General features: G+C 45.5%; 4 protein-coding genes across 6 annotated transcripts in view; all 4 read right to left on the bottom strand.

The window, feature by feature from the left end:
* Positions 1 to 16932, bottom strand: part of clvs2 (clavesin 2) — an 18672-nt gene extending 1740 nt beyond the window's left edge. The window contains exons 1-4 of one of the 2 annotated variants that reach the window (XM_062551096.1): positions 15818 to 16932; positions 14429 to 14603; positions 3135 to 3245; positions 1884 to 2104 (exon numbers count right to left, since the gene is read on the bottom strand). In XM_062551096.1, coding sequence (XP_062407080.1) covers positions 1884 to 2104; positions 3135 to 3245; positions 14429 to 14603; positions 15818 to 16206 — 896 coding nt within the window. In that variant the 5' untranslated portion in view covers positions 16207 to 16932. Of the gene's footprint in view, positions 1 to 1838; positions 2105 to 3134; positions 3246 to 14428; positions 14604 to 15817 lie in introns of both variants that reach the window. The other variant, XM_062551097.1, reaches the window with a different exon arrangement.
* A 14807-nt stretch (positions 16933 to 31739) lies between these two features.
* On the bottom strand, positions 31740 to 38169 carry smpdl3a (sphingomyelin phosphodiesterase acid like 3A). Its single transcript, XM_062550975.1, has 8 exons — positions 37956 to 38169; positions 37489 to 37702; positions 36733 to 36877; positions 36114 to 36210; positions 34915 to 35078; positions 34238 to 34418; positions 33338 to 33462; positions 31740 to 32408 (listed from the first exon to the last, which is right to left on the bottom strand). Exons 1-8 carry the CDS (start codon positions 38065 to 38067, stop codon positions 32052 to 32054), a joined length of 1395 nt encoding a protein of 464 aa, XP_062406959.1. The 5' UTR covers positions 38068 to 38169; the 3' UTR covers positions 31740 to 32051.
* A 685-nt stretch (positions 38170 to 38854) lies between these two features.
* fabp7b (fatty acid binding protein 7, brain, b) lies at positions 38855 to 40154 on the bottom strand. The gene is made up of 4 exons (XM_062551048.1): positions 39992 to 40154; positions 39624 to 39796; positions 39314 to 39415; positions 38855 to 39128 (listed from the first exon to the last, which is right to left on the bottom strand). Exons 1-4 carry the CDS (start codon positions 40062 to 40064, stop codon positions 39078 to 39080), a joined length of 399 nt encoding a protein of 132 aa, XP_062407032.1. The 5' UTR covers positions 40065 to 40154; the 3' UTR covers positions 38855 to 39077.
* Positions 40155 to 41151: 997 nt separating this feature from the next.
* Positions 41152 to 67069, bottom strand: pkib (protein kinase (cAMP-dependent, catalytic) inhibitor beta). 2 transcript variants are annotated; one of them, XM_062550743.1, is made up of 3 exons: positions 66979 to 67069; positions 44420 to 44591; positions 41152 to 42399 (listed from the first exon to the last, which is right to left on the bottom strand). In XM_062550743.1, exons 2-3 carry the CDS (start codon positions 44562 to 44564, stop codon positions 42323 to 42325), a joined length of 222 nt encoding a protein of 73 aa, XP_062406727.1. In that variant the 5' UTR covers positions 44565 to 44591; positions 66979 to 67069; the 3' UTR covers positions 41152 to 42322. The 2 variants fall into 2 exon arrangements, with proteins under 2 accessions (XP_062406727.1, XP_062406726.1); XM_062550742.1 differs by lacking the exon at positions 66979 to 67069 and adding an exon at positions 66748 to 66925.
* Between the last annotated feature and the right edge of the window lie 5020 nt (positions 67070 to 72089).

Genomic DNA, 72089 nt, shown 5'->3' with positions numbered 1-72089 from the left:
TTATGAGTTCATTTGTTTGGGCTTACAGACAAAAGGCAATTCACTGTTGGCACATTTGTCATTTCCTACAAGATACTGAATCCATATAAGAGCCATTAGTACAACTGAGGAGGACAGTGTTTTTTCCATTGCACTTTATTTTCCATGCACTGGTTTGAGAGGCCAAAGACACAATGTGCTCACAAACACACAAAGCCAGGATTCTTAAAAGCACATGTTGAACACTGATGCACACTCAGAGAGAGTCCTTTGAACGTACATCAGTGATTCTGATGGGCTCTGTCGCCAAGGGCAACGCTGGCATTGTGACATCATGACATTGCGTTTGTGCGGAGGGCTTAGTCAGGGAGCACCGTTAACGTCAGGGGACAGAAGTGGGGATGAGCTCAGCGCCATCGGTAAAAACTCCCATCAGCCCATCTGTTCATGCTCCAGTAGGTGCAAGAGTGAGTGTGCGTGCGTGCGTGTGTGTGCGTGTGTGCGTGTGTGTGTGTGGGGGGCGGAAGGAGAGTTGGGCACTGAGGGATGCTCACGGTGCGCCTGTGGCGTCATGGCTTCCACCTAATGCTGATTTCACGACCCAATAAGTCGAGACACCTAGCCCCGAAGACAGCCGGGGCAGACAATGAACTCCCACATTCACTCCAGTTCATTACAAAGGGGCCTGCTCCATCTATCTAGCCATTTGCAAGGGAACGTGACCGAGCTGAGGTGAGGAAAGACGTTTGTCACTGACTAATCTCGCAGGGAGATCACCCTGCCTGCGGTAATCATTCTGCTCTGAGAGAGACACGGTGAAAACATAATGAATCTTAAGTATCAGTCCAAATGGAAAAGTCTAGAATAAACAAGTTTGTTAAAAATTAAAATGGCTAGCCCACTGCCAAATACCACAAGTGGCAATTTTTGAATGAGTCACTCGTAATTATTTGGAAGGGTATTAGAATATCTGAAAAATATTGCACTTGTTTGGTTTCCCCCCCACTACAGACCTCACATCAGTCATCTCATCCTTGAGCTGCTTCGCTCTGTCTCTCTCACAGGCAATCTTGCGGATGATTCAAATGAATGAGCTTTTGGGCCTCGGCCCACAGAGACAAACAAATAGCGCTCCTCGCTGGCTCGCCAACAAATTATGCCGTCTAATGAGAGCTATTTTTTATCATTAACTCATGCTGCCGTGATCAGTGCACATATCAGCCCCATCTCGACCCCGTCCGCTTTATGCTCATAAATCATTTCTATTCGAGACGGGCTTGGGATTGTAAAGGAACATCGCGCTGGATGAAAATACCTAACTGTTCATGCGCGAAACATGAACAAAACACGTGACGCAAAACAAAAATACCGACACAAACAAACATCGGGACGGACGTTAGAGTTCAGGGCGCATCATGCCATGGCACCAGCTCCATGGCTTCTGAATGACTCATTTGATACAGTCCTTACAATCGTGAGTCATGCTAAACAGACTGAACCTCACCAAGCCTGTGTGGTATCTCATCCATCTTCATCTCTCTCTCTCTCTCTCTCTCTCTCTCTCTCTCTCTCTCTCTCTCTCACTCTCTCTCTATTTAATTATCTATCTATCTATCGATCTACTGTATCTATCTATCTATCTATCTATCACCTCATCATTCTAACATTCTATCATTCTGTTTCCCTTCTTTCTGTCTTTTGTTCTGTTCCCTCTCTCTGATAAACAAACAAACATTCTCACGTGGTCCATTTGACATGCAGACACATACACACACGCACATACACACAAACATGCAAACACACACACACACACGCACATACACACAAACATGCAAACACACACACACGGAATACATCACCTCTCCGCCTAAACGTCACACACAACAGCGGCAGCAGTCACCGACCTCTTCATGGTTTTCGGAGACAGGTCTTTCTCCAGGTCCTTGACGGAGAGCGTGTACGACTCGGGGCAGTAGTCGGTCTCCTCGTCGTAAGCGTGATCGAGCAGGGTGCGCGCCCAGGTGCCCATGTCGTAGGGGGGCAGCATGCCCCCCAGCTCCGAGGGCAGTATCTCGGGCAGAATGAGCTGGTGCAGACTATTCAGGTTGTTTCCATGCATGAAGATCTGCAGAATGGGGGAAAACGTCTTACAGTTAAGATAAGGAGAAATAACAGGGCCAAACACGCATATAAACACACACACACATGGACGCACACACATACTGTGTACATGCATGTGCGTGTTACACATAAACACACACACACACACACACACATACATACAGACACATGTGCACACACACATACACACATATACAAAGAACTCCAGGCAATTCGATGTTTATTTATAGATTATAACAGTTGTCGACATAAACACACATACAAACACACGCAGGCACACACACAAATACAAACACACACACCGCACAGCCCAAAAGGTCTGCAGGCATAAAAATGTTTACTTAAGTGGAGTTGTAAAAACTCACAGGGTTGTACACAGGCGTGCTTAAAGGCAAGCAATTTAGCGTTTGTCTAGACAGATTAGCTTGATATTTGCCTCCATGGGCATGGAGGTGGACTGACTGCATGAACCGTAACTAACAGGCACACAAGCAACACATCAGCATCCACAGGCTCTCTCCGTATATGGCCATACCACATGTACGACGGCTCACATACCTTATTTCATACATCAAAACAACGCACCAGGGGAAGGATAACAACTAGTGTGTGGTGGGTGGAGGGTGGTGCGTCGCGTTGCGCAGTGTTTATGAAGCTGACACAAGGGCTTATCCAGGCCTACTCACAAATACATGTGAGTGCACAATGCTAGCAGTTTTATGTGGTGTGTAACTAACTAACCATTTTATTGCAGTATTACCTCTGTCAGTGCGGTTATGTTCTCGGTGATATGTTTTTGTCCTTTGTCTAAACAGGATTAAAAGACTTTCTGCCGGTTTTCTTGGTGGATCTTAGTGGGGAAGGCGTAGCATGGGCCAAATGATATATGAATATATGAATATGTTATCTGGCATGAGCAGAGATTGTAGTTTCATTTTAAATGAGCTGGTCAGAGTGACATAACGCTAACACGAGGTGAGTCACCGTGAGAGGAAAGTGTCGGCAGTAGCTGTGTATTTTTTTTTATCTCTTACCCTTTTCCGTGTTTTGTCCTTCAGGAAAGGACGTATGACGGTGTACAGTGCGTGAATGTACCACGGCTGGTTGACAAAGTGGATCCCTCCGAATCGGGCTGGGAAGCTATCCTGTCGGCAACGAAACACAGAAAAGAAAAAGGCATAAATAAGAGCGGCACACCTTCAGGTCAAGACAGGCATGGTGTAAAATAACATTCCTCCAGCTCATCTTAAAAGTGTCATTTTTCTCTGGTGACAGGGAGAGGGGCTGTTAATATAAGCCCTGCTCCACATTCACAGCTCATTAATAACAAAGAAAAACACTTTTATTGTTGTGCTCATTCCTCCCTGGTGGGCTCCTGTCACTGTTGGCGTTTCTTTGAGTGTTCCATACATATTTTACATTCACGACTCATCAAAAGACGTGTGTGTGCAGGAAACAGAAGACCACATGGTGGAGGATAGGGTGTGTGTGAGTGTGTGTGTGTGTGTGGGGGGGGGGGGGGGACGCGTCACCTCACCTGATGTGTGGTAGGAGGAGCACACAGCAGATGTCAGCAGTTTAGATTTATGAACGTGTTCATCTTCACACACACACACACACTCATATACACACACACACACACACACACATAAACACACACATACACACATGCCGTGTTGCGTTGTGCATTGCAAACATCAGCCCTGGCCTTGGGTAGGCAGCCACCACCCGCAGCAGCACCATGCTGCCACGACGGCCAACCTGACGGCGCGTCACGACCCCGTCTGATCTGATGCCGCCCGACAGGCCCGCGCCGGCCATCAAAGACGCTCCCGTCCTGGGAGCAAATCTCTCGCCCTGCGAGCCACATCAAACACGTGGGCCAAATGCCAAGCACAGGTCACACTCTCGCCGCCTCAATGCCACTCACTCACTCACTCACTCCCGGCAACCTAATACACCCCTTCTCCATGACAACCCACACAGTCTAACCTGATCATGCTCATCACAATTGCTCTTATGACGTTTTTATGCTATTAAGCAGAGTGTGATATATATTGCAAAAACACATTGATATTTTGTAGTTATGTACAGAATGATAATGCTTAGATTGGGACTATGCTTTGGCTTATGAACTTTAAGTAGAGAGTATCAAAGTGCAGTTGCACAGATGGATTGCGGACTTTAAGTGTATTTTCAGTGTAAAGTCAGCAATGAAAATGTTACCCGGTTATCTAGCTCTACCTAAATGGCTGATTTAAATACAAGACCTTTAAATCTACTACACTTAATCGATTTCTGTCTTCAACGAAAGCTACTACACAGTCAGGGCATGCATTAACTGAGAAACACTTTCGGGGGAATATCTTCCAGTGATGCGCTGTCAGCTGACCGGCTCTTTTTTGTCTCACCGCTGAGACGTGCACTTAGTGCTCAGGAAATAATGGCTACCTTTCATCTCGGAGTTGATTCCTAACAAGTCCGACAGGGACTTATCTTTCTCATCCAGTCCCTCGTAAACCCCTTGGAGGATGGTTCTCCATATTCATGGGGTCCGCACATGCAGGTGGAGTCGTAGCAGCAGCACACGCATACACGACAAGGATACCTGTAACTGCTCTGGTTCATTTATGGGGCTAAAGGAAACCTCCGGGAAGGCAACCTGTGATTTCTTCATTGGAGGCTGGAGGCTGGGTCTCCGTGGGGGGAACAGAACAGCTGCTGTGTATGCTGAATGTCAATAAGACCAAACACTACACAGAGCCAAGCAGGAAATGCTCTGCTCTAATACAATTACCTACGTGGCTCACACGGTTAAACGCCTTGTGCTCTGTGCAAACATGTAGCCATGTTTGGTTCCCATGCCATTTTCTATATATTTATACATTGATCTGTATATGTCTATTAGCTTGTAGTTCTTTCATACATATATCTGCAGTATATGCAAAGAATATCTAATAGCCAATCTATCTAAGCACATATTTATCAGGTAAACACAGGTTTCTACAAGAAGTGGATGATTTGGACAAATGTCAAATGTCCTTCAGTTGTGCTATGCAAGCTACTGGCAAGGGCTGCTGAGGCGAAGTGAACTGAACAAAGATGTTTTAAGTAAAATATTCATTCGGAGGGCTTCCAAAGTCCTGAGAGTGTAACTTGATCTTTCTTATTTCTTGTTACCATAACAGGCACTGGAAATGTTCACAGCGTTCACTCTGTCTAGACTGGAAATGATCCGTCTGTCTGTCTGTTTCTTTATCTATCTATCTCTCTATCTATCTCTCTATCTCTCTCTCTCTCTCTCTCTCTCTCTCTCTCTCTTTCTCTCTTGCTCAGTGTTCTTCTCGAGTCTCCTTCTCAGAATAACCCGAAAAACAAGAAACAGATGGAACCGCTTCCCTCCCTTGCTCGCTCGCTCGCTTGCCCGCTCGCCCGCCGCTCGGCAGAACCGAGTGCCCGGGCACGGTGACAGTGCCACGCTTGCAGGCAGCCGCCCCGCGACTGTACCCGTGCCTGGCATGGCCACCGCGCCGTGACGGCACACAGCTGCGGGTAGAGCGGGTAGAGCGGGCAGGCGGCCCCTGGCCCTCCTCTGCCGCCAGTGATTGTCCCCTCAGCAGCTGGCTCCGGGCGCGGGGTCCTTTCTCACACACACACACACACACACACACTACACACACTACACACACACACACACACACACACACACACACACACACACACACACACACACACACACACAGCCACAGCCGAGCTGGCACAACATCTGACACTGGAGGGCGAGAGTGTGTATGTGTGTGTCTGTGTGTGTGTGAGTGGAGGGGGGGAGAGGTGGCGGGTGATGGCACCACTGCTGATGCCATGCTAAAGAGGGCAGAGGGGCAGAGCAAGCGGGGACCACTGCCACCATCTGCCAGAGTGCTCTCGGAGAAATGGGCAGCGGTGTGTGTGATAGTGAGGCGTGTGCGATAGTGAGGTGTGGTGTGGTGTGGTGTGAGTGTGTGTGTGTGTGTGTGTGTGTGTGTGATAGTGGGGTGTGTGCGATAGTAAGGTGTGGTGTGTGTGTGTGTGTGTGTGTAATAGTGTGGTATGGTGTGATACGGTGTGCACACGTGAGCGTCCGCCTCCCCTATTGGTCTGTGTGCGTGTTTGTGCATGTTTGTGTGTCTGTGAACAGGAAAAGATTGTCCACTTCCAAAAATCTCAAAGCCAACAGATGGGTAGCAGCAGCGTGTGACGTCCTGTTGGGTGGTTCTGTCTCCGAGCTCCCGACCAGGGGAGCTCACTCATTAGTACCGCCTTTGATGCCTCTTGTCACAGCAGTTGTCTGATACCAGCAGGGGATGTATCTCCTCTTCTTTTCCCCATAAACTGAAGGTTACTGAGGGATGTTTACTGAAATTGACATTCCAGTCACTCGGAGGTAAACACAGGATTCAAAAACAAGAAAATGTTAAACGATTTTGTTTTGTTTTGCTTTCTTTTTCTTGCCCTGGGGTTCAGTGATGATGGCACAGGTCAATAGAACCTACATTCGTGTGGACTGCTATACTAACCACTCATCCTGACTGGGAGAAGGCCAAAAGTGGACAGACTAAAGGATTGCTCGCAAAGATATCCTCTTATGCATATAATCACTCAAATAAGCCTTACATTTAGTGGAGACATTTATCCAGATTACTGTGAATCAATTTCCTGTGCTAGTTTACTGATAGCAATATTTAAAGTGGATCTCTGTATGTCAAAATGTCGGTAGCAAGTGTCTAAAAAAAATGTTTCCACATTTTTGTCACTGAAATGAGAATGTGTGTGCTCTGCTCTCCGAGCTTCGTGAGGAAGCAAAAGGCCTCAGAAACATTTCCAATCAGCTGTACAGATGTAAATGAATCATCTTCTCTGGAGGAAAAAAGGGGCCTGGAACTTGCATTTCTTATTTGCATTTCTTGTTTACTGTAATACTTGTTTTGATCTGAGGCACCAGACAATGCTGTCAGATATAGGAGAGGGAAAAAAAGGAGGCTGTTTTGCTCAGTGCTTATTAGCAGCCATTGGGGGAGAAAAGGAGTTAAAAGAAGATGCAGATGATGAAACGTGGCTTTGATGGAGTCCTGTTTTTGAAACGATTCTCCATAGCCTGCCCTCACTCACTGGCTTCTCTGTGTGTGTGTGTGTGTGTGTGTGTGTGTGTGTGTGTGTGTGTGTGTGTGTGTGTGTGTGTGTGTGTTGTGTGTGTGTGTGTGTGTGTGTGTGTGTGTGTGAGAGTGTGTGTGTGTCACGTGTGTGTCACGTGTGTGTGTGTGTGTAGCTCCGTAACGGATTGATAGTTCGGGCCAACACCAGTCCAGTGCCAGTCCAGTTCTGGGCCTGACCAGTGGCTATCTGGCTCCCATAAGATCGGGAGAGCACACAAACGGCCACTTTCATCAAAACTGATTTCTTGTAGCAGAGCCCTATCAATGCAGCTCTGTAGCCTGAAGCCATTCCTGATACTTTCTCTCTCTCTCGCTCACTCTCTCTTTCTCTTTTTCTCTCGCTTTCTCTCCGCAATGTGGATAAACATTCACTTACCACACAGCGCGTCAAGGGCTCAGCCTCAGAATGTATCTGCAGCCCGGCTGAAAGCGATGGAAAAAACCCACTGCCTGCTCTCCAGCACTCTCCCACAGCGGGGGAAGGCCGTCGCTAGCAGCTAGCCATGCTAATGAGGGGAAACGCTGACTGGTGTGATAGGTCATGTCAATACGTCACGCCAGGCTCCACAGGAAACGGGTTATCTGCGCCAGCCAGATCCGCACCCACTGGGGGCGAAAAAAACACACACAAAAAGCGGGGACCAGGGATTGGTTGACGATGCTACACCATGCACCATTGGTGTCCAATCACAGAGTGGAGAGCACAAGAGGAGAATGAGAATCCAATGAAAATTCCGTTGGGTTTTTTAATCTTCTCCGCCCCCAGAACCAAGATTTGTTGGTTGCCACGTAGCATTTTGTTTGTTTCATCCAATCTCCCCCTTCTTCCAGCATACACCACACACACACACACACACACACACACACACACACACACACACACACACACACACACACACACACACACACACACACACACACACACACACAGATGGGAGCTGGAGGCCACTAGAGAGCCATGCAGGCTTGTTAGGCATCTGCATGCTGCACTGTTGATATGTACGCTGCATAATCCTTGACCTCTTCCTCTCGGCGTGCAGCCTTGATTCGTGGCCCTTTGCTTGTAGCCCTCTCTCTTCTGTTTACGTTGGACCACAAAACGTTGGCTCAGCAATGAATTTTGCATAGCCTGATGCCCTTTACACAAACCCGGTCAAGCAGCAAGGCACAAGGTTGACCCTCATCCAAGACCAGACGCAAGGACACAGTGACCTGGCAATGGCCCATGGTCATTTGAATGCGAAGATGCAGTGGACACGGAAACAAATCTATCGTGGAAAACTAAAATACAAACATTTTTGCAGTTCCTAGGGTTTTGGAAAAGACATTACTTCAGGACTTTAAGTGTGGGCCATTAACAGCTCTGGATTTCAATCCATTTATTGGGAAGTTGTCGACTCTGAGATTAGTGGGAAGTGAAGACTGAATTCGTTTTTTTTAAGGGAACACTGCTGAAGTGTGTCTGCATCTGCTCAGTATGTTTGGCTCTAAAAGGAGAAGGCCGGCACATTTTCACATACAGTAGATCTCCATTTCCTGAGGTCACTGAGTACTGTTGGTGCAAAACAAAATGAAGAAAGTCGGTTTTACCTAGCTTGAGTTGCTACAACCAGCAGCTAATGCAGCCAGGCACAATCTGTGCTACAGTGCTACAATCTGGGGGCATCTCCACAAAGGTAGAAACGTCCAGCGTCAGAAAGTAAAAGTCCTACCACATATCTGTGCCAACCATTCATTTAAACCAGCTGATTCTAATTAGCACAACTCTTCCAGCTAGGTAGAGCAGTTAATTAGTAAGATCATCTGTATCAAGTGTACATACACTGGTTGGATTTTTACTCACTGAAGCTGGACTTTTCCACCTCTGAATGTCTGTGAGCCACCAAATATAGTGAACAGGGCAAAACATTTAGCTAGCGTAATACCATCTAACAGCATCCTACACAGAGCTGTGCACAGATGGGGAGGTTCTCAGTCCATGAACTCATTTATAGTGACACCATCTCCATTCAACTTCTAAAAATCACAGATCACAGTCCTCCTCTCAACCTCCATTGTGTTCCTTATTTCTGCTGCACTGCGCTACGCAACATGTCGATAGAGCAAATATTGGGCTGCATTTGGATTTTCTGTTATATCTGTCCTATCTCCTTATTTTGTGTGTACTATTCATTTTACCTTGAGCTTGATGGAACATGAGGTCAACATAAGATATGTGGATGAATTTATAAGGACTTAGAAAACCTCTGGAAATCTGACTGTACTTTAGGCCTTGACTACACTATAGGCTAATGCATTATGGGAAGGCAGGTATCAGTGGAGAACTTTTACCTCAACTCAGGAAAAACAGGGGCAAAAAATGAGCATGTTGCATTTATATTTCAGGTTGTTAAGTATATACAATCACTGTATACATTCCATGAAGTAATTAAGGCGTCCTGGCAACTTATCCCAAACAGCCCAGCTCCAACTACTCAATGGACACAGGGACTTACTGCACATTCTCTTCAGAACACATTCTCCTCTCACGGCTGGGACTGAGGACAGGTATGTGGCTTAAAAGATTTCAGACAAGGACAGATGAGAGATAAGACGATCCAATCGATTCCTGACGCATCCAGGGGCACTCTAAGCCCACATGAAGCTCTGCTATTAGAGCAGCATAAATGAGATTTAAAAGAGATTGTTTTTTATGGCTTTGGTAAATAAAAAGTAATAATGTTGCTAGAAGTGAATCTCAACTTGTGAAGAGTGGTGAGGTGATGGGGGGACCTGGGTTGCTTTTTAATTAAATTCTGTTACAGCTGCCACATTGCAATTGTTGTATAACTATTATGGCAAAATGATGTGCTCCCCTGCAAGGATTCATCTGGTAGGAAAACTGTAATTCTTTTACTTCAAGCTCTCTCACTGTGTAGCGCTGATAGATAGACGAGGGTATAGATGAGGACCAAGAGGCCATTTTGGATTGATTTCACTCTCTTGGTCTCTCTTTCTTATTAATTGTGAGGAGAACTGGGCATTATTAAATCTCCCAGCACGGGAGCGGTTGAAGAATGTGCCACATTTCCTGCACTATTAATACTTCAGATGATGACTTCACTTAATGGGCCTCAGTCACAGACGGTGATGATGTGAGTAACCACAGTAGAAATGGTTAGTGCGAGACGTTACATAATTTAAAGGAGAAGATGGGCTAGCTTGAGTAATGTGCTTAAAATATGATTCTGGATGGAAGTCTTCCTGTACAGTACACACACACATACACTGATTCACACAACGTGGCCTTATTTCCGTCGGATAAAACCATAAATTATAGCGTACACACACACACACACACACACACACACACACACACACACACACACACACACACACACACACACACACACACACACACACACACACACACACACACACACACACACACACACACACACACACACACACACACACACACACACACACACCAAGACCGCATCCTTTCTGTTCATTATCCAGAGAAAAATATGTCTGAAAAAATATATAAATAAATATATATATATATACTTATTATATATATATATATATACAGTATACTTCATAGACATTGGTATGACATTGGTATAGACAGGAAGCCAAAACACAGAGACAGAGAGAGAGAGAGAGAGAGAGAGAGGGAGAGAGAGAGAGAGACAGAGAGAGAGAGAGAGAGAGAAGAAGAAGAAGAAGAGAGAGAGACAGTGAGAGAGGAAGGGAGAAAGAGAGTGACAAGAGTGTGTTTCTCTGTGCGAACGCAGCCCATCTGAAGGGCGCATAGCATGACGGTTGGACAGGTTGCCAAGGCAACTCAGTATGGGGTGGGATTGAAGGGATCGGCGCGCTGTGATTGGCCCACGCGCGCGGGCTCTTTCTCCCCACCAGGAGAGACAAAAGGCCTGTCCAAGACAGAGAGCAGGAGAAAGCCGCGCGCTGACATAACAAAGCCTGGCTTCAGGAGGACCAGCTCCACACCACGGCTCCCACCTCATTCACAGCAGCGCCTCTATGGGGACTTAGACAAGAGCCAGCGCTTTCTATATGCTCACGTCTATGCCTCCTCTGGAATGAGCTGTGTTGTTTACCAGTGTGTGTGTGTGTGTGTGTGTGTGTGTGTGTGTGTGTGTGTGTGTGTGCTGAAGGTGTGCTGTACGTGCACTCTCTGTGTGTGTGCATGTGTGTGTGTGGGTGAGTGTGTACTGAATGTGTGCTTGTGTGTGTGTGTGTGTGTGTGTGTGTGTGTGTGTGTGTGTGTGTGTGTGTGTGTGTGTGTGTGTGTGTGTGTGTGTGTGTGTGTGTGTGTGTGCACTGAATGTGTGCTATGCTGTGCGCGCTCTCTCTCTGTGTGTGTGTGTGTGTGTGTGTGTGTGTGTGTGTCAGAGCATTAATGAGGCAGTGGAGTGAAAGAGTGAGTGTGTGTGTGTGTGTGTGTTTGTTTGCTTGTGCGTGTGACTATGCTTCATTTCTCAACACATGGCATCCCATGTAGCCCAAACAGGCCCCGGCCTTGGAGTGAATAATAACCGCTGAGTGTCTCTTGACACAAACTAAAGCTGCACGTGTGCTGCTGAGCAATGGAGGCGACTTTTAACAGGAAATGATAGGCCCACTGAGAGGAGATCATATCATGGACATCTATGGTGCTCTCACTCCTAGTTTGGGTCTCACAGCGTGTTCACACACACACACACACACACACACACACACACACACACACATACACACACACTCACTCACTTTCTCTCTCTCTCTCTCTCTCTGTCTCTCTGTCTCTCTCTCTCACACACACACACACACACACACACACACACTGGAGATATACAGTATATTGAAGCAGGAGAGCTGAAATGCAGAGACAGCTCTGTGTGTCCTTCAGCTGAGTAACATGCAATGAACCATCGTATCACCTTGATACTTCAGTGTGCGCTTGATGAAGGAAGAGACCTACAGATTTATATGCTGTCGTTATGGCTGTACGCCGCCCCCTACTCCTATACATGCCTGCACACAACAGACACACTGGCGCACACACACACACACACACACACACACAGACACTTACACACACAGACACACACACACATTTACACACACACACACACACACACTTACATACGCACACACGCAGACCTGCACCCACCCACACACACACACGCATGCACGCATGTACACACACACACACACACAAAGTTATCTGAGGCCCTGCTACCCTTCATATGATTTCTCTCATAAACCAGAGTTGAAGTGACAAGTGTAATGAATCATGCGGCCGGGTGACACACAGATGCCCCCTTCCTGTCACCCCCCAAATCCACCAGGGGGTCCTTCACGTCAGATCTCCCAATTGCCCCGCACTGGCACCACCCTCCACTGACTGGACCCCCCCCCCCCCCCCCCCCAAACCCCTGGTTGAACCACGTCATGCTCCATGCAGCCAAAACACACACTCAACTTACATTACTATCAGCGTTCGCTTTTGAAGCGAAACAGCAAACCGGACGCCATATTTAACAATCTTAAACGTCGTGCTGCAACAGGTCACAGTCTGTGACTCGTGACTTTAGTTGATCTGCGCTTGATCTTCACCATTTCATTTCCGTTTGCTGACTGGATGGCAGTGACAGAAGTAGTCCAGAGCCTCTGATTGGCTTCATGCTTACATGTAGAAGAGTAGCTGCTAATGGCACTGATCAATTATTCAAAGTGCTCTGTCTGGGGGTGGGAGGCAGGACTGGGGACTGGGGAATGGTCTCATTATGACCGGCCTGTGTTATGCAGTCAAGAGGCTTTGTGGACAATAGCCTACGTGTTAGCCTATTCTTGAAAAGCGTTCATTTTCAATTCAACTGAGTCATGGAATAGTAAGCCACTGCTGGGGCCATTTGATAGTTTTGGGGATTATTGTAGCATGCATTGCATACACAGCGTAGTACTGAAGGATAGCTCTGCCATTTACCACATTGCATGATTCACTGTCTATACACATCGCTAGTTATGATGGTATTCCATTGTTTTAGATGGGGAAAATCACCTCTTTCCCCAAAGACTAAAATCCGGCATATTGTTTACAGAAACCGTTCTCTTCAGCCAGTCAGTACAAAGGCATTAAAAGTGTGAGCTCCGGATTTTGAAAGCTGCAACAGAAGCAAGTATAATAAACACATTAAATCCACTCTGGCTGAGATGAGAAATCTTCTATGCACTTGCTGTCCCACATAACTAGAGGCTGAGATCTCACACTCTCTCCTGCCCCTGTTTCCTGTTCATATTGTGTGTGTGTGGGTGTGTGTGAGGGGGGGGGGGCACTTCACCCCCACAGATACAAACGGAGAGGAGGTACCATTCATATGGAGTTGTAATGCGCAAAGGGAATAATTACCGGAGCAGGCTAACATCAACCACCTGCTCTAGGTCCACTCTACCCCTCCCTCCCTCCCTCCCTCCCCCACTCCATCCCCCACTCCATCCCCATGTGGGGAGCAGGAGGCCGCCTGGCCTGCTGGGTCTGCCTCTCACGCACTAATCCATCCCTGCAGCCAGGAGGCAGAACCAGAACACTCTGCTAGAACATGCTGTCTCGGACAGGTGCCATGGAGAACCAACCAGAACACTCTGCTAGAACATGTTGTCTCGGACAGGTGCCATGGAGAACCAACCAGAACACTCTGCTAGAACATGTTGTCTCGGACAGGTGCCACGGAGAACCAATCGCCAGGTTTAGCCGGGGTCCCAGGGAGCTGAGAGAAACTCAGTGACTATGTATCTGTGTGTGTGGGTGTGTGTGGGTGTGTGTGTGTGTGTGTGTGTGTGTGTGTATATGCATGTGTGTGTGTGTGTGTGTGTGTGTGCATGTGTGTGTGCATGCCAGGTTTAGCGGGGTCCCAGAAAGCTGAGAGAAATTCAGTGAATATGTATTAGTGTTGGGGGGGCAGGGAGATGCATATGTGTGTGTGTGTGTGTGTGTGTGTGTGTGTGTGTGTGTGTGTGTGTCTGTTAGTGGAAAAGGCATTTCTATTCAACCATAGGTAAGCTAAAGCCAGTGTTCAGCTGATGGGTGACTGCTGGATAAGGGTCAAGTCTGTTACACACAACAAGCAGTCCAGGTGCCCGTGACTCACCTGTAGTCCCTCTATGGCCAGTCGCAGCATGCTCGGTGTGAGTTTGGAGGCCTGTTTGAAGGTGAAGTTACTCCAGTCGATGATCAACACAAATCCGTTCACCTGTAGCTCCGGATCCTCAATCATGGCCTCCAGTGACAACAGAATTGCCCGCAAAATATCCACAAACGTGTACCTGTGGAGAAGCCACACAATTGTTACAGCGTGGAAAGAACAACATGTAATAGTGCTCTCCACATATATATGAAACACATGTAATAATGTTCTCCATATATAGCCTATATGGAAATATGAAATATGTGTAATAATGTTCTCCACATATACATGAAACATGTGTAATACTTTTCTCCAGATACAGTATATATATGAAATACATGTAATAGTGTTCTCCATACATGAAACACATGTAATAGTGTTCTCCATACATGAAACACATGTAATAATGTTCTCCATACATATACTGTATGATTTAAACATGTGTAATCGTGTTCTCCACATATATATGAAACATGTAATACTGTTCACCATACATACATGAAACACGTGTACAAATCTACACATGTTCCTCTGAGGCTCTCTGAGCCTGAGATCAAATGACTGAGATAAATAGACAAGCTGAGCGGCATATTGATGTAACTGATGCACGTGGAATCTACTTTTTTCTCACAAAACATCCCTTTTCCTCATGAATTTCCACCGATGACTGTGAAATGAAAATGAGAATGAAGGGAAATGAAAATATAGAAATTGTAGAAGCAAGAGATTTATTGTGTGATGAAGATGACCATAAAAAGGCCTTTATTTGGACAGAAGGTGCTATGGTGCTAAAATTGACTACCACACTACTGTCTTGACCTTTGCTAGTGGCTCATCTATGGTAAGAGGATAAGAGTCTAGTCCAAAAAGTCAAGAAAGACAGTGGTACACTTCAAAGTCATTTAACTGGTCAGTGCCACTGTGCGCACTCGTCCTGTCGACAGCAATTAGCTGCTCCAACAATTACATGAAAAATTGATCATTAGGCCTACGGGCCACGCTGCTTAAGATTGACGTTTGTGTCAAAAAAGTAGTCAAGTAAGTAGTATTTACTCTTCGTCATGCTAACAGGGTTATTTCTCGTGTTGATTAATTAGCTCAAGCAGTGGTTCTGACGTTCTAGCTATCTGGGATGGATGCATTTTGCTCATTGTCGGTCTGTAAATGACTCGTGTGGCTTCCCATCCTGACAAGACTGATAATGTCGTCATCTCAACTGACGTGGACAGAATTTCAGTATCTGAATGCATGGACACATTTCATGCAAACGAGCACAAGTGGAAATGAAGTAGCTTTGATGAATGATGACACTGAAGGAACAGCACGGTGTTGATGGAGGCAATCCAAGATTACCTGCTCTGATCCCAGTTGGCGGCGAACAAGACCAGAATTTTCCTGCCATACCGGTCCAAGTTGGAGAGCACCCCTGGAAATCCATCTTTAAGAGCTTGCTTGATCCCCGGATCGGTTGCTTTCAAGTTTTTGAACATATCCAGGTTCTGCTGGCGATACTCGAAATACTGGGCCAAGAGGCGGAATGCCTCGAAATGGTTAAATTTCCGCGCTCGGAGGAACCGTAGGATGAAAGCGTCGTCTGTCCTGAGAAAGCCAATGTCTGGTCGAGTGATGATCATGTCCCTCACCTCCTGTATGTCCTGATGTAAAGTGTCAGGGTTCTCTTTTAACTCCACCTTGGCTTTCTCCAGCGTCTCCGGAGAAAGGCCTGCTTGTAAATGAGTCATTGTCCTTGTTCGAACGCGTAGAACGAAACAGTAAGAAAGTGGCACAGCAGATTTGGGGAAATTGCCAAAAAAAGAAGACAACAATATTAAATGCGTCACGTATTGACAAGCCTATCTGTGGTGCTTCCAGATTAAAACCTGACTTTAGAGATCGTCCTGAGCATGATCAACGATAGCAATCTACTTCCCAGTCAGCACAGTTGTGAGTTTACCTGTATACAAGTTCTGGTTATCTATTTTCACTACAATGTGTTCGCGTAGGCTACATTCAAACTGTCGTATTGAGCAATTCAAATGCATATGGCTTCAGCCGATAGAATTACTGTATCGAGTGAAGATTTATACATTTAACCTGGCGACGTCGGTAACACAAATGCTCAAGCCGTTCATTCAACCATCCCCACCCAAAAAGACCTAAACATCACCATCACCATTAAAGCATTATACTATCCTACCATCAAGCGGCCAGGCAATGCGGCACCCTGCAGCAACTCTTGTCACAACTCTCCATTCTGAATGCATTTTAAACCTTTGAACAGCAGCCATGGATTGCTAGAAATTACAGCAAAAGCATCGCGGTGATGTTGCTCGTCGATAGACTCGGGGTTTCCCGACGGCCGATTCCCATCCTGTGTATTTGTTTTCGAAGATTCCCTTTATTGTTCCGGTCCAAGTGCCCCTGATCCCGGCGCCGTATTGCCTCGGTGCTGTGGTGGCTGGTTTACGTCAGTACTGCTGTTGCCGCTTTGTTGCTGGTGAAAGTGACTTAAAACCATCGCTCCGGTGATACAGTCAGCCCGCCCGTCATCACATGGCGGCAGGAGGAGGAGGAGGGGAGAGACGTCCTTTTCCTCTCGCTATTCACATCCGAACACCTGCTCCGTGCCTGCAAAACAGCTAGTATCTCTCAACCATTTTAAACTTAAATTGCGGTTTATATTTTGCGTTCTAGACACCACTGATTTATTTACATTCGCAATAGAATGCGTTTATCAGTGAAAAGTGGCCATAACCCAACGAAGATATTTGATAATGATTTGTTTCAAATAGCCTCAAATGGCGGTCTTTGGTATGTTTGAGGTGGGCAGCTTTGTTGCTCAGCATATTGGACAAAAATTCTGGACACTTCTATATCCTTAGCAGAGTCTTAGGGGTCAACATATACGGTATGCTATTGCTGCAATGAGTGGATCACTGTTAGAACAGCCTACTCCTTTCCAGCATTACGTCAACACTGTGATGGGAACGTACCATTGTTCAGATATAACTCTGAACCTTGCCTTTCAGGGGAGCGTGTTTCATCTTGATATGATGATTATCTTGTATTGTCTAACGTTTGCTCTCTATAGGTACAGTTTATCATATGAATATTATAACATAATCTGACGACAGACTGCATCCTAACGGTAGCAAAAAAATGCAGGTGTTTCTGATTCTTACTTAGTCTTTAAGTAAGTTATATTATTTATTGTGTGTGTGTGCTCTGGTACCAGTAAAAAAAAAAAAGAACCACTGCATCCTGGTGAGCTCCGTGATATCAAGGTAGCACGCCAGGTCCTCCTACGCAAGGCGGGGCTTCCGTGGCTGCCCGCTCGGTACGTGAGCATCAACCTGGGTCAGCATTTGTTGCGTTTGTTGTATTCTTCCCTCAGGAAAAACAAATGTGATCACATGTTGTGCTAAACAGGTTGCCAAGAAGACTCTAAAAAGGCTTCATCAATGTTGTCCAACACACACACACACACACACACACACACACACACAAACACACACACACACACACACACACACACACACACACACACACACAGGTTCACTCACTCTTTTTCAAGCACCATCTGTGAGAGTATTCAACCTGAGAATGTTCAGATATAGCCTATTCTTCCTACAATTCTATCTTTACAATCAACTTTCCGTGGGAAATTCAAAGGTAATACTCTTATCATCCGCACGGAATGCGATTGTATTGTGTTAGCAATCACAGTTTGTGGGTTGGTGTGAAGGGGGGCATTGAGGAATCATTTCCCTCAGGTTACCTCAAGATATTTCTCTAAGGGGGACCTGTTCTCTGGCCGTACTAGCAGTCTACAAGGTTGGGTCTCATTCTCTCTCTCTCTCTCTCTCTCTCTGTGTGTGTGTGTTTGTGTGTGTGTGTGTGTGTGTGTGTGTGTGTGTGTGTGTGTGTGTGTGTGTGTGTGTGTGTGTGTGTGTGTGTGTGTGTGTGTGACTGACTGACTGAGTGTGTGAGGCCACAGGGCACGAGGACGTACAGCTGAAGAGGGAGAGAACCGAAAGGAGTCCCGGGGGAGGCGGAGATGGAGGCTCGATAATTGCATTCTGTGTCGGGGGATGTATGCAGGGAATCAGATGAGTGGACGGGCCCACAGCACAAATGACGTGCTGTTGTCGAGGAACAGAGCTCCTCTGGCCTGGCTCCTGCGATGACGCCAAACCTTCCGGTGACCCCTGCCATCACAAATCCATATGAGTTAAAAGATGAATGTATGACGGGAAAAAAGAAGACAACAGAAATGAGGAATATATAGCCGAGTGAAATGAAAAAAGGTAGTGGGTTTTCAGACTGATCAATCACTTTGATGGGGCTGAAAAACTAGCCTATACGTTTCTCAACATTTAGTGAAATGATATAAATAAAGCAACACGATTCCACTTAGGTTGTAGAAAGCAGCTGACAGATAGATTTAAAGAATAAATAAAAAGCATAAAACCTTACTGTTTAGCCTAACTATTGTAATGTTCATCTTCGCTTTGGACAAAAACGTCAGCTAAATAGCTACCATAACCATATGCTGACATAAAAAGGGCCGAATAAAGGAGAGGTATGGTTTGAGTCACTGTCGCTGCCACCAAAATTCACATCGATCTCAGAGCTGCATGTTCGGTCTTGCCAATACCAATTTCAGCACCCGTGGTCCTGGACAGCGCCCGGTGGATACAGTATGGCAGGTCGTATCTCAGTTAGTTACGGCGCCGAGAAAGATCAACACGCACGCGCGCACACACACACACACACACACACACACACACACACACACACATATGCACACTTTTGCAGTAGCCTCACAATTTCCTAATAATGTAAATGTCTTCATCAGTTCTTGTCCCAAATCATCAGGCATATTTGATGTGATTGAAAATACACGAATGCTGGAACGCCTATTTTGAAATGTACTCTGCTCCACGGAAAGGAATCCGTTGGGGGAGCACAGCCTGTGAACTCTACTAGTCCCAAGAGGGCATGTGTGAAAACCAGTGGCCCGACTGACAGGGTAATGTTAGTCAGGGAGCCCCATCGATGCAGTGCCCTAGAGCTTATCTCGCCCGCCAGATGGTGAGAGTATACTATCTTTTAGCCAGCAGTGGACCAAACCGAGCACATATATGGCTGGGAATTTGCTAATGATGCCTTAGGAATATGTTTTTCCTGTTTAGGCTACCAGTCCTAATTAAGGGCACAAGCCATAGAGAAGATCAGAGAGAGAGGCAGAAGCAACCCAGATTACTTTCTCTGACAGCCAGTTCCCTTCAGTGGGCGGTGGTACAGCATGTTCACGGCACGCTGGCCTCAGCGCCATTCGCGCTTGTTCATCCAGACAGTGATTCAGATGGCTCTTAATGGACTAAGCGGCGCGGCGAAGACTCGCCCACGGGCGTCACTAATATAGTCGCCCTGTCCGCTCTTACGTACGGGTGGAGCAATATGCCGCAGCCGAGTCATAACTCATGATAAATTACACGCCATATGGCTATCCGGTCCGTGGCAATGGCGTGACCCACCCCTCCTCTTTCTTGTCCCTCCCTCCCCTCTCTTTCGACATCTGGTTGGACGTGTCTGCAGTATATGTGAAGACAACAGTAGGCTATATATTTATGAGGCTGCGATGCAGAAGGTTGTTGTTTTTGGCCGAGGTCCAAATATATTAATAATGTTTTGACAAATCACATCATGTCTGATGATAATTCATTAGCGGGCGATGTTAGCGAGGCTTCATTTGGGTCTGTTCTGATAACATGCTCTGGTGTAGTCATTGTGGTGTTGACTGCCATCAGCTGTATCTGACTCTGCGTTAATTATAGCCATTTACTGAAACATGTCCACCATGGAGAAGATCTGCTTCCTGCATCAAAGAGACCCCAATACATATCCCAATACAAGGTGATTATGTAAAGCTCATTGAATGACCTCTTTGTATGAAATGTGCTATATAAATAGACTTGATTTGACTTGTTTCTGACTAATGACACTGTCCAAAACAGAACATTATATGAAGGCAAACAGTGCAGGCAAAGCCTTGAGGACAACACAACTTTGTCTTAGCGGTCAATATGGACCCGCCACTATGTTTAACAGCTATGTGAAACTGGTGACTTTTCATAGTCAGTCCTTAAAAAAGGGTTCTTAGGGAGCTATAGGCGTGCATGCAGGCGTGAAAGAACCCTTAGGGCTTCCTTTGATAACCCTTCAAAATGGTTTAAAGAACTATTTAGGGGTGCCATATATGCGGCATGCAATAGAACCATTTTTGGTTTTATATAGCACCTTTTTGTCAAAGAGTGTAACATAAGAAAAAGTTGGATCGCTTTTGTGTATGCTTCGATAAAAGCTGGACAACACCCAGGTACAGCGTTGCAGTTCAGAAATACTCAGGTGACACTGTATTGAGGCGTGTGCACAAGATGGACATGACACTGCCATAACTATGACATGACACCTACCAAGAACATTGAGGAGCCTTAATGAATGATTATGGCTTGTCATTAAGCATCATTTGGCTTTTAAATGCAATTTTTAATGTCAAATTGACATTGTTTTGGATGTCTTTGATATGTCAACTTGACATTAAGCAGGATGACAACTCCTGCTGATGGCTTTGTCAGAACAATTTGACATTAATGAAGACAATATAAACATACTGCCAGAAGAATACCATGGCTTGCCTAATGTTTAGTCATTTAAATGAAAATGATTATCCTTATGGACTGGTTGGATTTTTGGGGCTTTTTTGCCTGTATTTTGATAGGACAGTGCAAGATTGACAGGAAGCGAGTGGCAGAGAGAGATGGGAATGGATCAATGGATCCCTGTTGGCACCTGCACCCGAGCATGGCATGACCGTGGGCACCCAGACTGGCAGATGGCTTGGCTGTGGGCACCCAGACCTGAGCATGGTATGGCCCTGGGCACCCGGACCCACAGCCAGTAGCAACACAGTGCCCCCGGTTGCATTTTCAGTCATAAATGTTGTGCTTCCCTACCCTCTCTAGTCCCGGACCAACCACATGGCCTAATATGAACGTTTAGACACACAAAGCCTAATAGTGTCATTATACACCATAATTAGGCAAGCCGTGGCATGGCATTGTGTGGCATTGTAGATTATGTTGTCTGGGTTATTGCAACACTAAGGAAGACCTAATTTATATGCTATACAACATGTCCTACTTTATCAATGTCATATGCTTTGGACAAAAGCATCAGCTAAATAAATACATAACAGACATCGTCAGTTTGTACTGTCTTGGTTAATGTCAAGTTTGTCATGCCAAAGCAGTTGGCAAGTTATGATATTGGTGAAGACATTCAGAACCATGTCAATTTGAAATTAAAAATGATTTCTAAAAATCTGAATGGCAACAGTCATGAACATTCTTAACATCAGCGCTCCTTAAGTTCATGACTGGGGTCTTGACTTATGCACACTCTAATAACGCACTAATAAAGGGCTACCAATAGTTTACTTGCCACAAAAACAGACAGCACACAAACATCCATTGTCCACTGATTAAATGTAGTATTTTTTGGATAGAACTTGAGAATGATAAGAAACACAGACTGATGTTAAGTTTATGACGGGTGAGAGAATGTTGCTTCATGCAAAATAGATATGGAGTTAAAAGTAAATGAAGTAGACTAGAGCTTTCTAGAGTTTAGTGAAAGGTCATTTGTGACCTAAGGACCAGGGGTGGACACAGAACATGAAGACCACACACACAAGGGACAGAACACTTCCATTTAGGCCCACAGGATTCGTACAAGTAAAATATGATCATTCTGTTTCAAATCAGTTATTAACTTTAATGTCAAAACTTTAAATATGTTATGTATTTATGTGGGAGATATGCTTTGTTATGTGTTGTATGTTCATAGGCTATGTGCTGCCAATGCCCTGTAAGCTGAATCAATACAGCTGTATCTGTACAGCAGTATCTGTTGATGGCGGATCAATATACTGTAGGTGTATCTGTATCTGTATCACTATATATCACAATATCCATATTTTGAACTGGAGATTTTGAGATGGCCTATAAGTGCTTGTTTGTAAAGGAGTGTACTGAAAAGATGGCCATTATTAATCTGGGTTGTTGGCATGTTTCTGTGTAAATGTTAAAATATTTGCAATATTGTAAACTATTTATAAAACAGAGGCTAATATAGCCGATATTATGACATCAAATTCAAATGTATAGTGTATTTCAGACAGATATATCATGCCGAGTTTAATCTGTGACCACGTACAAGGGCAAATGTCGTGTTTGTTGGACACCAAAGTAACACGCTAATACTGGTGCAAAGGTCTAGTAAATATGTGTTTTTTTAGGTTAAGTTGATACAACTAATATATCTGCATATATTTTTAAAAGCTTTCATCAGCATAGAAGACTACTAGTGATGCATGCCAATGAGGCATCGCTTTGCTATTTCACTTATGGTCATAATAATCTCTAGCCACAAGAGGGAACTGTTGCTTTATAAGAAAATGTGTTTTCCTCGGTGGGACTATTGATAGCATAAAATAAAACAATTATTCTATAAATTATTTCACAAATTGATATATTAATTACAAAATGTACAACAACAGAATGCACAAAGTAAAAAGTGAAATGTGGAATACATGTTTTATTGTTGCCAGAGCCCTGACAGTAAAAAGTAAAATTTTCAGTCTTCAGAAAAAAAAAAATACAACAGGTTTGTCCAATTCAGTAACGTTTAGTTCATTTAGGGACACAACTTTTACAACAATGTACAACTACTTGTATATTTGATTAAACCAGAGGATGGAGTGGGCTATCCTCTTTAGACCAACAAAGAAACTTGTCTTTGTCTTTGAACCTCAAAATATCGAACACCTGCTTTTGCAGAAAAAGGCCATCCACACAAAAGGCAAACTGTAAATAAACATAAACAAACACAAACACAGAGTTGTGTGCATTATCTTGTATTTACATTGTGTTACTTATAGTGGGCTTCTCTGTGCGGTTTCCTCCCATTCTGGGGCCTGCTGTGAGATAACCAGTGGACAGATACAGGCAGAGGTCACTGTAGTTTCATGTCATGTGGAAGGATGGGGTACCCAGGCTCCCCGGCTATTCGTCCCCTCCGCCACGCCATCAAAGCGCTGTTTGGAGGGTCACCGCAAACCCACTGACCCCCCAGCCTCTTCTGCTGACTGAGTGGGGGGTTGGGGGGGGGGATTGGACACAATCAGATTAAGGTTGTCTCTCCTGGACGCTCGTACGATACATCCTTGCCATTAAATCCCCTCTGGAGAAAATGGTCGTGGATGGTTGATGCTAATTACTGCTAATGCCTTTGTTTGGGTTCAAGTGCAGTACATGCTATACAGCTACAGCTTATACTATAGTATGTACTATTTGAAAGTTGGACATAATAAACATGTTAATTTCTATGAATAATCTTAAGAAATTATTTACAGTAGGCCTAGTACAACCAGAATTTCCAGTGTATCATTTGCTGATGAGCATATTAATGGTAAAAGAAAGAGATAGATAGTTATTCTTTTCCCACAGGCTCTAACTTGGTCTGTATTGTATGGCTACTGGAGAAAGTTGTGCCAACATTTGCTGGCTCACCAGTCTATTGCACGCACATATAGAATCTGCACTTCCACAATTAAAGCTTTGTGTGGACAGACAATGGCCAGAATCTCCACTACATGGGAAACTGCTTTACAGTTCCCAAGCACAGCGGGCCCAATTTTAATTGGCAATGATCACCACTGCTGTTGTCATCATCCCCCACCACCCCACTCGCACACACACACACACACACACACACACACACACACACACACACACACACACACACACACACACACACACACACACACACACACAAACACACACACACACACACACACACACACACACACACACACACACACACATACACTCACACTCACACGTACTCTCTGCTGTTCTGAATGTTCCTTGTTCGCACATTCTTATCACATGCAATAAGCTACTATCTGAAATATTTCCTCTCAGCAGTAATTTGCCTTTTGTTTGTCCCACGCTCTTGTGGAACACCCTCAAGTTTGAAGGACGCTTCTGGTTCCCATGGACGCATTCGAGGACTTTCATTCCTTTCCCAGCATGCTTTTCTTCCTTTCAAAAGCCCCCACCCTTAGGGTCCTACCCCCCTCCCCTCCACTCCACTCCACCCTCCCCCTCCCATCCCCTCCACCCGACCCCTCCCCAAAAAGTGGGCAGACTCTTTTGGCCGCTTGGCTTGGACATCATCTGACAATGATGTAATTGCAAAGGCGGAAGCCGATTGGCTGCGAGGGGAACGGGCTATGCTTGGCCCACAATAGGGAAGGGGACACGGTTAGCTTGAGTCTCGTTCGGGTCCGAACTCCAACTGCTACATATGGGCTCATGAAGGCCACCATTCACGCTGGCTGACAAATTACCAGTCAACCATGAGGCAAAAAGGAACCATAGCCCACTGACCACCCCACCCCACCCCATTCCATACCCCCTGTCCTGCTGCTCATTTCACCCCTCCCCTCCCCACATACACACTCACCCTCATTACACATGCACTTTACCATCCCCCAAAGCATAGCACAGAAGGCTCCTTAACCACACACACACACACACACACACACACACTAACCACTTGAGTACCTCAGTGCCAGGCTTGGCTTGGAGAATCTGTGCCAATCATCCAACTCTGTTCCTGCCTCCCCACCTCACCCCAGCCCACCCCCCTGCCACACCCAACCCCTGCATACACATCACGGTTGAGTGAGTCGGTGAAGGACAGCACATAAGGCCATCGGAGACGCGTGTCCTCTGAAAATGGGACAGTGTGGCTCTCGAGGTCGTCACGTTTCCGTGTCTCCCAAGTGGGCAAAACCTTGACATCATCAGGTCATACGGTGTAGCGTTCTGTGTTGTAAAATGTTATGTAACATAGAGCGAGGTGCTCTCTTACGCACATCACAGTAGTTACATCCTTGAGAATGTAACTTCCCAATCACAGTTCACATAGCACAAATACCTTGGTGAAGTAATTCATCACTGTTTACACATTGCCCCCAGTTCTATACTACACACCAAACCCCCACACCAGCCCCTGGGATATCAGATTGCTGCAATGTCTGGCAAAAGCAAGTGCACATGGTAGTCTAGACTCTGCCAGGGTTTCTAGGAAACCCAGAGAGTTTTATGTGTGTGTGTGTGTGTGTGTGTGTGTGTGTGTGTGTGTGTGTGTGTGTGTGTGTGTGTGTGTGTGTGTGTGTCTCCAGAGTGAGCCTGGCTGCTCAGTAGTGTACTAAAGGGGAAGCTTAAAACAGAGGGGGTTCCTACTCTAAGAAGGATTAGAGGAGTAACTCCAGGTCAACTGCACCGCTGACATGAATTCATAGGGCCACAAGATCAAAGGCCACCACACACACACACACACACACACACACACCCAAACACACACACACACACACACACACACACACACACACACGCACACACACGCACACACGCACACACACGCACACACACACAAACAGAGCTGCAGACACTGGACAGACACAAAATAAATGCAGGAGTGAATTTTTATTATGTTTTTTTGAGAACTCTTGAAACAGGAAGTTTATATACTGTCTCACTTCCTGTTGTGGTGAGATCATGCCCTATCACATGTTGTGGGGTTGCTAAGGTCAGCATTATATTTGTGCCCTCATGTGTCACATATCTGAGTGAGGAGGCCAACTCCAAGCACCTTACAATCTGGAAAAGACAGCACACACTCGAGACACTTTTGTCACTGGATGAAGAGGGGAGAAAATTCCTATTTACACGGCAAACAAAAAAAGTTGGAAACCTTTGTATGTCTGGCGGCATGCAGCAAGAGTTAAACCTCCACCTTTCATATTGAAATTTCTCAGTGGCTCCTTTTACACCGCCTGCTTAGTATTCCCCATCCGAGTTCCCTATTTTCAGAGTTTGTGGTTGTTTTCTTTTGCACCCACAATTAGATTAGCAGTGAAAGAAACAGCAAGGGTTTTGCCAAGTAACGTCCGGGGTCCTTTGAGGCAATGGATGAGAGAACGAGCAGTTTCACAATTGCGGCATCTGCACACTGAAAAAGGCTCGGCGGCAAACTGTTTGTCCATGTCTATCCTTCCTGCTCAATTCCACAAAAGTAAGACAAGTTGTGACTCTGTGCAATTTTGTTTTCCGCCTAAAGAGCAAAATGTTCTTTCACAAAGATGAATCTTCAGTCTGCGTTTCTAAATGTGCTGCTGTGTTGGACATAATGGCACTCAATGCGGGAGGGTTTAACAACAAAACATGAAAACCTGTTGCCCTGCCTCTTGCGATCAGTGATGATTCACATAACTATTACTGTAACAATGCTCAGAAATGTTTCTCTGCCAGTCCCAGTCATTTGAATGTAAGTGCAGTGGGGATGAAGCATGGCACAGCTGGCTGACTGCCCGTTCGTTAGACTGGGGGTGTGAAATGTTGCCCAGGGATACGAGTCCCATTTCACACTAGTGTTCCACTCTCAGTCTGTTGTGCATTGGAATGACCCACTATACTGTAGACTGTAGTCTGTAGTCTGTGGGGGTATTGATCGCTCTGGGAACGGGCTAATGGCTTCCACTGTAGTTAACCTGATGCAATGGTTGCGATGGTGCAATGGTTGCGGCTTGTCTAGACTTAAGATTATTTTTTGCTAGTTTTAAAAGAATGTTTATGGACGTTTCTTTCCAACTGTCTTATAAAGGCACACAACTTGACCTGTGTGAACATGGATGATACTGTGTTATAAATGAAAACAATAGCAATATGAGAGATTAAAGCAGACACAAGTTGGATCTATAGAGGTTGATACAGCCATGTCTGTCTCGGTCATGTCTAGCACCAAGCTGGTATATTAATGTGAATATGTAATAATGTGGGACCTCACAACTCAGTACACTTTCCCTGTCCTTGCTCTATTTGACAGCTAAAATATACACCTATATATCCACACATATCCAATTCGCAGTAGTTATTGACTAACTTAACAAGTAGTAAAAATGTGTGTATTTTTGTGTATAAATACAGTAAATCGGTTTGTTTCTATGTAGCATGAATTTAAACATGCAAGTCACACAGTCACTCTATTATCAACCAAGAAAAATGGCAATGGGCTTATGTTTGTCCTCAAGTTCAAGTTCAAGACCATAACTTTACAGAGGACTGATTGTCTGGACTTCCACGGAGACACAATTAGTATGTGAGTGTGGTCACTTGCTCTCTCTCTCTCCCCTGCTCTCACCCACTCTCTCTCTCTCTCTCTCTCTCCCCTGCTCTCTCCCACACACACACACACTCTCTCTCTCTCTCTCTCTCTCTCTCTCTCTCTCTCTCTCTCTCTCTCTCTCTCTCTCTCTCTCTCTCTCTCTCCTTCTCCCTCCCTGAAGGCTCAGTCTATTCCCTCCAGCATGCCTCGGGGGAACAAGCCCATATAGTAAGTTTGCTTGACTACGGTAGTTAGGGATGCTGTATAGGTAGTTGGTGGACAGGGATGTCACTAGTTACGCATGTGTCATGTTTGATCCCCTTGTTGGGATACTATGAGAAAGGTACTCTTAAGGAACCGTATGTAGGATTTTGACCAAAACTGGTACTGCAATCACTTTCAAAACACTGTAGAGTGGTGTATCCACTACCCCTCCCCGTGAGTCAAAGTTGGCAACCCAGATATCGAAATACTACTGACTTTGTGATTAGTAGATACGTGGAGGGTGGCGCATCAAGCCAAAACACACAATATGTAAACATCAACATCAGTTGAGGGCTGCAACTTCACGTTTTTAAATGACAATATCCTGGCCGGACTACTGTTGTCAGTGATATAAGTATTTGAAATTAGCGTGATTTCTCAATGTCTAGTGACATATCAGGGCCATTTTATGATTAATTGAAATACAATTTTTACATACGGTTCCTATAGGAGGAGTAGTAGAAAAGGTGAAATAATTGAAGCTATGTATAAACAATTTAAAACACTCAACGGATTGCCTTGACTGTAGGTCTCCCGGACTGGGGTCATCCCTATGTTCCCCGGGTCCTATGTTACCGAGTTTTCCCCAAAAGGGTCCTATATGTTCCCCAGTCGCAATACATACCGGGGAACATAGGACCCTATTTGGGAAAAGCGGGGAACATAGGACCCTTTTTAAAATGTAAGGAAAAAAAGGGTCCTATGTTCCCCGGTCCCATAAAAAGTGGGGAACAAAGGACTGGGAACATAGGTATGCTCCCTCTCGGACCAGCTAGGCCAATATGGATCATGGTAAACTGCTATTCTGCTGGACTGCTGTGGAGTGGATTTAAGTAGTTGTTAAGTGGCTTTGTGAGAGGCACTACTTCACTGAGTGGCATTATTTCACCAAATCAACACTTGAAATGGCAGAGACATGCGGAAAAGCTTTGTTTCATATCCGCTCCTTCACACGTTAATCCCCCTCTGCCTCACGTCTCTAATATGGCCGGGCATGCTTGGATTGCACTCGTGTTTTTGTTCTGTACCCCAAATAAAATGAACAGGCGGATTCCTCCACCGAGAAGGATGTGGGGTCCTCAGGAGGGGGGGAGGGAGGTGTGTGTGTGTGTGTGTGGGGGGGGGGGGGGGGGGGGGGTTGAAGGAAAAGCATTAGCGGCTTCATGGTCTTGACAGTAATCCACAGATTAAATCCTCCGGGCTAAGCCTAGCCGTCAGAAACACATGCGGTCAGGCCCGTCGGAGAGCGGCGGTCTCGAGCGTCCAGCCGGACGCTAATGAACCTCGCTAATGAGCGCAGCCTTGACCCCTGCGCCGGGGTCTTTCCCCGTGACCTCCGTGCTCCAGGGCCCCCTCTGATTTGTCGGTCGGGCGGGCGGGCGGGCAGACATCCCCCTGGAGGAGCCACTGCTGTCTGAGCACATGTGACAGACAGCGCTAACGGGACCTGACACACGGGGCAGCGAGTGACGAGTCATTTGTACAGTGACCACACAGGGACGCTCGTCAGGGCGGACAGGCCAGATCTGGAGATGGTCACCGCGGATGAAGACGCATGAATGGGCCTATGAATGAGCGACTGCATCTCTGTGCATCTTTCTAGAAGTGGACAGTTACGCTGTAAGCTTCTGCGGAATGCATGAAGCTCTGTATGTCTGTGTGTCTGTGTGAGTGTGTGTGTGTGAGAAAGAGTGTGTGTGTGTGTGTGTGTGTGTGAGTGTATGTGTGAGTGAGTGTGTGTGTGTGTGTGTGTGTGTGTTTATGTGTGTGTAGTGTGTGGTGTCTGTGTGTGTGTGTGTGGTGTCTCTGTGTGTGTGTGTGTGTGTGTGTGTGTGTGTGTGTGTGTGCATGTAAAATGGTTGCGTTGAACTGCTTATGGAGTGTGCTTGTTATTATCATCTCATCGTCTTTGTTATTCATGGTCTGTCTGCATGCATCACGTCTGCCCTTTGGCTGCCATGTAGAGGAGCATTAGGAGCGCAGACGTTACACATCTCCAGGCTACAGGCGCTCACAAGCACTTCCTTCCTGTCACAGCAAACTGCATGAGCAGGACAGGAGCACTGGGTCCATCTAATGAGGGAGTATCAGGAAGACACACTAACCTCTCTCTCACACGGACCCCGTCTAAGTCCCGGCTAACCTGGGGTTAAATAGCTGTTCGGGTATGCACACTCATTGGCCAGTAAGGATAACGTAATGGGAGTAATTCTCCTCCTTTAGAGGTCCTTAGACCGGTTGGACCAGGGGGTCAGGATTTGACTGATTAGCTTCGCCGATTGGCTAAGTAAAACAGCACCGGAAACAAGCCCCTTGAAACGCCATGTTGAAGCCTGAAAAAATCGTTCAATTTTGGCAATTTTCACTAGCCTAGCATTCCCATTGAAATGAATGGGGGCGGGAATTGTTCACTTTCTCCAGTTCTTATAATACCTCCATGGGTTGGACAGTGGGACGTTAGCTCCATTTCAACCTGGCACATTGGTGCCCGAAGACGACTGCAGAGGGTTAACTTCTATATCGCTCTGTTTTTCTCCCTGTTCCTCTCTCTCTCTCTCTCTCTCTCTGTCCTTTTCTCTCAGAGTCGCTCTCACTCACAGGCACAAGCACACCACTGCTTTACTCTAGTGGGAAAACATCGCTGGGTCCGGGGCCTCACACAGCCATCTGTGTGGTCATCCAGAGAGTTGAGAAGGGCTCATCCAGCGCCAACATGGCGTGACAAATATTGACCCATTTTTGGGGGAATATGTTGCACAAAGTGGGTGTGGGGGGGTGTGTGTGGGTGTTGATGGGGTGGCCGCTCCAATACTTTCTCGGGGGGTATTGGTGTTGGGTGGGGGTGGGGGGCGCAGCAGCTTCCAGATTAACGTTTATTAAAGGACCCCGGTCAGACAAGGCAGCGGCACTGCCAGAGACCTGCTGCTATTGCCATGGCATCGGCCCGTTTCATCGCCATGTCAACCTTTCTTCGCTTTGTGCTGCTGGTCCCTTTTGTGCGCTTCCCCCAAAGCTACCGCATCGGCCCCTGAATGCCAATGATGGCCGGACTGTAGATGGGTGGGGTGTGTGTGTGTGTGTGTGGGGGGGGGGGGGGGGGGGGGGGTAGACGAATGAGCTCCTTCCCTCTACTCATCAAAGAATGTGGCTACTCTGTGGGGACAGAGGCAAAAGGGGAGGGGGGGGACTTGGCTTGGTGGTGGTTGTGGAGTGGGGTTGTGAGCTAAAGGTGGGGAGAACTGGGGCCTCTAGGTGGGGTAAAGGGTGGAGGTCGTCTCTCTCTCTCTCTCTCTCCCTCCCTCCCTCTCTCTCTCTCCTTCCCCTCTAATGTCACATGGCCGGTGTCCTGTGGAGTGGTGTCCCGGCTGGGAGATGTTTTCACTGCCTTCTCCCCCCCCTCTGCAGAGGTCAGGCGCTAACCTTTCTCACACTCGACTCCACTACGGGCCACGGGAGAAGAAGGAAACAACTGTTGCAGCACAAAAAAACACCAAGGTTGGACGAGAGACAGTATGGGAGAGAAAGAGAGAGGGAGACCAGAGAAAAGAGAGAGAGGGAGAGAGAGAGAAAGATTGACAGTATGGAAGAGAGAGAGAGAGAGGGGGAGAGAGAGGGAGAGAGAGAGAAGGCACTCTAGTGAAGAATAAGGGGGGGGGGGAAATCACTAGATGAAAAGGAACGCCTCGTAAGTTGAATGAGCTCACCACCAGGCTTTACAAAAGAGTCTTTATTCATGAAGTCTCACTTTACAAAAAAAGTCATTCTTCATTTAGCAGTTGTCATTATGGAAATCAGCTGAACCCTGATTAGTCCTGAATCAATCAGCCATCCTCCCAGGCACTGTATCTGATCTAAAATCAACTTACGAGTCAGTGCAATAGGCTTTTCTCAATATCCCTTTTTAATCAAAACCCTACATCCATCTGTGTCAGAGACCCGTAACAGAAAATGGTGAACTTTCCCTTTAAAAGAACAACACAACCAACCGCCATTGTGTTCACCGTTTGTCAGTCTGTTTCTTTGTTTATAAAATGGCAGCACTGTGAAATAGCCTGCTGCTCAATCTGCTGTCCCCGTCTCCTCTCTGGTGTTTCATACACGCCGAGTAAGAGTCGCGGTCAACGAACAGGAGGGAGCAGACCTGGATGGCCTTGCAGAAGCCCTCGCACGTGATGGTGTCGTCGAAGCTGACCATGAAGTAGTTGAAGTACTTGCGGAAGGCCTTGCTCCGGGGCTGGGCGAGGGCGAGGCCGAGCTTGTGCAGGCTCGGGGGCCGGGCGTCCGGCAGCTCGAAGGCCTGGGTCAGCGAGTACTCCATCGTCCAAGCCGGGCTGCCCGCGCGGTTGGCCTCGGTCAGGTTGAGGTAGTACTGCCAGACATCCTTTAGGGTGAGGAAGGGAGAGAGAATGGACGCGTGTGCGCGCACACACACACACAGAGGTGGAGAGGAGTGGGAGGGAGATCAACAAAAGGAGAGAGAGAGAGAGAGAGAGAGAGAGAGAGAGGTGGGATATGGGTGAGAAGAAAACAACAAAGTGAGAGAATGTGTAAAAAAGTTAAAAGCGGCTGAAAGAACGTTTTTTTCCCTTCTCCCCTCTCCAGCCCTCTCTCTCTCTCTCTCTCTCTAACACCATACAGGCAGTGCCACATAAGGCCCTTGATTAAATCGCACCATGAAATGAAGACTGACAAAGCCATTAATCACTGACAAACAAGTGGCCTCTGAGCGGGTATGTGGTTAACGTGGCATGGCTACGCTAATAAAGGGATAGCAACCAGTAACCGCACAAGCCCCTGGCATCTCTTCACCTCCCGGTTGCACTTGAATCACCTAGAGTCAGGCTCTCACAGCTGCTGCCTCCTTGGAAATAAATATTATAAAATCATCACCCTCGTACGTCACTGTGGTGAAATCTGTCAAGCTGCACTAAATGAAGACATTAAGACGCACCAGTCTGAATGTAGGCTATTAAGCCACGTGAAATAACTCCTAATTGTTCTGTGTATAAACCTTTGACGCACATTAACTCGTACACATGTCTGTAAAACCCATCCCATACAAAATATTTCTCGTAAATTGCATGCCTTCCACGAACAATTAGCGAAACATCCCTATTGCTATTAAGTGTGATTAAAATGTCTTGCACGGTTTATACTGTATGTCTGATAAGCACATAAATCATGTCGCATATGGAATGTGCTGGTGACCGCACATGTGTAAACAGCACCTGATTCGACCGATCTGATTGATGTCTGAAAATCGTTTGTGTGTGTGTGTGTGTGTGTGTGTGTGTGTGTGTGCGTGCTTACCTGCACGCCGTAGTCCGCCGGGTCGTACAGGTACATTCGCACGGCAGGGTTGTTGGAGTACGCATCCCGGCCGCCTCTCCAGGGCGTGATGGATGGCGTGACAAACACCGAGCCCAGCGGTTCACCTGCCGGGCGCACGAGAAAAACGGAGCTGTGACGGTCTCGCTCGAGTCCAACGTGGGGATTTTATGGTTATGGTTATGCTATTTGGCACACGCCTTTGTCCAAAGCGACATACACATAAAAACAATACAATAATTCATGTAACCGTGAACAATATCAAAAAGTTGGTCAGACTACAGCAGGGTTAATAGTAATATAAACAATAAATGAGAGAGAGATGTAGAGGAGAGAAGAGAGGACTGGAAAAGGAAGATACTGAGGGTTTTTTTTGTTGCAGATATTCGCATGTATCCACAAAAGGTTGACTGTTAAGTGGGGGAGCCTGAGGCTGTGTTGAGAGATAGAACGTCTCAGCGACTGCGTGCCAAATCAGAGAAGTGCTGGATATAGCACAGCCGTGACAGCTAAAGGGGCGCCACTTGATGAATTGTTAAAATTACAGATTGATCCAAGATTGAGCATACTGTAGCTGGGAAATGGTGACGCTGGGCTTAAATGATCACATTCCACACACAGCGTCTACCAACCAGAGAGTTTTTGAAAAGAGCGTTCCTGTCAAATGAAAGGAGTTTCGTGCTACCTAATTTTACTGAAGACATCATTGATTACGGTATAATTTTTGTAACCGCACTATACCAAACTCATGCATAACTCTCCTCGCCCAGAGGAGTCTTGACCTCAGGTCAGTTGAGGACAGTCCTTGAATAGGGGAATCCAGGCCGAGAGGACAGAAAGAGAAAGAGAGAGTCTGCCAATCCACAGGCGGCGCCACGTTACCTTGGCGACCCAGCATGACCATTATGCTGTCCCTGTGCGTGTGCCCATAGAACTGTCCGGAAATGAGGTCACTGTAGTCGCGGAACATCTCCACGAGGCGTTCGTTGTACACCTCCCGCATGGCTGTGGTGTCCATGGCGTACGGCAAGTAACCGATGGGAACGTGTGCAATGATATAGACCTACGGGACAAAGGGTACACCAAAAATACAGAGGCAAATTATATTGGTGGGTCAGCCAAGTGCTACGAGGTTATGCTGATACTGTGATGAACTCACTCTGGTATGAGCGCGTCACTGGGATCCACAGAATAAGCATTCATTTCGAACATTCCCAGTAATTTAACAGAAAAGCAACCTATCTGTCTCTGTCCAGTAAATGTAGCTCGTTCTGAATGAATTATGTAGCTATGCTGCGACTAAAAGATAACTCAGTCAGTAGTCAGCAGCTTCACGGCAGGGCTACATTCTACGTTTGCAAGAATCTGGCATTGAAAGTCAACACAGTGTTCTTTTCTGTCGAGCGAAGTATCAAGTAGCTCAACGTAAAGGATCAACTGAAGGTCAACTGCTGGTCATTCAGTTTTGCACATACAACACTCATGAGACGATGATTGTATTGTATTGTATTGTATATTGTATTGATATTTCTTCCCCTTGACCGGTAGGGCCGTCTCACCTTCTCCATGTTTTGCCTTGAGGCTTCTAGAGTGTTCTGCAGCCACTTGAGCTGCCCGGCAGGGTCAGTCATGTTTTCGGTCACGTTGTTGGGGCCATAGTAGAGAATGGTGTTGAGGCTCACCAGCCGCAGCTGGGGCCGGATCAGTTGAGAATAGAAGCCACCTTTAAAAAAAAAAAAAAAAAAGAAGCAACAACATACACACATGCCGGTCATGTTTGTTTTTTTTGTGTGGGACCAGTCACTTGAAAAGTAGAGGCCAACGTGGTGTTGTTTTAACACACAACACTAAAAGCTTACAAAACAATGCGGACACACATTTAGACCATAGGACAGCCCCTGCATCACACTCGGCAGTGAATTTACAGGTCACGGGGGGTGTTCTAGAAGTTTTGAAGTAGCAGGTCTATGTTATGATGCAAACACCTAAATCTACAGTCTTGTTCCATATCTTGATAATGAAAATATGAATAAATATGATAAATATGATAAAAAGGGCCAATCGAAACAAATATGAGTGTACAGCCTTGGCCAGAAACCAGCAAGATTATTTTCAGGCACTGTAACTAAAAATAACCTTACCATAAATATGCTTTTTAACAGTAAGCCTATGTGCTATTGTAGGCCTGCAGTTTTTTATACTTGTTAATACTGAGTGACAGCCACTTATTAAATCTGCTCAAACATATTTCAGCATATTTCGCAGATCAGGCAGTTGCATTAAATTAAGGATTTGAACACCTGGAGGGCTAGGCATGTCATGGAAATATACACAGACACACAGACACAGACACACAGACACACACACACACCTTCAAATCCAATATCACTGACAGAGCATCTGAGGACAAGATCTGAGGTGCATTCAAATTCGCAAACATAGGCAAACTTTTGCAAACGTTGGCAAACAGTTTTCCTTTTCCCTTGAGTTCTTCTCTGTGAACATTTTTGAACAATTGAAAAGTCTGCGGAAGTAGTTCTCTGCGAACACACAGTGGAACTGGAAATGAGCTTGATAAAGGTAGCAAACTAGCAATGTAACTACTGCTACAACAGGAACGTAAACACCAAATCATTCCAATTTAAATGTTCAAAGAAAACGTTGTTCACCACAAACATTCTCCACTGTTTGCCAAATTTGAACGCACCTCAGCCTTTCCTTCTCAAGCATCTCTGTGCTTGCACTGCCGGGGATTTACCTTCACGCAGGGTAGCAAGCGCCTCCGGCTCCAGCCAACCTGCCCAGAGTTTGGCAACCGCCTGGTAAATCTCATTTGTTGTCGTGGGTAACTGGTCCTGGAATCAAGCGCTAAGAGTTAGAAGTCAGTGCTCCAGGTCACTGACCTGAAATCTACTCCGGGCCAGCAATTTCTGGTAATTAAGACCAGCGTCTGATTCATTCCACCGCAAGCCTTGCTCTCTGACTAAGACTTCTGTTTGGAGTGATTAGCTAAAATAACAGCTATTTTGAGAGCAATTACCTCAACACAAGATCTCTTCATCACAGATAAGCACAGAAATTGATATCAAGCCACTGCCAGCCAAGGAGTAATTAAATGTTATATTGTACTGGCTTATCCCATCCATTCTATTTGCATGTAGTTGTGTCACCGTGGTGTAAATATGAATGTTGCACACAAATATACCATTACGTAGCATGTATATATAGATTCTTCATACTTCATTTGTATGTGATTCATATTAAGTTGTCAAGTGTTTTGGATAATCATTTGTAATAGGCAAATCCGTATAAAAGTCCCTCAAGGATATTTTCCAGGCACGCGGTGGTGGAAAGGGCAACGAGTGCAGGTGAGATACCTGGGGCCAATAGTCATGGTTTCCTACAGCAGGGTAGACAGGCAGAGAGGGGAAGAGCTCTCGGATGGTGTGGGTGGTGTTGGCAAGGATGTCGATCACCTGCTGGGTAGAGAGCTCCTCTGCTTGAACGTGAGGGGGGCTGTCCCTGAGGGTCAGACAGTGGGTTGAAGTGGGTCGCTTACATGCATGTGTGTCCACACTACAAAATGCTCACAAAATTACACGCACGCACGCACGCACGCACACATGCATGGACATTTACAAAGAAAGGTTTAAGGTAGTCCATATGTAATATAAATAGTCCCTCATCCTTGTACACTGAGATCTAATGAATCTAATCTAATCTATACCAGGTATCCAATGCCAACAACTAGGTTATGGAGAAGTATTTTGTTAAGTTGTTGTAACATTTAACTAATAAGAGCATGACATAACAATCCAGTTGTGGAACAGGCCTATGGGGCAGGAAATTACAACATTTTCGAAACTGTCAGAGGCTAAGCTAATATTAAATTGCTGTCTTTGACTAGTTACTCTGAAAAGAAAAAACAAGTCCCCCTCCTGAAGGTAACTGACTTGTCTTATGAGGTTGAATACAGAGATAGAGGAAGTCAATATCTCCAACACAGATCACAAGACTAACCGCCTAATGTTTCTATTATGATGTTGAATGAGGAACTGCAGAACAGTATTAGCAGCGTGTGTTGGTTTTACCAATTTCCAACATGAATTCAGGACATAGTTCATGATCCATACCCTGTCCATATCATGAAGTCTGGCTGGGGTGATTGGTGTTTCATGAACTGGAATGCGGACGAGATGAGCTGATATGGCGAGTCACACATGTAGTCGCCAAATGCCCCGGGGTCAAACGCAGGGCGTTCCGAAGAGGAGAGGCACACTTTTGTGGGGTCCTTGGTCACATGGTAAGAGGGATCGAGGTGCAAGTCTGATATGTGCCAAAATTTGCCTGGAATTGAAACAGCCCCATTGAGTACGGCCTACTGAATGCAAATTACAACCTACCTAAATGTGAACAATGATTCAAATTAGATCATGGAAGAGGGCTAGTTTTATAGCCGACATGCCGTGTGTCAATGTATTCACGCTTAACTAGAAACTATGACTAGGCACTGCTACACCAACGTTGCCTATGCCAAAACAATTTAATATACATTCGGCGGACACGTAGAGAAATTCCAAAACACTGAGCACTCACTCACCGACGTTGTCGTTACCATAATGGACGTTATAGAGTTTGTTAGAAGTCGGCGCTGCCACAACCAGCAGGTGAACGGGCAGGCACGCAAGACAGAACAGGACACTCCGATGCATCACGAGAGACTAGCAAATTGCGCGCACAACTGTTCTTTAAAATAGTCCCATGGTCGTGCAGCACAGCGCCAACACACCAAGCAATATAGCCTAATCCTACAAAACAGGAAGTGAAAATGCGTCACGTGATCGCATTGTTGCCTGCCGGACAGTATTCGCTCACGGGACAGAAGAAAATGAAACTCATATTAGCCTACTGTTGTTATTATTGTATTACTAATGCTATTATAATGCTACTGATACTGACAATAGAACTCCCAATAATCTACTTCGTAAGAATGTATTTATAGTATTTAGCGTAGGCTACATGTAGCCTAATGTAAAGAAGCTAGATAGAAAGTCGAACCATGAGAGTCTACTCGTAAAGAAAAGCCTATAGGGCAGACAGTAATTTGTTATAGCAACCAGGTTTGACATTTGGATTATATTTAGTGCTAGGCCTAATTCTATAGGCTAAAATAATGATAGTTATTAATTATATATATATATATATATATATATATATATATATATATATATATACTGTATATATATATATATATATATATATATATATATATAGGGTTGCTGTTTGAAATGTTTCAAAAAGCATAGCAAAACGTTTCCCTCATGACTGATAATATTACTTAAGCATGTCTGTTTACTATCATGGACAGCCTTTAGCTAAAGGTATTGTAAACCTTGCTGTCTTTGTTTCTCTGATTATGAGGATTATGAGCACGTTCATTGGGCACCTGTAATGCACAATTCCAGTTATATTGACATACATATTCCACAAAGTCATTCATTCTTTTAAAAGTGTTTATTCAGTCACGTTTGCTCATGATTTATTAATATGAAAGACATATAAAATTCTTACAAAACGTTTTTTTTTTCAGTCCATGTTTTAAACATCTCGAGGAGTGAAGTGCAAAGTTCTGCTTACAATAAAATCACTTCTTGTTTGTAGTCCGATGAAAAAAAAAATCAAGAAAGACAAAGATTGAGATGGGCTCGGTCACAGCCATGGATTATGCCTTCTCATAGGTACGCACTGCCGTCACATCCTCAAAGGTTAAAGTCTGAAAAGAGATTTAAAAAATAGATATTAAAAATCAGCACTCCATCTGACCTCAAAGTGTATATTCTTCAACACTGTACTAAGGATATGCAGCGCACGGTGTTGGTCACCAGCAGACTGAGTTTATCATTAGGCCTATACATAATAGCTTTGCACGAGTAAAAAATCCAATTATTAGTGACTTACCATGACCATTTTCCCGTCCTTGAGCTCCCGGACGAATTTAGTCTCCTTGTCGTCCCACTTCTGGACGTGAACGAACTTGTCCCCATCCATGGTTAAAACGGACTGTGGGTGAAATAACGGATAGCTTTAGGCTATATATTCTTACTGTTATATTCTTACTTTTTCAGGAATTCATCTCTATAGAAAATTGAACTTCTAACAATTAAGCAACTGCAACAAAGCCATAAAGAATGAATTGATGTAAAGCCCGACGAAAGTCGCGTATGCGGTATAGACACAGGCAAATTGGCTCAATTGTAGTTGCACCTACTTTGCAATGCCTGTCGTCGGCGGTAGTCTCTTCGAACTCCTCGCCCAGTTTGAATGAGATCTCGGTGTTCTTGAAGGTACTCTGCGTCTTCACTACCACTTTGTCCCCCTCTTTGCAGATCACAACTGTGGGTTTCGTCACATTCCCGACCTGTCTGGTGGCAAAGCCCACACCTGTGAGAGTATAAAAGTAAGAGTAAAAAAATTACTGATGCGAGTTATAGATGGGGTTCTTTTCAGCACCCCTTGAGGTGTAAAAAATATCTACAGATCCCGTTTCTCCATTGTGTCCAAGAAAAGAGTACAGCTGCAAAGCGTCGACGACGCATGGAGTCGCCAAAAAGTTGCAGGTGCGTCAAGGAAACTCACCGAGAGATTTCATGTAGTCGTCGAAATTCTCGCTGTCGACCAGCTTCCAAGTGGCACAGAATGCATCAACCATGGTGAAACTGGATCGTGTGGACAGAGATAGGAGAATGGAGAATGGGAGTCCGGAGGATGCTCTTAACCCGTTTAGAAGCCTCGTAAATTGGGGGTAACTGTCTGGGCATTATTAATACATAAGTTTGGGGGTGGGGACTAAGCTGTCGTTGGCTGACAGAAGACAGTGGGTAGTTGTGATTGGTCTGAATAAGTAACTGTAAGGATGAATGGGTCAGATTTAGGGGGCGTATCTTCGTATACGCTACATACACGTTTTGCGCATTTTCGTGCGTAAAAGATACAACCTTGCGCGCTGTTCCAAACGTTTCTACTGACTAACTTTTACAAACGACTCTCATTAAAGCATGAACTGCGATGGTACGCCACCTTACTCGAAACTGTGTAGTGTTGTAGACTTTCATGTGTAATTTAATGTGCCCCCCAAGGACTTGGACTGAGAACAAGTCCAATTAAATAGACCATTGAGCACAGCTTTTTAAAGACTCATTCTGTCCACAAACAGGATGATTCGTCTTAATTTGATACCTCGGGTGGGTAGGCATAACACAGAGCAGCAGCATTTTCTTAACACGGGCCAATTGCCAACTGTAAATCAGCGCATTTTATCTGTGGATGTTAATACATGAACAGTTCCCCTTTATTTTTTTCGGCGAGACCGTTCATTGCAGTAGTCAATTCTGAAGCGGGACATAAAATGAGGGTGCGTATTTGGATGCCGGATGAGATTGGCTACTCTATGAACATCTCTTCTTTTAACATACACTTACAAACACAATTGATACAGCAGTGGAAAGAGCAAATGCATTGTTATATCCATATTTGTTTGTTCGCAATAATGAAAAACAGACCCTAGTTTGGCCTGATCATCGTCGTTTGTTATTTTCTTGTTCTACAGTATATTTGCTCTCTTGATCAAGGCAAATACCTGTATCTATAGCGAGTGCATTTAACTCTTTGTTGCCACTGGAGAATAATAAGTGCCATCTGCTGGCCATACATGGCACTACAACAGACAAAATGTCCTTGAAAACAGAACCCAAAAAGGCAGAGAAGAATCAACACTAAATCCTACAAAAAAACTAGGTATAGGGTTTATTTTTTCATGACATACAGCATACAGTAAACAGGATGACTCAAAATGTGCAAGTGGGAATTGGCCTTTAAGGCGGGGAAAGCTGAATTTGGAAATTAACAGAATTTTGTTTGCTTGAAATATTATGATGTTAACAGGGTCTTACACTGATGACCACGTCACTGAGGAAAAGAAGAAAAATTGACAAAGACAACCAGTTTCACACTAACCAGTCCATTGAGCAAAACTGAGGTTTACGATAGTACGTTGGACAGCCGTCAATCATAGTAACACAGAGTATAACACTTCAGCATAAATGGACAAGGAAATGTATTCCTTTCAAGGCTGGCAACCAAGAATGCACAATTCTCTATTTACAGACCAAAAAAAGACCACATTTTCAAATAATTTCCTGTTCCATCTCTCACTCAGTGGTTATAATGCATATTTTACAGTATAAAACAACACACAAGATAATGTGGTGCACTGATCAACCACAGATTGAAGATTTAAAAACTGTTTTACATCACCAAAATGGAATGTTTATTCTTCTGTTGTGCAAAAAAGAGACATTCCTGCAACTAAGTCAACATTCTATGAAGGAAAATGTTGTCATGGCAACTCTTGAAAAAGAAAGGATATAAGAAGGAGGAGGTGCCTTTCATTTCCCCACACCCAATCACGCTCAAGGAAAAAAAAAACAGGAAAGAAAAAAGTAAAACAAACAAAAGTTACATTGGTTTCTCGAATGCATTTAATAGCCCACTATTTCTGTGTAAGCGTCTTTTTTCTTACTGCTTGTTAATGCGTACACTGACCAAGTGAATGAGGGATATATCATCCACCAATGAGAGACTGGCAGAGGAGAGATCATCTCCGCTTTAGGACAGTCCGAAGAACGACACGCTCCGCCCACTGTCCGAAAGACTCCGAAAGACCGCGTGATCGCTTCGCTTCGCCTCGTCGCTCGTCATCCCGCCGTGTCGGCGTACGTCCGAGGTGTCCTGGTGTTGCATAGCCCGGTTCCCATGGTTACAGTTGTCTGGTCTGCGTGGTGGAGTGTGGGGCAGTGGAGGGGACCGGTGGAGGGCCGGGCGAGGCCCCACCTCGTCTCCCGGCCATGGCGGTGGTGGTGGTGGCAGAGGAGGAGGAGGTCCAGGTGGAGGCGGAGGGGGGCCGGCTGCTTAGGAGCCCTCCTCCTTCTTCTCCTCCTTGGGGGGGTTGCAGGAGGATGAGCCCTCGCCTCCTTCATTTCCGTCATCTGGGGAGTGGAAACACACACACACACACACACACACACACACACACACACACACACACACACACACACACACACACACACACACACACACACACACACACACAAGACAGTCTCAGTAGTGCAAGTGGGAAATCTTGTCACCAACAACACAACATTGAATTATTAAAAGGAAGCATGAGAGGCCAAAGAATCCTTTAATAATTGAACAACAGCAAATCACATGCTCATCTGTCAGTGGCGTAAAACAAAATGAAAATAGCTGAATGATGAATTACATGATCGTCAAAGACCCAATCTACTGTAACCGAAGGACGATAACAACCAAACACAATCTACAACATCTCGTATGGCAGTAACATTTCTTTTACCAACCTATTCAAATTCATATAGCGTTTTGCATAATCCAGAAAAAGCAGGCTATTGCATAACAGCCTGGGAGAATGCCAGTGTGTGCAGAGAAGCCCCTTTACAGTACACGGCTCCCAAAACGCCGCCACACAGGCTGTCAGGAACTCGGCACTTTGTTCCTCTCCAGCCTCTCCTCCTTCCCGCCTTTTCAGATGGAGTCAGAGTGCATTACCATTCACCAGACAGCCTTCTCCGCACCGCTTTTGATGCAAACCTTTGGGGAGCATCAGTTGCCAAGACACACCTTTTCTCTCTCTCTCTCTCTCTCTCTTTTTTCCGCCCTCTTGCGGAGCACCGCTTATTTGGAGCTGGCGATCAAATGCTTGGCTGCTTTGATCATTGCAAGGTCTAACGGGGCCTAGACGATCAAGGCTTTGGCGATGCGTGGAGCTATTTCACTATGCAGATGCCACTGCGCAAGGATTCCCACCGTTTGGCTCGAAGGTTATTCTGTTAGCTCTGTGTGTGTGTGTGTGTGTGTGTGTGTGTGTGTGTGTGTGTGTGTGTGTGTGTGTGTGTGTGTGTGTGTGTGTGTGTGTGTGTGTGTGTGTGTGTGTGTGTGTGTGTGTGTGTGTGTGAAGAGCACAAGAGAAAACCAGAGTGCCTACAAGTGTAATGAGGTGTATGGGGCTGTAGGCTTAACTGGTATTTGAGGCAGAACACAGACTAGAGTGCAATTCCAAGCCAACCGTCTGGAATCTACAATTAAGAGTTATTTAAAGCTATTAATTTGTGTTGTCAGTCTGTATTGCTACACGGCTACAAAGAATATGTTTCAGTTAAATTCAGGGGTTTGCTATTTCTGTTAGGATGCGCCATTCATTTTGTAGAGAGAAAGGTAGGGACTGTAGCTACTGTTACTAGGCCTCACTGGATTTTGGAGTTTTTCATGTAGCACCTCTACCAATCAACCAACAGCACTGTCAGAGAATATTTCAATTCCAATGTCAATTTAATTTCACTTATAGAGCGGAAAAACAGACATGTCATGTCTCATGGCACAGAGTATTAAACATTCAGAGAGTCCATGAGTAACAGGGGCGAAATGAAAAACTCCCTAGAATTGGGGATACATATAGGAAGAAACCTCGGACAGATCCACAACACAAGGGCCCAACCCATCTTCCTAGAGTCGGTAACAGTACAGTAAGGACCTCACTGTACTGTAACTGACCCTAGGCAGATGGGTTGGGCCCTTGAGTCGTGGATCTGTCTGAGGTTTCTTCCTATACTGTATGTATCCTGTAATGGTCGCCTGGCTCAAGGCCACCAAAACATAAAAGAGGGGAAGACCACACCGAAATATCCACAATCCCCAATTGTGTAATGTCATTTAGTGCCTGAAAGTTTAAATAGTCCAAATAGTCCAGTGTAGGGAATAGATTGTCCATAGGGATTAGGAATTGTCATATGTGGTGCATCATTACTGACAGTGAGACATTATACTGTAGTTTTGTAATCCATAATGTATACAGTAACTACATGTACATACACCAAAATAATCTATCATTTTGTGTTTGTATGTGTGCGTGTATCCGTGTGTGTGTGTGTATGTGTGTGTGAGCGCTGATTTGGTATCACTGTTTGGCCGTGTATGAGGTGCGAATCGTACCGGAGACAGACAGCTCGGCTAGTTTCTCCTGAAGGTCCGTGGCTCCGTCCCCGGTGTTGGCCCCTAGAATGTCGGGCATGGCATTGCGCCGGCCCGTGCGTCCTGTCGCTGCAAAGTCTGTGACAACGGGTTCCACATCAGTCATCGCTGTGTCCTGTCCTCATAGCATAGTCTACAACACGGGACACACAAAGAGATACAGAGAGAGTCATTAGTATCAACGATGGATGTTGACATTGAAGACCTTTAGCCTTTAACCTGTAAAATCCTCTAATTTCCACCAAATATACCAGTGTGGGCTACCCTCATACTCATACATACATACTGTACATACATACAGTACATACATAATTCTGCACTGAGCAAACATTGCACTGCTGAGATGTTATGAACCCCTGTTCTTCTTTAAAGTTAACACCACAACGCTCACCCGAACCACAGAGGTGATTTCCATGGCAATACAATTTTTACGGAGGCCTCTGGTTGCCAAGCTCTGGCAGTTATTGATTTTTGACGAGCGTAATGAGCACTTTTCCCTCCTCAGTTTACGATCGATAAGTTACTCCGCGCACACAAAACGCATTTTCTGCCCATTCAATTTAAACAAATGCCTTGTCAATTCTCCTTAGCCGTGTTTAACTGTAATCAAATCAGAAAACACTGCAGCATTAATTGATAACAGTGGGAGCGTGCACTGTGTACAACTCGCCAGTAGATGGCTCTGTTTCTGTTCTTCATTACACAGGTCTCTAAGCCATTCTTTCTCAATGTATCCATCATCTCTCTCTCTCTCTCTCTCTCTCTTGCTCTTCCTCCCTGGTGTCCCTCTCTCTCTCTTTCTCTCACTCTCTCTCTCTCTCCTCCCATCTCCCGTTCCCTCTGCTGAATTGGTGCAATAAAACACTCGGCTTATATAATTGCTGTGGGTAAACACAGACCGTCTGTCATGTACTGCTGACTCGACCTGCAGACCAGCAACACGCTCCGATCAATATGGCAAACTATAAACCTCCGCAGTTACATGATTTCTACTGGGACAAAACCTATAGCTATAAGACATCAACTAGGATATCTTAAGGGACAATGAACAGTTTTTTGTTGTCAACAACGAAATCTTTAAAAAACAGACATGACATATAGTTCCCTAGCATACCATTAAGCCCAGTACATCACATGTTTTGGAATTTCTATACAGTTATTATAGGGGGTGGCGTGGGGTGTGTGTGTGTGTGTGTGTGTGTGTGTGTCTGTATGGTAATGCTTTTGGGTTTCCCTGCATGGCGACGGTGGACACGTTAGTGAGCCAGCTAATCGATTCGCGGTCATGCTCAGACCATATGTCCCTAATCTGTGGACTGCGAGTCGTGATGGTCCAAGCTGTGTTGGTGTGGCCATCATGCCAACAGCAGACAGGCGTGACCATCCCCTCCGAACCCATTACCCCAGTCAATGGCCATTAGCGGCGGCAGCGCCCGGCCTTTTGCACAGAGCCAGAGACCCGCTGTGCTTTCCAGAGGCCATTTAAAGTCTTCATGCAATTCTCAGTTATGAAGTTTTGATTTCATGCCCATCTACTGCTTCCCACACGTGCGTAGGCACACACACGCACGCACACACATACACACATGCGCGCACGCGCACACACACACACACACACAGATTTAACACACAGTGTTACTGACAGACGGGGGCAGGGCTGTGAGAGAAAACCAGACTTTGTTTACTAAAAGCAATCTGAAAGGCTGTTACTTCTCTGTGTCACACTAATCTGCTCCCAGACGCGCACACACACACACACACACACACACACACACACACGCACACGAGAGCGAGAGTGAAAGAGAAAATAAGAGATCGAGCGAGGGGGGGACAGGGATGAGCTGTGGCATGTCAGTGAAACCCCCTCCAACCATTCAAACAGATGGTCCCGGCTGGTCCAAACGAGGGCAAGACCAGCGCGCCAGCGAGCCAGCGATCGAGCGGGCGGGTGAACGGCGGATAATCACCCCGTTGGACGACGCAAGATTTAGAATTTAATCAAACCCCATCAGTCAAGGGGCGGGCACGCTCCTGAGAGAGGGACGTCTGCCAGGAGCTATTTCGGGCGTCTGCCACTGCTGCCGCCCGGTAGGCTTAGCACCTGGGGCGCCGGCGCCAGAGTTCCATCAAGGGACGCCTCAGTCATCACACCCAGCGCCCAGGTGCAGCACGCCCAAACGGGCAAAACACAAACACGTCCTCCTCCTCTCCGGACAAGAGAGAGAGAGAATTAGAGAGAATATATATATAATGAGAGACAAATAGAGAGATAGATAGATACAGTATATACTGTAGGTAGAGAGAGAGAAATAGAGAGATAGATAGATATATAGGTAGAGAGAGAAATAAAGACAAAACAAGAGAGAGAAGTACAGACAGAACAAGAGAGAGAGAGAGAGAGTGAGTGAGAGAGAGAGAGAGCGAGTGATTTCAGGAAGGCGGCCCGGCAGCAAGCTGATGACAGACAGATTTCCCTGCCGTGGCCCTGTGAGACTAAACATGAGCTCCGGCTCTCCCCAGCCTTGGTGACTCTGCATCCTCTTTACACGCCCTTGATGACAGACAGACGGCAGCCATGAAATCTAGGAATGAGAGACACATTTCATCTCCATCAAAGATAAATGCAATGTTTTTAAAAACTGCACCTTCACAATAGGAAAGACTGTAGGAGGAATATGAATATGGTCAAAGTCAAATCTACTGCACAGAATCCTGTGCATTCATGTATTGTACTTCATAAACCAGGCTGTGAGGAATGAGCTCATTGCTGTGGGAAAAATGCAACATTTGGGGTGAATAGGCCTACTCTTCAGCAGAGCGTGACTTAGTGGAAACACTACTCTGTTTGTGCTGTGATGGTAAAGCCCCAACAGTGAGCCCGACAGCTATTCTCCTCTGCTTCACAAACGTACAGGAGCCAAGCGTGAGTGTATTGAGCAGCCCTGTGCCCGTGCCAGTGAGTTACGCTGTCAGAGCGCGTGCGTGCATACACACACACACACACACACACACACACACACACACACACACACACACACACACACACACACACACACACACACAGAGCGATGGAGACAGGGAGAGTTTCAGGGAGAGTTTCAGTGAGAGTGTTTTTGTGATGTTGGTTCCTGTCCAAGAAGAGGCCTCCTCTTCCCATGGAGACGATGCCCTGAACCCAGCATGGAGCTGCAGGGTGGCACTGGTGACTGGTCTCAACCCTACACACACACACACACACACACACACTGCCAAGGCCTCAACACTACCCACACACACACACATCCAGGGCACTGCCAAGGCTAATGGGTGTAGAGAAGGGGGAGCAGGATGGTTAAGGGTGAGTGAGTGAGAGTGTGTGTGTGTAGGGGTGTGTGTGTGTAGGTGTGAGAGACAGAGAGAGAGAGGAAAATGGAGGCAGAGCGGGATGGACAGAGAGGGAGAAATACAAAGGGCCTGGAAGAGGAGAAGAGAGAAATACAGATCGCACGAGAAACCAAAGAAAGACAGGAAAGGGGGAAAGAGAGGAGAGGAAAGAAAGCCAAAATACAGAAGGACACAGAAAGAAAGAAAAACACAAGGAAATACACATGAAAGGAGAAAGGGAAGAAAGAAAAGATAGGAGGAAAGAGGAGAGGAAAAAAAGCCAAAATACAGATCAACAAAGAAAGAAACAAATGGAAATACACATAAAAGGAGACACGGAAGGAAAGGAGGAAATAGAGGAGAGGAAAGAAAGCCAAAATACAGAATGACACAGAAAAAACAAACACAGACAGAAAGAAAAACACATGGGTAAAGGAGGACTAATGACTTGTGAGCGAGTGACCGAGTGACCGGTGGCGGTGGCCGTCCAGGTGGTAGCCGGCCTCTGCAGAGTGCTGTGCCAGGAAGCAGCGTGAGCCGAGTGTGCCAGCGCCTCTCACCCTCCCACGGCCCAGAGAGGCTGAGCAGCGCGGCCGCTCCATACGGACGGGACCCGACGCCACGCTTCACACAAGCTGCCCTGCCACCACAACACGCCACTCGACAGTCATCACACGCAGCACAAGATAGGACACACACACACACACACGCACATTTTCTCTCTCTCTCTCTCTCTCTCTCACACACACACACACACTCTGATTCACTCTTTTTTTACTCGCTCACACACACAAAAGCAGTATTCATCATCAAACACAAACACGGCAACACAAATGCCCCTCATGGATCTCACAGCACAAACCAAAAAACTCAGATCACACAAACATACATACAAACTCACATACACACACACACACACACAGAGAAAAAGCACTTGTCACAAACACATGCTTCCACAAATGCCCCCATAGAGCTCAGCACTCAAAACACACACACACCCACACACAAACCCCAGGCAACACAAAATACAACGGCTCACACAAGGACCCACACACTACACACCAGATTGCTCCTCAAACTGACAACTAGACAAACAAACAAAGGTAAAAGTCTTCCAGGCTGTGAACCCCATGTCAACACACCTACTGTACTCTACACATCAAAACACGCTCGCTCGCACCAAAAGCCTACCCCCACAGCCGACTGCACAGACACTGAGAGGCACTTCACAGAGAGCCTGGTGCACTTCAGAACCCCTCCCCGCTCAACACAGTGCGCTCTTGTATCTTCCAATGACATGTGGCTGGGAGCCAGTGGGCCAACGCTCAGCAGACTTTCAAGGAAATCAATGGAGATGAGAGCGTTGGACAGTACGCTAGCATAGCATGTGTGCTGCTCATGTCCACTGTCTAGTTCCATCAGTGCTGGCTCAGTTGGTGCCCTGGACCAAAGCACAATTCAATATCGCCACCCCCCCCCCCCCCCACACACACACACACACTTCCCTAATTTCTGTTGCATTCCATCATGTCTGTTCAATTACGGTACACAGTGCCATCATCACGTGACTTCAGACCACCGGCACAAGGATTCAGGATTTGTAGTAATTCCATTCAGCTTCAATACCGTGACTTATGTACAGTAGCACCAGGAATGAACAGTGAACAGTGACTCAAGGCTCAAGATGCTCAAGACAGGAAGACCCAAGCCTGGTCACCCTCTTAGAGAGAGAGAGCGACCATTCAGCTTCATTATCGTGACTTACAGTAGCACCAGGAGTGAACAATGAACAGTGACTCAAGATGTTCAAGACAGGACGACCCAAGCCTGTTTACCCTCTCAGAGAGAGAGAGAGAGCGACCACATGGCTGGCCTTGGTGTGTACAAACACACCTATTGAGCAATTAGAGTGGACTAGACTGGACTATAGCTAGACTGGAGCTCTTGGGCTGAGACTAAATGAACCACCTCTCGTTCTTCCAGAGCACATGGTGTGCAAGTTCTTACATGAACATCTAGTGAAGATATTAAAGTGCTATTATGGGATGTGGCATTTGAGAAATTGAAATTGAAAAGTTATATTTTCAATATAATGGCTTATAATAGTCATGTTGACTTTCCATCCAGAAATACATACATTATGTTGCAGAGGTGCAGTGAGCATTGCGTTCTTATGGCAGGAGAAGAGAGAACCAAAGAAAAGAAGGAGAGAAGCAAAGAAAAGAGGAGAACAAAAAGGATGAAAGAAAAAAAAAGAATGTAAGAAGAATGGAATAGGCATGTCATGCCTGGCCATTACGACCAAAACAATATTACACTAAAAATAAGCTGACCTCACAATCCAATCCTCCAAAAGTATGTGCTAAAGTACAAGGAATTATGGCCATTTTAAAAAACAATGCGAGCAAACAAAGCAGCGAAAAGTCCCATACAAATGTTTATCCCTACTTAATCCCCCAAAATCCGCCATGACTGCCACTGGACGAGGATGCCCAAATGGAGCCCGGTGTCTTCACGGCAGCAGAGAGATCTGTAGCACTCACCACTCACCACTCACCCAGCCTCTGCACCACGTTTGGAGCAGGAAAAACAGAGCGTGTGGCAACATGTGAACGTGAGTCGGGGAGTAAAGGGTTGTTCCCTCTGGACGCATCTTAAAGTAACACAATGTCATTAAAAACGCCTTCACATTCATTGATCATGGAATCAGTCGATGAGCGCCCAGATTGCCTGCTGTTGCACTGTTGTGTCGTGGGTCGAGCACAACCCTTTTAGTCAGTTTCAGACGAGTTGGGTGTACCCTTAGTGCTTACTGTGTACCAAGTACATTGAAAATTTACATAAAGGGAGATTTGAAAATTGACATAAAGGGAGATTTGAAAATTTACATAAAGGGAGATTCCAACATTGTGTTTCTTAAAAACAGCTGTACTAAATGTTTACACTCTCAGTGACAAATAGTGTTTATGGTATAATGTACTGATATGCACAATGATTTATACAGTATATGACTTCACAAAGCCAAAAACAATTAAACAAACTACGACAACAACAAACAAAAACAAGGACCTATGCCCATATTTTCACGCAGCAAAACTTGAGTTTAACTGAGTTAAAACTTTCTTGAATATAAAATATGTACCAACTGCTCCAAAAAATGCTGAGATGTTTCCATGCCTGTTCCCAGTGAGAGGGCCATACAGTGTTCCTCTTTAAGCCCTTCAAGGCTAAACAAGCGCAAGTAAATAATGTGCATGGATTATGGCCTGATTGCTCTAACCTTGGACGCAGCCTTGGAGGAATTATGAATAATGAATTGAGGCGCTTTGATGTTTTGTGTTAATCAAATGTTTAAGACCTCAAACACCGAAATAGACGCAGCGCATGCAACAAGTTGCAACAGGAGGCCGAGGATCAAAAGCAGCAGCGCGGCGGCTAACGCACTTCACAGCTATTTAAAAATAAATACTCGACAATGTAATGTTTTTAATCAAGTGGCACTCCACCAAATATGCCATGATTGCTCACCGCTGCGGCTCTTTAACGAATCCTTCAGACAAAGACGTGGGTTTTTAAAACATCATGATCCTTCAATAATTACATAAGTGCCATGTTACGCATCCAGACAACAGGAAACAAGGCCGCTTTTTAAAAAATGCATATGTACATGAAACAACAGGAGAGCGGAATTTATAACTAACTCGACAAAATAAATAAATAAATAAGCAAGCACTCTGGAGCCCTTAAGTCTTTCCAACAACAAATGAGATTAGGTAAGGAGAGAGGGGAAAAACTGAAGTAGAAGCGCAGCATGAATCATCTATGGTTTAGCTTCATGGCCCAAGGACAGGAGACTGAGCATATTCAATATTCCAGCACAACGGTGGTCTGACAGGCCCAGTCTCTCTCTCTCTCTCTCTCTCTCTCTCTCTCTCTTACTCTCTCTCCCTCTCTCTCTTTCTATTACTCTCTATCACTCTCTATTCCTCTCTTTCCATCTCTATCTCTCTTTTCTCTCTCTATCTCTCTCTCTCTCTCTCTCTCTCTCTCTCTGTGTGTGTCTGAAGAACCCCAGAAGCTTCTGTTGCCCAGGCGATTGGATAAGATGAGGTAAAGCCAATGGCATTTAGCTTAACCGGACTTAGCCCAACGACAGGTAGGAGAAAAAGCTCTCAAGTCGGTGTCTAGGGGCTCCTTTTGGGGGGGGGGGGGGGGACTGTAACGGGGGGTGACCTTGTGGGGGTGACTAGAAATGATCTGCTCATCTGTGGAGAGCAGAGGGACTGAGGGGTTGTTCTCTCTGGAGCCCCACCACCGAGTGGAGGAGGAGGAGGAGGAGGAGGGAGAGAAGGACAAACCACTCATTCTTTTCCGGTGCCACAGAAGATCATTACAGCAGGCAAGCAGGCAAACAGAGAGACAGCCAGCAGAGTGAGAGGGCAGAGGGAGGGAGGGAGGGAGGGAGGCCACATCATTGTTTGGACAGATAGAGAGAGATAGAGAGATAGAGAGAGAGGGAGAGAGAAAGACAGAAGGAGAGAGAGAGAGAGGGAAAGAGAGAAGGAGAAACAGAAAGAGAGAGAGAGAGAGGAGAGCAAAGTGAGGGAAAGGGACAGATGGAGAAAGAGGAAAAGTTTCTATTATGTAGATGACCATGGGAAGGCCACACAACCTGTTTCATTCATTCATTTCTCAGAGACAAAACACAGCATCAGAAAGCCTGTCCTTGTGCTGTCTCCAGTGCAGAGTTGCGTCTGCCTGATCTGACCCCTTCAGTTTCAGCTGACCAGCTGATGGAGGACCCGCTCGCATCCTCCGCTCAAAACAAACACCGTGCACCGCCACTCAACCCGTCAATCACCGTCCGTCGCCTGGACAAAGACAAGATCCCATCGACAGCCATATGGGCCTCTGTGATAAAAAAAAGGTAAAATGGCGGAGGGGTTTATTTCCATCTGCAGGAAAAAGAAGGGGCCGTTCCTCTGAAAAAGCGTACAGGTTTGTATTGTGCATCTTATCTGCCCTGACAAGTGCTGTGTGCATGCTGTTTGTGGCCTGGTAATGACTCAAGAGGGACTAGCTGCTGCTGCTGCTGCTACTGACTGCCAAGTGCTACTGGTCTGAGCGGCTTTCACCATCACAGCCAGGAGCGTTATTACAGGACACACTTGGGAACGCTGATATCGCAATAGACGGGGAAAAAATAACTAAAACTGTGTCAAAATAAATGAAAGTCAAAACAGCTCCTAAAGTGAGCCGATCTTCAAACTCCTAGTCAGCAGGGGATGGAGATAAGCTCTCAATGGCACTGGCTACGGAGAGGATTTAAACCACCAGAAAACAAGAGAGCACAACAATTTAGGGTAGCAGCAGAGCAACGGAGACAACAGATATGGGCTATCTGCAGAACAGAGAGGAGGGGAGGGGAGGAGAGAAGAGAGGAGCAGAGGAGAGGAGGAGAAGAGAGGAGAAGAGAAGAGAGGAGAGGAGTGGAGTGGAGAGGCACAGAGAAGAGCAGAGAGGAGAAGAGAAGAGAGGGGAGGAGAGTGGAGAGGAGTGGAGAGGCACAGAGAAGAGCAGAGAAGAGAGGGGAGGAGAGGAGGAGAGTGGAGAGGAGTGGAAAGGAGAGGAGAGGAGAAGAGAAGAGAGGAGAGGCAGAGAGGAGATGAGGATTCTCCATGGAGGGGGCTGTGAAATGGAATCCTCTTTGACCTCTCAACAAAACAACACCAACACAAACTCTTTGACCTCTCAATAAAACAACACCAACACAAACTCCTCTCCTGTCCTCATTCATGGGCTTATCTCGGCAAGTCCACTGTCAAGTTTGTTTTCCTTTCTCGTCCGATGACCAAGCCACTGGAGCCGTTAATGCTGAAGGGTGTTTGTGTTTGTGTTTGTGTTTGTGTTTGTGTTTGTGTTTGTGTTTGTGTTTGTGTGTGTGTGTGTGTGTGTGTGTGTGTGTGTGTGTGTGTGAGTGGGGGGGTGACAGGAAGGACGCCTCCTCACCTCAGCAAAGCTCTCAAGAGGTTTACAGTGACATAGATAAGTGGATGAGCGAAGTAGGACTAGCCCAGGAAGGCTAAAATCAGCATAACGGCTTACGCAACACCATTCTCTCTCTTCCTCTCTCTCTCTCTCTCTCTCTCTCTCTCTCTCTCTCTCTCTCTGCTTCTCCCTCTCTCAGTAGTTGGTTTCTCTCTCTCAATCAAGCACAAACACACACCGACCACATAAATACACACACACAAGCACACAAACACACACATATACACAATACACACACACAAACTCCATAAGACAGATCTTGTCTATTCTTCCCTTTCCTTCATTCGTTCACTCACTCTTTCTCCATTTCCTCTCCCTCCCTCCTGGTTTCAATCTATTCCTCTGTCACTCTTGTGTTCCTCAGTTTATACTTCTCTCTATGATGCCTCATACCTCATTTCATTCTCTCTCGTTTCACCAATCTCTCTCTCTATCCCTCCTTCTCTTTCAGTATTTCCATTTTCTCTGTTTCTCTTTCTTTGGGTCTGTTTTCTCTCTGAAGAGGCATGTGCAAGGTCACTACATAAAATGCACTCCAGTCAGGGTAGTCTGCTTTATCACAGTAAGAGGAGAGGCGAGGATTGGAGAGGAGGAGGAGGAGAAGAGGAGAGGAGGGGAAGAGAAGAGGAGAGGAGAGGAGAGGAGAGGAGAGGAGAGGAGAGGAGAGGTTCTGCTTGTGCACGCTTTCAGTACTCGGTCAGGGGGAACAACAGCCTCGTCGAGCTTAGAGAGAGCCGAGCGGAGCGGAGCTTGGTGTCTAGTTCTTATCTCCAAGCCCACGCATCCCTCCTACTCTGGAGAACGCATGTGACTCAGTCTGGGACGATAAATAAATAAGTAAACAAACAAATAAATTAATAAATAACAGCAAAACGGCTGCATATGCATATTTCTGCTGCTGCTTCACTGGCTGAGGATCATCAAAATGTCCCTCCACCCCCAGTCTGCGGAAGAAAGGAGAAAAGAAACACGTTTCTCCTCAAAGACACGTACGGCATTTATACTGCAGGGTAGGGCACACTGCAACGAAAACGTGCCCAACAATAATGACGGAATACTTCAGAATTGACCCAAAAACCCTTTCAGAGCTAGAAGACCTGAGAGAGAGAGAGCGAGAGAGAGAGAGAGAGAGAGAGAGACGCTGATTAGACCGCATGAGAGCCTGCTAAATGGACGGTTCCATGGTAACACAACACAATTTCAGATCTACAGTACATTTAAAGAGAAGGGCCCCCACCCCACACACACAGAGTGAGAGCAAGAGCGAGCAAGAGAGAGATAGAGAGAAAGAGAGAGAGCTAGAGTAGATAGAGGAAGAGGGAGAGAGATAGAGAAAGGGAGAGAGAGAGAGAGAGAGAGTCAGATCCGCTGTGGGTCTGTGGAGGCCTTCTGCAACTCTGATGCCATGGAAACTCAACAGTGAAGTGGAGTGGAGTGGACAAAGTCCCAGTGGGCAGTAAGGAGCTGCTACTTATGCAACAGAATCCAAAGAAATGGCACCACAGGGCCAGTGCATAACATGACTACTGGAGGAGAGTCCACCACGCCAGTGGACCACACAGACAATGCTGGACAGCAGGCCAAAGGGCTGGTCAACACCAGGAACCATAACTTAACTCTAATGATGAGTGTCCACTGGCAAATGATAAGCAAAGCCTCTCCTCGTGTTGATAAATGTGATGTCCAATTCAGTAGATTCTGATTGTCAGATTTGTATTATTCTTAATGTAAATCTGAAAGCAATATCTTTCCTGATGTATTTATTGTTAAAGCATGTGGTGTGGACAACACTAATACTTAAAACTTGTTTTAGCCATTATCCTTTTAGTTATCGTTATTCATGCCGTGTGTGTGTGTGTGTGTGTGTGTGTGTGTGTGTGTGTGTGTGTCTCCGTATGAACATACAGTACATATACACACGTGTGTGTGTACTTGTGTACATGTGTGTCATATGCAACTCAGCTGTTCCAGACACTTCCTCATCTGCTTCCAGGGCACGGCTGGATTAAGATCACCTAAATCTCACTTCCTATACGAGAGCCCTGCTCAGTCAGGACACTGGACACAAAAGGCTAATCAGCCCCATTTATAGTGCACGTGGACCGGCTACAAACAAACACATTTATTAGCATCGCCCGCTCCTAATAAACAACTAGCCCTAATGATATTAGATCATCGTGCGGTGATCTTCTCCTTTCTTTTAGGTCTGATATTCCTGCACATCATGAGCATCTGGGATCTGAAACGGCTAGTGTACAGAGATTTTGTTTATATATATTTATTAGTGTTACAGTCAGTGTTTCCCACAGAATTTAATTCTATTTGTGGTGGTAGTGTGTTTGTGCGCAAATTTTAAACAAATCACACTTATGATGCTAACTGGATTTAATTGCGATTTAGCCAGTCATCTTCCATGCCAATAATAATCCTTGCTGGATTTGTTTTAATGTATTCTTTACCTGCATGTTTGTTGAGGGACTAGGCTGCAAAAAGGTGTGCATATAGCTCTACAATGAAAGGATTTCATCCAGTTTAAGTAGCACAATATAAAATCATTTGTGTGGTGGTCAGTGTCGATATTGTGGTGGGCCGCCACAAATAAGTCAATGTATGGGAAACACTGACAGTGGTGCAATCCAGAAAGCACTGTCTATTAACTTGCCTCAGATTCACTGTGCTACATGACCCTCTGGTTAGTGCAACTGAACGAATATGTAAATGGTAATTGGATCACTGGTGCAAAAGGCAACGACTCCTCCCACAGCAGCGCACTCGTGCTACCTTTTGGAGAGCCAAAGCAGCTTTGTTTGGGAGTGTTTTATCATAAACACTTGTGACAGAAGTAGGCCCTTTAATGATGCTACAACTGCTCCGTCCTCTGACGTACGGTTTGAGGAGGAAAACGCCCGCGTTTTCCCCTCTTTTCTTCTCCAGCTTTCATGCACCGTTTCTTGTTTTTTTTTTCTGGAAACGCGCTGCGCAGTGAGTACATGACAGCTTATTAAGATGATCTCTCCCATAAGCAAGAGGAGCGTGGAGCGTTCGGGGCCTACGCTTTCAGACGGGACCTCCCACTGGCTCCGTGCCTCTGGAGCCAACTGCTCGGAGCAGTGATGCTCTCCGGCTGTCAATCACATGTCGCCGTTGACGACGCCCGGGCCTTGCCTTCTGAATAATGCACTGTTCGTGGAGCCTCAAGAGCCTTCGTCGAGGGGTCGCCAAGTTTATATTTAGCTTTTTGGCTCCTGCATTTGGATGATAATAAGACCCCATCACCATAAGTTCTCATCATCATGACGAACAACACCAGGAACCAATCTGCCACAGCAGATGTCAAACATGAAGATGTCAAACATGAAGAGGTTTTCTATTTTTGAATGGCTTGCTACACGCTGTGTTCATGCTTTGACTCAATGAATTACAATTAATTGAGATGCTGTATGTAAAAGATGACGACTTGTTAAAACATGTGCTCATGTGCAAAGTGTCAAAGAGAGTCTTTTTTTCCAGTGGTGAGATTCTTAGAGGCAATATACTCGTGTGTTTCTGTACCCTTCCCCCAACGTTTGCTTTGTTTATTCCCGTGTCTTGGAATAACGCTTTAGAGGTTTTCAAGGGGAAAACAAGACGCCATTCACTGAGCCCTGAGCACAAGAGAAGACAAGCTGAAGAGGCGCTGGGTGAGAGCTCACCCATCAACGCCTTTTCATATAAGCATTCCCACACTTCTAAAAACAGCAAACGCTCTCACTGAGGCAGCCGAGTGCTCAATCACTACACAGAGAGAGTGAGAGAGAGAGTGAGAGAGAGAGAGAGAGAGAGGGAGAGAGAGAGAATGACAGAGAGAGAGAGATAGGGAACATGCTCAAAAGGAATACAAACATACTTAGCAGGCAAGTTGCAGATGAAGGGCAGGTTAGCCGGATGAGAGCGCTTAATCTTGGCTTATTTTTAGCACAGCCCAGGGATTGGAGGTGACAGGACAAAGCTTTTTTCTTTTCCGCGGGCCAGGCGAACAATGGGCATATGTACGACTCATGACTCATCCCCCTTAAGACCCTTTACTGCCCCATTAAGAGTGTTTCACACGTTCTGTCCTCACGTTTCATTTCTGATCGCCGGACGTCCTTGTGCAAACGCCCACCCCGGAACCCGTCCGCCGAAGCGCCCTCCCCTGCTCCGCTACCACCCGTTATTCCCACCATGAGAAAAGCGCTTTCACCACGCTGACTGGCCCACTAAACAAACACAAACAGCCCCTTCTGCTCCAACTCAGATGATTCACCAGGAGGCTCTGTGCTGGATGTTGTTGAATCTACCCCACACATTCACTAAATGTTTGTGTGTGTGTCTGTCTCTCTCTCTCTCTCTCTCTCTCTCTCTCTCTCTCTCTCTCTCTCTCTCTCTCTCTCTCTCTCTCTCTCTCTCTCTCTCTCTCTCTCTCTCTGTGTGTGTGTGTGTGTGTGTGTGTGTGTGTGTGTGTGTGTGTGTATGTGTGTGTGTAAAACAACAACAACACAGTCCCAGAGTACATCTGTGGCATCCAGCATGGGAATAGCTCAAATCCCTATTTGGACAGCTGAGGGGGATGTAGCGTTTGGCAGAACGTGCTGGAACCCGAACTGAGTCGGAGGTCACTAAAGCCCCTTTCACATTCACCGAATTTAACGCTAAATCAGCCGAATTTAACGTTAAGGCTGTTCCTTTCACATTGACGACACGGGGTGGGGAGTCAACCCGCCTCGGCAATCCAACCCGTCTCGGGGGGTAGTATCAGAGCCGAGCCGTGTTGAATATGAAAGGAACAGAGGTCAACCCCGCTATTAGGGGTGTGTGACTGATGACGTATTTGGCCAGGCAGGAGGTTAAAATACAGGAAACACACAAGAGACTAGGATAACTTTAGCTGCTGTGTCCATAGATATATGTGTGTCCAACAATCACGTTTTTTATGCTGAGAGTGCCCTGAATCTCCTTTTCTCAGCACTTCGGTCAAGTGTTTATTGTTGCTAGGTTACCGAAAACCGTCTGCTGCGTCTTTTTAGAAAGTTTGCCTAATGATAGCTAACTAGCCAACGAGCTAACTGTCAGAGCAGAAGTTGTTCAGGACTCAGCACACTGAAATATGACTTCGACAGACAAAAGGACCTCATTTGGCATTCAAATAACATAACAAGTGGCCCGCCATCATTTGGAAGCTAAACCACGTAGAACTAGCATGACAGTTGTGTTTATCAGTTTATCTCCGAGGTCCAAGGCATGCTTAACGTCATTGTTCACTCCCAAATTGCGTGTGACGTGCTGCTAGGCAACGCCTCCCATAACTCGCCTCTGAAACCGGCTTCAGACAACCCCGGGACCAGAACACGTCTACCTTTCACATTGCGAAATCCCCTGAACCCGCTATTTCTTAAACGCTAATGTATCGTTTCTGAATGTGAAAGGGGCTTAAGACTCCCAAGCCTTGAACCGGGACATTTTGGGACACATACAGTATATGGGAACCAACCAACCAATGGGGTGCACAGGTTCTCTATAGGTCTCCATGAGATTATAGCACTCTATCTCCATGGCTACTAGCAAATCTAAAATTCATGAAAGTATAAGTCTGAATTGAAAGAGTTTAATGGGTGGATTGAGTGACAGCATAATGATCTCTGTCATTACAAAAGAGGGAGGGGTCCGAATAACTTGATTTCCACACTGGAAAATAGCACTGGGCTGCACAGCAGTAGGCCTACTCCATGTAGTCGATCCAGTCAGCAAGCCTCTCTATATGAAGACAGATGACAATTTCCACATGATTGCCACAGCTAATCTAGTAATGACAATCAACAGAAGAAAAGCACGAAAGGTTTTTTTGATGGGGGGGGGTTGGGGGCATGAGAAGGATTTCAGAGAAATGGTTTATGAGGAAAAACAATGGGTTCGAAATCAAATACAAACACAAATGCGCCGACACAAGCCAGCGTGAAATTGTGCGCTTTTTGGAGCTAGGTTGGCCGTGTGAAGTTGTTTGTGTGAGCTCTGGAAAATAAACACGGCTCCATTATGCTGACTCATCCACTCAGCACCCAGGAGGGAACAAGCCCCGAATGGTGCTACTGCTAGCGCTCTTGGTGCTACATGCTACAGTGTTGTGCCATGGCTAACAGGTCTGCGCTAGCATACAGTATTTAATGTGACGCTCGGTGGGGAAGAGAGAAATAAAAGAGTGCCATGGGCTTTGTTACCGTCCCTTTCAACTTCTGTACTCAATTGGATATCTTACACTGCTTTGAAAGTGAAAACCACCATCTGGCTCTTAACACACCAATGGACAACAATTGAAACCGAGTCCATAATTGTCCACTGAAGTGGAACAGTCGGGGAAGGAAAAAAAGAAAACAAACAATAAAACAGACAAACAAACAAACAAACAGTGGGCTTTGTTTGTTGTCATTCAGAGCACAGGCAAGGCAAGAAGACGGCTCAAACAGGGTTGCCAAAGAGATGTTAATGGATTCCACTAATTTAATTTCACTGCAATCAATAACCAATGACAGGCCAGGTAACCGCTGAGGAGAGAGGAGAAATATTGAAGGAAATGAGATTTAACAAAGGACTTGCTATCTTCCATGTCCTCTGCTCTTTTCCATTAGAGAGAGAGAGAGAGATATTGGAGACAAAGACAAAGACAGAGAGAGACATTTCTGTTCCTGTTACTTCACCTCACTTTGCTCTTTCTCTACTCTCTCTCTCTCTCTCTCTCTCTCTCTCTCTCTCTCTCAGAGCAGAGGCAGAGCCTCCCCGGGTGGCTCGGTGTCTTTGTCGTGGCCTTCAGGAGTCGGCGAGTGAGAAAGCACCCGCAGATTTATGGGCATCTTCATGGCGCGCCGCGCGGCACAACGGGATGCGACAGGAGGAGGTGCACAGCGGACGAGAGGCGTCCGTAAGGTGGAGTGACACGGAAGGTCAAAGGCACCCACGTCTCAGGTGTGTGTGTATGTGTGTGTGTGTGTGTGTGTGTGTGTGGAGTGGCCTGGGTGTCACTGGGGCCTGCGAGTGGGTGTTTACAAGGTGAAATACTGGCAGGTTTATCACGGGAGTCACCCCTATATCTGCACAAACATGGCTGCCTTGACTGCTTTGGCTCCCCCTCTGCCTCCAGAGATCACCTCAACACTGATGGAGTTTGACTCACCATTGTTACTCATCCTCTTCCTCCTCCTCCATCATCATCTTCCTCACCATCCTAAATCAATTAGTCATCAGTCCTCAATCCTCCGTTCGTTATTCATTATTGTTATTATTGTTATTATTGACGTGATCATCCCTTCCAAAGAAAAAGAGGACATCCGCCACACCGCAAAAAGAAGGGATGATTGATATGGAAATGAGCTGCTATATTTGAAAGCATCTGATGAAAGATTCAGAGCAGGATTGCATAACGGGAGCCTTATCGATCGTGAGAGGAGGGAATCTCATGAGCTGTCTGAACCGTCGTCTTCACAGCTCTGTTACCTGATCACACGACGACTGTTTCTGCGCCGAGCAAAGTGGCAGCTGGAGCGCCGGGTTCATGCTCTATTTCCCAAAGGCTTTCATAAAATATTCACACCACGTCCCCCCCGGGGGAGCGATTTGGGCGAGAGATCGATTTCCAGGCTCCCTTTGAATTCAACACTTTGTAGTGCTCCATAAATCCAGACGCAATTACATGTGCAAACAGTGGAGGCTTTTTGTTGGGGGTCGGAATAACAGAGAGAGTGACAGTAGGCATGGGACCCGACAACAGTAAAGTGCCAGTGATGGCAGAGCTTTATAGTGTTTGCTTGATTGTCGCCTCACACAGACGACAGGGGAGGCGAGAAAGCGGGAGCTCCCCGCGTTGTGATATTGGCGAATCTCAGTACAAAGCATCTTGTCGAGCAGCTTTGTCTGTGACGGAGTAGGGGGAACCGGAGGGACATCGATGGCCCAGATTGACTGAGAAGAGGGAAGGGGGGTGGGCGGCAGGAGGCTATTTTTAGCCCTGGTCGTGATGAGTTGTTCAAATCCTGTGATTTAAGATAACACAGCAGGATCTGCTGCCATACTTTATTGCCCCATACAGATACAGACTTTACACAAGCAAGAGGGGGTTGGGATTACACCCTTATCACCGTGTTGCTGTGTGGTCTATAACACCCGCACCGCGCGCGCGCACACGCGCACACACACACACATGCACACACACACGCGCGCACACACACACACACACACGCACACACCAACCACACACACACAGTATCACTGCCAGCCCGACCACATAAGGGATGTCCCAGTGAAGCAAAGCACCAGCACCAGTGGCGATGAAGAAAAACACACGCTAGGGTGGCAGCAAGTATACACACAGCCAGTTCTTTAACACTCTTTAAGGCTGTATGGAAGTGTAGCCAGCTGAGAACCTCTATCTATGAAGCTTATATACCCACTTCAGCTGGTTTGAAATGTCTCTCAGCACTTCTCTACAGTAGCTGGAAAGTCAAAGTCAAAGTCAAACAAACTGTGACTTAACAAGTCCTCCGGGAGGAAGAAATAACAGAGGCAATATTGTGAGAGGGGCAGGCATATTTCTCTATAAATGTAATGGATGTTGTTTTGTGTTCCTTCTGGGTTATGGGAGGAGAGCTCAACGCCCACTCGCCTCGGTCAGCCTCGCGCAGAAAAGGCCCCATTTATAATCGTTTTCTTGACCAGCCCTTTAAACAACAACAAAAAAGCACTAACATGGAGTTATACTCTGCCCACTCACCAGAGTGCTGACCAATTACCAGGAGGCAGAACAGCGGGGGCTGGAAGGCCAAGCTAAGTGGGAAAAAAGACAGGGAGAGAGTCTCAGCCAATTGGGAGAGGGACAGGGAGAGAGTCTCAGCCAATAGGAAAAAGGACAGGGGGAATCTAAGCCAATGGAAAAAAGGAAAGGGAGAGAGTCTAAGCCAATAGGAAAAGAGACAGGGAAAGAGTCTCAGCCAATGGGAAAAGGGACAGGGAAAGAGTCTAAGCCAATGGAAAAAGGATCACAGAATCTTCTGTGTTCAAGCACACAACAGCTTTGAAGACACTCGTCTAAGGAAGAAGCCAAAGCATCTTTTTTGATCTTCTCCTCCCTCTGTCTCCCTCTCAGTGTGTGTGTGTGTGTGTGTGTGTGTGTGCGCGCACGCGAGACAACCCATCTGTGTGTTGAGGCTCCATACAGTTACTGCTGTATCTCTGCCAATCTCCCCAGATGTTTGGTATTAAAGACTAGTTAATGATTCTCACAGGCTATGTAATATATATATATATATATATATATATATATATATATATATATATATATATATATACTGTATACTATTATGCCTTTAATTTGATAGGGCAGTGAAGAGAGTGATGGGGTGGAATTGGGAAATGACCAAGGTCAGACTCGAACTAAGCTCCTGACTGGTGCTGTAGTTACACCATAGCACCCCCCAGGGCTTAGAGCATTTGAACAGTAGCCATGCCTTACTTCCTATTCATCTTACACCCTTTCACCACCAACAAAAACGCAAAACAAATTCCATATTATGTATCTGTTAAGGACAGACATACTGCACCATACTACACTTAGTGAACTCCACTGTACTGTACTCAACTGTACTGGGTCTCTGTACTGTGCATACAGTCAGTGTACTACAGTGTACTACAGTGAGAAGAGAACACTAACAACTTGAATATAGAGCAACAAAGAAAACAACACAAATGTCACCGTGAGCCACGGCTCCCTGGAGCACAATTAAAAAACGCCAACCAGCCGAGCACCGTCGCAAAACTTTCTGCTCTTTGTCAGCCGAGCCAATTAAGCGCGTGGCGGCGGAGGCAACCCCGAGCAGTGGCCACCTGGAGTGCGGCGAGCTCTTTATTTGTCCCACGCCGCGGCACTGACAGGGCTGCATGCGCTGAGGATTGAGGACCCTAATGTGCCGCGACGGCGGATGAGCTTTCGAGAGCCGCTCACCTCCATTACCGGGCTGATAGCCTACTACCAGCAGGCTTGTTGAGCGAGATGTGCACTGCAGAGGACTGAATGTGAGTGGGCATATTGCACAGCTGTTTAGCAAACAGTAACAACCAGATGTGGATACATGGATCCATGACAATCTGCATTGATAGTGATAATCATTCAAATGTGTCCCTTTCATTACACTCATTCAAATCCAGGATCAGATGGAAAGAGTGTGTGTTCTCTTAGCAAATACGTTTTTTAAATTTTTTTTGTAATAGGGTGGAATCAAGACTGACAATACAATGTTGTTGATGCATACAGTACACTATTTGCCTGGTAGCAGGCTATGTCCTCATCATGCAATACCACAAATAGTCTGAATGCTTAGGAGAGATAACATCATGAGGCGACGTCTCAAAATCTTATCAGAAGGAGACAATTACCACCTCCATATTTTGCCCAGGGGATAACATACTGTAATGGAATTGACAAACATATTAAATCTCTCTCTCTCTCTCTCTCTCTCTCTCTCTCTCTCTCTCTCTCTCATACACACAGGCACAGACAGGCACATGTTTTACCTCACTGATATTTTGAAATACAGGATGATTCATATGCCACAAATGCAAATAGCTTGAGTTCACGTGCTGCAGACCAGAACAAAAACAGCCTGAAATCCAAATGCTCAAGAGCCTTTAATCGCAATTACTTACACTCTGCACTGACACCACATTGCAGTGATAGGACTAAATCAGCGCAATATGGTTAACAACAAAGCTTCACATTTTAACACGGCTTCACTGACAACGTGTGGGTTACAATTATTTACATTGGGATTTCAGCTATAGCAGCTTGAGTTTAAATGGGAAAATAACAGCTGTGTGGTGAATGATTCCTGACAAAACTCCAAGTCCAGCCATATTGCCTGATCTAATTTGGTGGCAAAACACTATTCAGAGACGAGGGACTGCACCAAGAGAATGACCATGACACAAATTGCCGGGTGCCTCCAACACAGAATGCAGGGCTGTAGAGGGGAGGCTGTGGAGGACTAGTGCTCTGGTTGTTGGGGTAGGAGGGTAGAAGGGAGGGTGCAAGGGTGGGGGGGGGGGTGGGGGGGGGGTGACGAGCAGTGCCGTGTCTGTTCGGGTAAACTTTGCCCAGAGCGTATGCAATGTGGAACGGGCCGCTATGTGTCCCCAGCAACTTCAGCTGTCACTATCCATATACATTAGCATCTCGTCTACTTTTAGCATCTTCCACGGGAGGCAAAGCAGCACAGTTCAGCTCATCCCCCTTCCCCCATCTCTCATCACCAACGTCATGATAACAACATGTACTCTCTCCTATTAAAATGGGTGCATAATGCAAGCAATTTGCCGAATACACAACAGCCTTTCTTCTCCTAATGGTCCATAATGGATTTTTTTTTTTGGAGAAAATGCCTGCATGATTCTGTAGCATAGTGGTTAATATTTTTTTCCGTTTCAATGTTTCGTGTCCATTTTAACACACAACTATTTCTGGGTAGATTTTCCAATGTTGCCTCCATTAATCAACACACAGCTCAAAGATCCTTAACAAGCAGCCAGAGAGGGAATAGTGCAAGGGGCAGGTGTTGAATGTTAGGAGAGGGGTGGGGAGATGTGTTAGTGCATAAATACATGGAAATGGATGCAAGGAACACGTATTATTGAACGAGATCATCTTTTCTGAATAACAAACACATGTGATCGGCTAAGAGATAAATTCATGTGTTGAAATGGTGTTGTTGCTCTGCAATGAATGCTATGTTGTGTGTGATTGGATGCATATATCATGATACAATATTAGGTGGTATTGAATGTAGGTGGTGTGATATTTCCCTGTCATTTTAACAGCAATGCATTTGGGTTCATTAGGCAAGCTGAAGCTGTTATTAGAAGTGATCAAAATGGCATCATGACCTCAGTATCAAATAACAAACTGGAAACGAACAACAACCAGCCACATTAAAAGAAAGCCCACAAGACAAGACCAGATGATGTAATGTCAAGCTGAAAACAATCGATTTGCTCCAATCAATTCTATAAACACGCTCCACAATCTAGCCCAAAACTGCGGTGCTGGCAACATCCAGCTGGACCAACAACAGTCTAAGCCCCCAAGGTCAGCGTTCCACCTGCTGTACCTCCAACCTTTCCTGAATACCTGTCGTCCTCTGCTCAGGAATAAATGAATAATTTAGGAACCCAATCACAGATAGTGTTTGATGGGAACTGAGTGTTCGACCTACACATGCAGACGGATTTTTCGACACTTGATTATTTGAGGTCTCACACTAGCTCGTAATTGCATGCATGTGTTGAATTGCATTACAAATGACAATCACGTCAATCATGGTCCATCCACCGACATCCATACAGCGTCGGTTGCTTACTACAGACAGGACAGGAGTCATCATTTCTACTTGAATAATCCTTCACAAGCAACTGTAGCATTGTGCAGTTGTCATGTAGCGTAATTAATTGACATGAGTTTGTCTTGTTAGTTTGAATAACCTATGTGGAGCTGTAGCCTATATGAATGCATCGGATACCATTCCTGGAATCAATAGCCTACGCTTCATGCTAAATAACGAAATGAAAAAAATAACAGTCTAAGATGCACGAGGCCAACAAATGTATACAACACATTTACGTTAAATTAAGGCTACCTTGACGACAATGAAATTATGGTTGCCATTTAATGGAATTCACTAGATTCATTGTTGGAGCTGCAGAAGGAACGCAGTCTCTGACAGGCAATGGCAACAATGCCCATCCGTACTACTTGCAACCACAATTTATGGTCACAAGAAAATATATGACACTAGCACGTTATGTACAGAAAAGCGACTAGCGCTTACCCAGTATACGCAGAACAGCAAGTGACAACGGAGATGAGATTTCACACTCCGAATCAGAAAACACACCGATTATCCATTAGGACTCTCGGCGCTCCGTCCATTCTCCTCGTGAATCTCTCTCACTCTGGCACAGACTGAGATTAGAACGAGAACAGCAACCCCCGCGGCAGTGACATCACAGGCACGTTCTAACGGGACCGCGCAGAGAGCGCAAACTGTCGGGTAGCCTACCCGTGAGATAAGCACACTAGCTCCAGCAGTCACCGGCGCCTACACTCAACACCCCAATTTCGACCCGCAACAATCCCTTCGCATTTGCAACCTTTGCACCCTTGTGCTTGGAGGGGGTGTCGAGGGGAGAGGATCTGCTACCTGATTAGATTGCTGGGTGGTGTTTTTTCCTGATAGGCTCTGCTCAGCATAGCCTACTCATTGGATATGGATGTGGTGAGTTGTTAAAAGCTCAAACCATTCGTCTGATTAAGTAGGCTATCATACCATGTTTGCTCATCTGACTGCCACAGTAGACATCAACATCATTCTAATCCAGAGCAGTCATCTGTAACGCAAATAACCTGTAGGGCACGGCACCAAGCTACATTGCATAGTGCAAAGCTGCTGATTGCCTCACTCTTACGAGTCCTACAGGCTATTTTGAATATAGGTATCAGTAGGCCCTACGGTTGCCCCTCAACTTGAAACATGTCATTACCGTCTTCTGTTGAATCTCATTATGACACCCCTGGTCACCAAGACTGGCTTTATAAACCGTCTCATGGTGCTGTCTTTATCAGCAGCGGTAGGCTTCATTAGTTCAGGTGCGGCTCGGTGATGGATGACGAGCACTGTGGAACATGATTTACAGTCAGGGGAGATGACATCACCTGGCTTAACTTGCGTAGCCTAAAATAAAACGTGTGTCAAGACCGCGGGAGCCGTGCGTAATTATGCAGAGCGGCGCTTGCTGACAGCCACCGCTAAAATTAATCTACACAGGTGTAATTGTTTTCAAATATGCATGCATTGCTTAAGATACAGTAGCACTGGATCACACCGCACTAACTCTGACATAGGCTACAGTGTGTGTGTCAGGAAGAGTGTCAAATGAAGGCCTAACAAGCGTTCCAAATAACATGACGATAGTATTCAATATTTGAATACAACGACAATCCAGAGGAGGCCTTTTACCTTTCATCGTTATACTGTGGGTCTAATTCAGTCAATTAGTCAAGGTAGTTAGGAGCTCATGTCAGATGTATTGAGATCATTTCACCATACAAACAGCTTAGGGAGCTATATGTTTCCTCAATGGTGTTCGGACGTCCACAGTGTTATTTCTCACAGGAGAACGAAATTAAAGTAATAAATTAGAGAGGTCTTGCAGGCACATGATGAGGCACACACACACACACACACACACACACACACAAAAACACACACACACACACACACACACACACACACAAACGCTTGTACTCACACACTCTCTCTCTCACACACACACACACACACACACACACTCATTCCCATTTGTCTCCCTAGTAACTGGTAGATTCAGCATATGTATGTCAAGTTCACCAAAGTGGTCATCATTAAACTTGCATACAAAATGGCATTAAGTTCCGAGGCCTCGTGGCCAATTGATACATAAGGTGGCTTGAGTGAATTAGGCTGGAGTGTTCCTAATCTTCCCTGAGTCTCATTAGTACGATCAGAACCATCTAGGTTGAATAAAAGAGCCTTTGTTGAAATCAGGAGCCACCCATTAGTTTAGTGAAATGAATATGTAATATCCGACCTTAAACGCAAACAATTACACATACAATTAATTTGAGCCATTGTAGAGCCACAATGTCCCTTTGCCTGTCATTAACTTTGCTGAAACCATGAATTAAATGGCCTGACAATGCAATAAGAACGACCTCAGTAAATATCCTTCACAAACGTCTGCATGGTCTGAAACTTCAGGGGCATTTCCACGGTGACTGAACAGACTGTATTAATGAGCCTCGCTTTGTTGATGTTACTATTTCTGTCCTCATCCTTCTTATCGTCCACTGCCCCTCCGACTGGAGGGCTGAGCCGAGAGAGATCTGTCGGCTCAACAGATGTGTCTCAATTAAGCGGGAAAATGTTATCGGGGAATCTTCTCCATTACGCTGGGAGCTCGTCTCTCCCACAATATAGAGGATATTATTAGCCCTCTCCTGTAGATGACCTTGTGGAGACAGGGCATCCGTGGGACTGTCGGTCTGCCAGAGAGCTGCCGGCCTCCACAATGAAAGACCTTCTCAATACAAGTTCTCATGTGATGAAAAATGCAACATTTTATTAACTGAACTCAATGGCTTGTTAAAACAGGATTGTAAAGCTGTGTGCTGTCTACGCAAATGCTCACTAGCCAATGGTAGAATTTGACATTATGAAATATCTTTTATATTTTATGTCTCTATTGATTTTAAATGACAAAATAATGACAAATGGACCCAAACAGTGCAAGAGTCCAACATAATATAATTCAAGAGTTGCAAGCTATGACTAAAGGTTTTCATCTGCATAATAGCTTAATAATAAATGCTTGTATATTATGCTTTTGAGTGCAGCTTAATAAACAGACCCGATGCCTCTCTAAATGGAGAGCTGATACCCAGTGAAAGCACTGCCATGGAAACAAGGAATCTGTCCTCAAATCACTTAGTCAAAATTACAGTATTTAATAATCAGAGGTGAAGTGGAATAACCCCAGCCTTATTCAAAGTTTTAGTTTTCTCTGACTTTGAAACATTGCCAACAGGGTGAGTAAGTAAGTAAGTAAGTCAGTCAGTCAGTCAGTAAGTCAATATTTTATTTATATAGTGCAGACTACACTCTGTTATCATAGTAAATTAAAGCGATGCATGGTTCTGATTTGATGCATTATGTTTTCATGATGTTTGTTCATCCTCAATGAACAAAATGTTTCCAACTATTCCTTTCTAACATTGGCAAGTTGGCAATACACCTTGATACAACTTATTTATGATGAGCTTCATAATCTATGATTTTAGCAAGATAAAGCACAACGGGAAGTGAAAGTAATTCATCAATTATGATCATTAAACATGCTTTTTCAGACTATCAGAAAACAATACACAGCTGCAGAATGCCCAAGACAAAATGACAACATTAGAAGTCGGCATGCATTGTTTGGGGTTCATGCAATTAGCCCAATCATTTCTACCTTCTGTTTGTTATTGCTCCTGCTGTCCTCCTAGATTAGCAAACCCTCATTGGAACAAGCTAAGGGTGACAGACTATGCATACAGGACAAGTGGAGGTTGTTTTGCCCATATAACAAATGGCTCTTTCACTATGTGTTATAGTTTATGAAGGAAATTGATGCAAGCGCTCATTGTCAATGTTACTCTAAGTAGGCTATAGACTGAGCAGGAAGGCCATAATCCCATCTGGCATTGTAAAAAAAACAACAACAACAAAAAACAATCTGATAATGGAATAGAGACCGATTGTCTGTCGCTTTCCTGAAATACTCTGATCTCTTTGATTAGATTGTTCTCTAAAGCTTCCACCCAAACATGTAAGCCTAAAATAAAATTGGCTACTCAACTCATAGGCCTACTTAAACTTAAACAAAGTGATCCAGGATGAGCTGTGACCAGCATAAACAATCTATCGGTTGCTCTCGAGTATCACCGCTCACTGATTAAATCACAACTGAAATCTGATCACTCAGACAACCGACAACTGCCAAGACTCAGAAAGTCTTGCTATAAGCAGAGAGGCAACGCATAAGAGAATGGTCGTGGAAATGATTAGTATGCATTCTTGTGATTGGAAACGTTTTAAGACTCATCTGTTTATCTCACATCTAATTCATTCTCTTCACAGTTTTAGTTTGGGACCACCGCCCAGGGACCCCCTGAAAGCTGGGAAGGCCAAAAGCAGTTTTTGCCAAATAACTTGTCAAACTGTTGTACCAAGAAGATTATAAATGTTGTGCTATGTTGGTCTCAAGGAGGTGCACAACCAAGCCCAGCCTCTCTGTTGTGTACACACACGCCCATTCGATCAGTTGCTTTTGAGATCCCTGCATTAGTTTGTCGCCAAAGTATCTTTTTCTTTGTTTGAGATTTGTCGGAAACATTCACACACAAGCATACACACACACGCACGCACGCACGCACGCACGCACGCACGCACGCACGCACACACACACACACACACACACACACACACACACACACACACAGGAGTAGCATAAAGGGGTAGAGAGGAGAGGACTTGGGAAGAGTGAGCAGTTTACAAGGAGTTGCAGTATGACACAAAATATGAGAGATGTGCATTATTATCCAACTTCTCTATTCTGAAATAGTCTTGATCACCTTCTATTGAGCTCCAATGTGAATGCGAAACCAAGCATGATGACATAGCTTCAAAACAGAGTTGTATCTGCTGTTAGCCTGTTTGGTTTTTGTTTATGTAAAGCACATTGACCTCTGTGTATGAAATGCGCTATATAAAACTTGACTTGACTTGACTTGATTTGACAGAGTTAGTCCTCTGTAGGCCTACCAGACGTCCATTTACAGTAGGCTTGGCCTTTTTTCTTCCAGTTTTGTTCAATTAGATTATTGGATGCACATGACTGGGGGCCCCATGTTTAAGCTAAGCATCCAAACAAGTTAGTATGTCAATGCCTACAAAGTTGAATTGTTTTGTTAGAATTGTTGCAATTTACTTGTGAAAGTAGTGAGGCCATCTACAATTGATAATAAAGTGAAACTAGAATGCATTTCCCGGTGGGAAAGTGCGAAGTGTGCTTGCTCAGACGCGCCACGACAGCGCCCGGTAGGAGACACGACCGCTTGTCCTCAGGTCAAAGCGCCAAAGTTTGGCCAAGACGCGAAGCTGCTTCGAGTTTGGCGGCGTTGCCCTCGATTGCCGAATTCTTACACTGACCTGACAAGTTGCCTAGATTCATCAGTGGTATGGCCCAGAGCACCTCCAATGTAAAAATGTAGATGTCATCCCAAAGACGTAAAGAGATATGAGCCAAAATGCATTTTTGCTAATTGCGGCGCCCCCTAGTGGCCAAATTACAACACATTTACTGAGGCTACTTTGGATGGTGTCCAAAATCATGCCGCCAAATATGGTCTCAATACCTCAAAGCGTCTCCGAGATTTGACCTCACTTCCTGTTTGGACGCTTCAACATAGAATTTGATTGGCTGTCAAGGGCTAACGCTTTGATGTATGAAAATGAAATGTACACCTCTAAGGTCTGAAGACCTTGTGTTGAATTAAGTATGAGTTGTTCACGTGTAGCCAGCATGAAACACG

This window comes from Sardina pilchardus, chromosome 12, assembly GCF_963854185.1.
Source record: "Sardina pilchardus chromosome 12, fSarPil1.1, whole genome shotgun sequence".
NCBI classification, from domain to species: domain Eukaryota; kingdom Metazoa; phylum Chordata; class Actinopteri; order Clupeiformes; family Clupeidae; genus Sardina; species Sardina pilchardus.
This window is presented reverse-complemented; position numbering and strand designations above follow the sequence as displayed.

Bases quoted from the DNA above. Each gene is read 5' to 3' on its own strand.
- fabp7b (XM_062551048.1), bottom strand. From the start codon at position 40,064: ATGGTTGATGCATTCTGTGCCACTTGGAAGCTGGTCGACAGCGAGAAT. The intron at 39,416-39,623 runs GTAGGTGCAACT...TTTCACCCACAG, and splicing joins CCGACGACAGGCATTGCAAA to TCCGTTTTAACCATGGATGG. The intron at 39,129-39,313 runs GTAAGTCACTAA...ATCTCTTTTCAG, and splicing joins AGGACGGGAAAATGGTCATG to ACTTTAACCTTTGAGGATGT.
- pkib (XM_062550743.1), bottom strand. From the start codon at position 44,564: ATGACTGATGTGGAACCCGTTGTCACAGACTTTGCAGCGACAGGACGC. The intron at 42,400-44,419 runs GTACGATTCGCA...TCCACTCCCCAG, and splicing joins AGCCGAGCTGTCTGTCTCCG to ATGACGGAAATGAAGGAGGC.
- smpdl3a (XM_062550975.1), bottom strand. From the start codon at position 38,067: ATGCATCGGAGTGTCCTGTTCTGTCTTGCGTGCCTGCCCGTTCACCTG. The intron at 34,419-34,914 runs GTGAGACGGCCC...TTTGTCCCGTAG, and splicing joins CAAGGCAAAACATGGAGAAG to GTCTATATCATTGCACACGT. The intron at 32,409-33,337 runs GTAAGCACGCAC...CTCACCCTAAAG, and splicing joins CGGCGGACTACGGCGTGCAG to GATGTCTGGCAGTACTACCT.